The 67,355-nt window shown below is 40.5% G+C and overlaps 1 protein-coding gene and 1 pseudogene across 1 annotated transcript; one reads left to right on the top strand and one right to left on the bottom strand.

Moving 5' to 3' along the window:
• Positions 1-23,116: 23,116 nt before the first annotated feature.
• Positions 23,117-24,694, top strand: LOC125905579 (cocaine- and amphetamine-regulated transcript protein-like). Its single transcript, XM_049603643.1, has 3 exons — positions 23,117-23,445; positions 23,858-23,941; positions 24,046-24,694. The coding sequence occupies exons 1-3, from the start codon at positions 23,254-23,256 to the stop codon at positions 24,151-24,153; spliced, it is 384 nt and encodes a 127-aa protein (XP_049459600.1). The 5' UTR covers positions 23,117-23,253; the 3' UTR covers positions 24,154-24,694.
• A 33,178-nt stretch (positions 24,695-57,872) lies between these two features.
• On the bottom strand, positions 57,873-64,802 carry LOC125879056 (uncharacterized; annotated as a pseudogene).
• Between the last annotated feature and the right edge of the window lie 2,553 nt (positions 64,803-67,355).

The raw sequence follows: 67,355 nt of genomic DNA, 5'->3' as shown, positions 1-67,355 counted from the left end.
GAAAAGACACAATACATGTAACAAACATGAATTGACACGACGTCCCAGAACATCAACAACAGACAAATTACCAAAAAGTATGTTTGGCATGCTCCCGACACATGTGATGTGGCGCACTTGACTACACAACAAGGTCCAGGATTATCTTAAGTAACTGCAGAAAGAAGAAGAAAATCCGCACACTGAATTAGAGCTCCCAGTAAGTTTTTAATGATTAAAAAAGCAATGTTTCGACCCAAACGGTCTTCCTCAGGCAACTTCAAAAAGATTCTTTTGAAGTTGCCTGAGGAAGACCGTGGTCCAAGATAATGGACCCCCATTATCCAGCACCTGACCTAAAGCAGGATTGGATGTGCGCACAACTACTGTGTCTTCTGTATCTTAAGTAACTAGCCATGATTTCTGTAAAGAGACATTGCTGTTGACATTTTAACTGTAGTGTTTTTGGCGCTTTGAGCACCACAAGCAGTTCCATTACCCTGGAGAGAAGGCAGCCATCTCTATGGTCGATATCGCCAACACTCAGCAACTTACTTCAAAACCAGTGGCGGCTGCTGGTCTTTCAAACAGGGGAAGCTCACTTTAAGTTTAGGCTACATCATGAAATTTGTCATATTGTAGCGAGGCAGTAACTTATAAAAGGAACATTTAATTGAAGCAGCTTTTCAACCACACTCATAGAACCACAGCAAAACACACCTCAAATATTTTCAGATCAGTTTAAACATCTGAACTGTGTCTACACCACCAGAACTGATTTTCTCTCAAAATAAGTTTGAAAGGAGCATCACCTTAACACTGGCCCAGGTAACAAACAGTGCTATATAGCAACATTCTCTGAACATTCTCAAATATTACTGAAACACACATTTATTATATGAATCCTTTTGCAGAAAATGGTCTGTGACTCTGCCATACCAACTGCACACACACAACACAACTACAGCTTTGTGATCAAACGAACTAACAACACTAAACAGGGTACAAACTCAATAGCACAACGTTTATATCTTTATTTACAGTGTGTGTTGTGTATGTGTACTGTACAAATGGTGAAAATGAGCTATATCGCTTATGGAAACAAGGAACTCCGGATGGCACTCCACTCGCCGATGCTGGTGTGTATTTCCAAAGCGCTGTCAATCACAAAGGGGTTCAGCCTTTTAGACAATTCCTCCAATCATCATGTATACACTGAGTGTCCTCTCCTGCCTACCGCTCCATTAGGTCCCAGAGAAGCTGAGCCTCCCGGGAAGTGACGATTTTGTCGCGTTTGCGTTTGAAAACTGGTGATAAACAGCTGACATTTGAACATCATAGTCATGATGTTAAACGTATCCTAGTGCATGTTTAATGTAATGTAAATTCTCATTTTAATGTAAATTCAGTAGTGTATATTTGACCATTTCTTCTGTTGGGATTCACAGGACCACAGATGATTTATCATTTGGTAAAATCATCACTGGACAATTTAAAGGCTTTTTCCTCTGCATGCTCTTTGTCTTCAAACAAAGAAGGCTATGCGACACCCATCTCCACAGGAGATCTCACCTCACACCTCAGTGAGACCCAAGTCTCACAACTTGATTGGACAGAACTTTTTCAGTGACATGTGACTCTGTGATGTCACAGGCATCCTGGAAAGATCTGCTCCCTTCCAACAGATTCCTTTCTCTTCTTGCTCCAGCTGCTGTAGCAGCTGCACCCCTCTTTCCGGCTGGGCCTGGGACAGCAGAGGCCCAAGCCCCTGCTCCATACCCCAAACCACTAAAGGCAGGGCAACTGATCACAGACTCTGTTGCAAACACAAGGCCATTGCAACTAGCTTTCCAGCAACAAGGAACTAAGTGAGTTAGCACCCAGCATCTAACTCTGCAAGGACTCCGAGCGACCAGCTTCCTTGGATCAGAACCTTTGGAACAAAGGACACAACAAAGACTGCAGCTGAAACCACACCTTCCCAGCCTTCTTCTGCCGGCTAACAAAACAGTACACTACCAAGTGACTCTTTTGCCCATCCACTCAAGGATCGGTAATGTGACAACTGGGCATAGCTTATCACAGCTTTACAGGCTACGCAAGACTGTTTGACTTGTTGTATGTGATGTGATGCTGTTCATTGAGTTATTGTTGTGATTGTTGGCAGTTAGGTCATTGATTAGTTGGCTTCGCCAAAGCTAAGTGTTTAGTTTGCTAATACTGTTCACAAACAGATTCTTGCACACAACTAAACAATCCACACTAATCCAGACCGTTTGCAACACACGTCACATTGACATAGACTCATTAACAAACTGGCTTTCAACATAGCTACACCCAAACAGGCATTTCAAAGTTCCCGCTTCTTTTCCTTTGTCTTTGTCCTGACCACACGGTCAGACAAACAGCTCCCCTGACCAGAAGCCAGCCTTGATTCGGCCATTTTGGTAGTTCTCTGTTGTCAGCCATTTTGCTTTGTAGGCCAAATGGCTCCTTGATCACCACACCCGCCTTTGTCTTTCTCTTCTTTCTCTCTCTCTCTCACATACACACACACACACACATACACACCAAGCTTGTATATAGTTAGTTAGAATTTGTGTGTCTTGGTTTGCTTTGCTAATTTGTGAATAAATATAATTCTTTGGAATCATGCCTGCTGTCTGTTTAATGTTGCACAAGGGTGAATGAATAGTCAACCTCTGCTGCGTCAAGAACTCTGAAATCCTTCAGGCGTTACTGTTAATTTTGGTTGTTGTCATTAATTTAATTATTGATCAAACTCCAAATTAATAGTTTAGCATATTTTATGAGACTGATATCTTTAACTGGCTATCATTTTTCCCTTTATGGGAATGGTGCCCCACGAGGTGATTTAATGTTAATTAAGTCACATTATTTAACATAATTATTAATAATAATTATTAATTATTTCCAATAGCCAATTTAATCCCAACATATTTGGTGCCTCCGTGTGAAACCTAGTGTGTTGACCCCAACATTTATGGTGCCGCCGAGTGAGGTAAAAATATGTTGACCCCAACACGTCTATGAAATTTTAGGGGAAGTTCAGCCTCCATTGTTGTCTCAGAGCAATCGCCTCTATCTAGACTGATAAACAGCACTACAGGTAAGGGGAAAAAAATATGTATTTCTGATTTTGGGTGAGCTGTCCCTTTAACTAATTAAATGTAGTCTACACAATACAGTACATCGTTCCAGGGGGAGGAAGATCCCATGAAAGCATCTACACCGACGACAGTTACATCGATGACTCACTCAGTCATGAAATTAGATGCGACAGCCAGGGTGGAGTCAAACTTAAAGACATGACTGTATATCATACTACAGCACAGTAATGATGCTCATTAATCATGGTTTTATTTCACATGGATGACTTGTTGAGACACAGCAATTATTGATGAGTCACCACAGAAATTAAAACCTGACCCAAATGGTTTATCATCAGAGCGGGCTGATATGACCAATCCAAAAGCCAGCACTGGAAAGGCATACTGGGGTGTGTGTGTGTGTGTGTGTGTGTGTGTAATTAGGACTTAGCTCTGCAGATCGATGCCTCACTGAATGGAGATTCGCGCCCCCCCTCCCATGCCAGAGGAATAGGTGTGGCCCCATGTCATGAGGTACCAGGACAGAAAAAAAAAATTAAAAGACAAAAGAAATGATGAGATGAAATGATAATGAGAAATTGATGAATTGCTTCTTGAACTAATAGCTGTTGGCAAAACCGTAAATAGAAAACTCATCAGAGTTCATTTACTGAGTATAATTAATGTGCATTGTAGGGACACACAGGGAAGCATCTAAACTGAGTTGATAGGGAAACTGAGTCTAATTTCATGGAAACTAAAGGAGAAACCTAAATAAATGACTGAGGAATCATCAGGACACAACGGGTCACTGCGTTGCTTTGGTCAAAATGAAAGTGATGTGACTCGTGCAAGATTGTGAAAATGGGCTTGAAATGTGTGTAGGCATTTTTCACTGCCAACATTAGGAAAAACACTATGCAGAAAAGGGTGCACATTCCTATACATACTGTCGACTGTCCGTAGATCTCCTGCAAAGTTTTTCAGGCATGGGAAATCAGCGACATCCTATGATTCATTTTGTACTTTGGACATAGGATAATATATAATAATCACTACCCTGAAGGTTAAATAGATAAATAAATAAATAAATAAAACAACAGTGGCAATTAGGATCAGCTTGTGCAAATGTCACTGATTGGCACACATGCTATAAATAGCCGTCAGTTTGACTCATACAATGTCATGCGTAATGGCTGCTTTGGTTTTGCTGGAAGACTTGACAAACAGACGACTCATGCACGAACGCATCTTCAGGGACCATGAGGACTTTCTAGCAAATGATGATGAATGGCTAATAAGCCGATTCAGATTATGAAGAGCCATCATCTTGGATATCTGTGCAGAATTTGGCCCAGCTTTGGACAGACCCACCAGATGGAACCGGTCCATCCCCGTACCACTCTGTGTTTTCTAGCTACTGGGACATTCCAGCGTGAACTGGTTTACCGGTCTGAGATATTACAGCCCTCATTCAGCGCAACAATGCCAGCTGTTTCCTTAAACTGTGGGTGACCAGGCCAATCTAAAAATGCAATTTGCAGCAATCTCCAGTTTTCCAAATGTAATCGGAACAATTGACCGCGATCATATTGTAAATCTAAAACATTATCACTCCCTTAATGTTCAAATCATTTGTAGTGCTGGCATAATGGTGACAAATGTGGTGGCTCTATGGCCTGGCTTGACACATGAAACATTTATTTTGAGGCATAGTAGTGTTGAAAGACTTCAGTGTGTAATGCTCTGTGTAATGGTTGGCTTGTGGGTAAGTTTATTTTTTCAAGAAAAGGTTGTTAAATTCAGTAGTTATTAGCTAATCTTCAACATGCAATGTCCTGGAGTCGAACCCAGGCCGCTGCGGCAACAGCCTTGTACATTGGGTGCCTGCTCTACCACTAAGCCACCGGCGCCCCCTGATTAACCACATTTTATGGTGATTCTAAAGGTGTGTTGGATTATTCTGGGGTGTACTGTGTTCCACAATGTGACACAGTGTAATGGCATCCCTGCATCAGCTGAAGTCATGCAAGAGGACATCATCTCACATCAGCCTGGAGAAGAGCAAGCTCTTCCAGCAATTCCATTGCGTCAACAAGTGATGCGCCAGTTATGAAACAACCGAACACCAGGTATACTTTTCAACTAATTCTTTTAATGTGCTGCACATTTCAGATAATACATTCCATATTCCCTGTGCTTCATGTGTTAAATCTTGTATTGCACAAATAATGTCCTCTGTGAATGCTGCACAGCATTGATGAGGAAGCGGCCACTTGCACGACCTCCTCCTGCGATGCCACTGGGTTGTGCCTTTGGAGAAACTGGGTCCACCTGCACACTGGAGCACTGCTGGCACCTGGGGCAGGCTCTATAGCACTGCCATCATCCCCCACACACAGTGACATTTGTGTCTGAATAAAACTTTTAGGTCATCATTGGTATCAAATGTTGGCCTTACAGGTATATGTGGCATCCACAATGGCATCAATGTCTCCCTCAGCTTCTGGTACAATGCCAGACAGAAGGGTTTCCCCGAGGATCACTGCAACCCTTACGTCTAAGGGCGAGGGTGGAGGTTCTCCCTGACTGCCACCAGTTGACTGGACACTTTGTTGTCGTTTTTAGGCCTCTACTTTAATGTGTGACCATTTCTTTTTCACCTAATAATAAATAATTTTATTTGCATTTGCACTTTTCTGTCTAGATACATTTCAAAGTGCTTCAAAATATAAAAGATAAAAACAAAACAGACAATAAAAACAAAATGACTCAACTTGGCAGTTGTTTGATCCCACGCTGTTTATGGCATCTGTGACAAGTTGCCACTCTGCTTATTTTTGTTTGTTTTATTTGAAATCTGCTGCTGAGGCCTCCAAAGGCCTCAACCTCAGTCAAGAGCACTTCAAATTTGTTTTGAGTAAATTTTGCTTTCTTCTTTGACTGTGTTGTCTCCATCTCTTCCTCACTTAATGACCCAGCAAGGTGTCCTTAAAAGTGTCCACATGTTCATGAGCTATTTAGCATTGACCATTTATGGATGATTGTGGGTCAACAATGGGGGAAGAAGTGTGAGCACACACACGCACAATTCACTGCAAGTGGATACTTATGAGAAAATTATGTACAGGTGTGAGTGCATAGTTATATAAATCCCAAGATTTGTCTGCATAAGTGGATTCTGCGGTTTGTGGGTATGCCAGGTTTTTAGGATTGATTCCACGCACAGTTTTGTAAATGAGGCCCCAGATCTCAACCTACTCCTAGGAGAGGTTTTGGATTGTACAGTCACTCATTTATTTATTTGTTGCATGGAATTTACACAAGGTACAACTCTAGTGAGATGTGATCCTATAAGCTCCTACAACTCATGCACTGTAATTTAGTCTATTTTTATGTCTTCTTACATCGTTAGCTGCTGTTTTGTAATTGTCCATGTTTTCGGATGGTTCTGGTAATCCATGGTTTCTTGCTGCAAGACAGCTATATGGTCGCTCTACTTCAGACCACTCAAAGTGCTTTTACACTACGGGCTCTAGTTTCCCGGCGCGGCGCAGGGTGGCAAACCCCGCACAGAACTAGTTTCGAGCAGCGTTCAGTTTGGTAGTTTGGCAGACCGACGTGTGCTGAGATGGGTGTGGGGGAGGTGCAGGGGGAGGTGTCGACAGCTCCAGCTTGGTGCAGTGACAGTTTTGTGCCAAAAGGCTTCGCCGAAGGTGCGCTAAAAACTTGCCATCTGAAACCAGGTCTACTGTCAGCGCAGGCGGAGCGCAGCCGGTGTAGCAGAAGTTTGGCTGACCGGCAGACAGTGCGCACACGTCACCAAAACCTCACAGACAGGTCTCCAGGATGTCAGGCACATTAACAATGCAATAAATACCCACAAAAAAACTTCTCTGGTTCCCTAATGTGTGCCTCGCTGCCTCTTCACCTGCTGTGTATTCATCTCACTACCACCGTGTGAGTTCTGGAGCTTTTCTGCCTGCCACCAGCTCGCCGCGGTCAGCCACCCTCCAGTCACCATCCCTGCTCAGTGCTAGCATTTTCTGCTCATTAACGACATAAGTGACCATCTTCCTGTGTTTGCAACCTTGCAAAATAAAGATACGCAGAAAATTTCGAACACATACATGTTGATTTGATACAAAACATCTGAAACCCTAGAGGCTTTTAAGGTGGAGTTAAGGCAGCAAAGATGGACAGAGGCTTACTTAAATAATGATCCAAACAAAGCCTATGATGAATGCCTGTCCACTTTAACCACCCTACAGTATATGACAAACATTGTCCTATACAAACAGTCAGGATGAATAAATATGAAGACAAGTCCTGGATTACTCCGGGGTTAGAAAATGCTTGTAAAAAGAAAAATATTTTGTACAAGCAGTTCCTCAAATCAAGAACTAAAGAAGCGGAAAATAAATACAAGAAATCTAAAAATAAATTGACAAACATAATGAGGATAAACAAAAAGGATTATTTCAACAAACAATTAGAACAGCACAGAAATGATTCATAGAATACATGGAAAGGGCCTAAGATAATCAAAAAGGGCAGCGGGAAACAGGATGATCCCAATCACTTTAATAAAAATAACCAATCAATAATAACAAAAACAAAGGAGACTGCCAATTAGTTAATGACTATTTTTTGAATGTTAGCTATAATTTAGCAAAAGAAATTGTGGACCCCAGAATAACAGAGGATGTAAATGAAAACATTATTAAACCAAATTCAAACACCATATTCTTGAAGAGAATTTATGAAAAGGAGTTAGTTGATGTGGTTAACAAGTTTAAGAACAAGAAATCCACTGATTGTAAAGATACTGACATGCCATTAGTTAAAGAGGCAACAGATAGGATTTGGGGTTTTTTAAGCTTGGCGCCACCTAGCGTCAGTGGTGCTGCGTCGCACTGTCGCAACGCCCAAATTGACCGTGGGGATCAGAGATAATCAATAATATGACTCTATTAGACTTTCTAAATGAAATAAAATGTAGGTTGTAAAGCCACCGGTATACCTCTATGTATATGTAGCAAAAGAAGGTGTGTGGACACTCTACTAAATAAATGAGTAAAGAGACCGGGCAACAATTATCAGATTTATCCGAAGAAAAAACAAATAGTAATGCAAATAATTATACCAGAATGCACAGTACCAATACAAACAACTCACAGTAAATTATACCAATATGTACAGTATCAGTACAAACAACAGCAGACACAGTATACCAATATGCATATGTAAACAGTCCCGATTCTAGAATAAACGGTACTGTATGGAAACGATCAATCAATCAATCAATCAATCAATCAATTTTATTTATAATGCCCAATATCACAAATCACAATTTGCCTCACAGGGCTTTACAGCATACAACATCCCTCTGTCCTTTGGACCCTCACAGCGGATAAGGAAAAAAAAACGATAGAAACCTCAGGAAGAGCAACTGAGGAGGGATCCCTCTTCCAGGACGGACAGACGTGCAATAGATGTCGTACAGAACAGATCAGCATAATAAATTAACAGTAATCCATATGACACAATGAGACAGAAAGAGAGAGAGAGAGAGAGAGAGAGAGAGAGAGAGAGAGAGAGATTTTATTTATAAAGCCCAATATCACAAATCACAATTTGCCTCACAGGGCTTTACAGCATACGACATCCCTCTGTCCTTATGACCCTCGCAGCGGATAAGGAAAAACTCCCCAAAAAAACCCCTTTAACGGGGAAAAAAAACGGTAGAAACCTCAGGAAGAGCAACTGAGGAGAGATCCCTCTTCCAGGACGGACAGACGTGCAATAGATGTCGTACAGAACAGATCAGCATAACAAATTAACAGTAATCCACATGACACAATGAGACAGAGAAAGAGAGAGAGAGAGAGAGAGAGAGAGAGAGAGAGAGAGAGAGAGAGAGAGAGAGATGCAGGTAATGACAGTAGCTTACAACAACATTGATGCAGTAATAGAATACGAGAGAGAGAAAGAGAGAGAGAGAGAGAGAGAGAGAGAGAGAGAAAGAAGGAGAGAAGGTGCCCGGTGTATTATAGGGGGGTCCTCCGGCAGACTAGGCCTAAGTCAGCCTAACTAGGGGCTGGTACAGGGCAAGCCTCAGCCAGCCCTAACTATAAGCTTTATCAAAGAGGAAAGTCTTAAGTCTAGTCTTAAATGTGAAGACGGTGTCTGCCTCCCGGACCACAACAGGAAGATGATTCCACAGGAGAGGAGCCTGATAGCTGAAGGCTCTGGCTCCTGATCTACTTTTGGAGACTTTAGGGACCACAAGTAACCCTGCGTTCTCAGAGCGCAGAGTTCTGGTGGGATAATAAGGCACTATGAGCTCTCTAAGATATGACGGAGCTTGACCATTTAGAGCTTTATCAGTTAACAGTAGGATTTTAAATTCAATTCTGGATTTTACAGGGAGCCAGTGCAGAGAAGCTAAAACAGGAGAAATATGATCTCGTTTCTCGTTTCCTGTTAGTACACGTGCTGCTGCATTCTGAATTAGCTGGAGAGTTTTTAAGTTATGCAGGACAGACGGTAATGACAGTAGCTTACAACAACATTAATGAAAGTAATAATATTATCGTTATAGTTCTGGCTACTGTGGTACAATATGTTGAAAGTATATATAGTGTATAAGTATAGTGTATGAAAAATCCTCTCAAACTGAACTTTGTGCTGGTTGGATGCTGACGTATTGCGGTAAACGAGTTGTGTCATTTCCAGTGTTTCCGGTGTTTCTGTGACAGCGTCTCTGTACTGCTCTGGTGAATTCTAGTAGCCTGCTTTCTCACTTCAGTTGCTTTAACGTTGCTTTAACGTCTACTTCAAGTCTTAACCCACACTGGTTCTGTTTAAGCACTTATAGCTCTCCTCCTTTCTACGACTTTCTCGCTATACTCTAACACTAGCTGTTGTTTGCACGTGACTAGCCTTGGTAGCTACATTAGCTTTACAGTTAGCGATGGCTTCTCCCTCTGCTCTTTCTTGCTCGGTGTGCCAAATGTTTACTTATGCCTCTGCCTCCTTTAGCGACAGTGGTAATTGTAATAAGTGTAGCTTATTTGCTGCGTTGGAGGTGAGGCTTAGTGAATTAGAAGCACGGCTCCGCACCATGGAAAACCATTCAGTAGCTGCGGTAATTAGCCAGCCCCCTGTAGCCGGTGCGGAGCCACATAGCATAGCCTTAGGCTCTGCTAACTGTCCTCCGGTACCTCCTGTTCAGCCGGGAGGTTGGGTTACGGTTCGCCAGAAGCACAGCTCCAAGCTGAAGCCCACGGCTCACCACCAGCCTGTTCACGTTTCCAACCGCTTTTCCCCACTCAGCGACACACCCGCTGAGGATAAAACTCTGGTTATTGGCAGCTCTATTCTGAGAAACGTGAAGTTAGCAACACCAGCGGCCATAGTCAAATGTATCCCTGGGGCCAGAGCGGGCAACACTGAATCAAATTTAAAACTGCTGGCTAAAGCTAAACGTAGATTCAGTAAGATTGTCATTCACATTGGCGGCAATGACACCCGGTTACGCCAATCGGAGGTCACTAAAATTAATATTGCCTCGGTGTGTGAATATGCAAAAACGATGTCGGACTCCATAGTTTTCTCTGGACCCCTCCCAAATCTGACCAGTGATGACATGTTTAGCCGCATGTCATCATTTAATCGCTGGCTGTCCAGGTGGTGTCCAGCAAACGATATGGGTTTCGTTAATAATTGGCAAACTTTCTGGGGAAAACCTGGTCTTATTAGGAGAGACGGCATTCATCCCACTTTGGATGGAGCTGCTCTCATTTCTAGGAACCTGGCAAACTTTATTAGTAATTTAAATCCCTGACAACCCAGAGTTGAGACCAGGACAGAGAGTCGCAGTCCTATACGCCTCTCTGAGCTTCTAGTTCAGTTACCCAGCCATAGTTTTCATAGTTTTATACAAACGGCGTCTGTCCCCCGACCACCTAAATTATTTAAATCTAAAATTAAACAAAGAGGAGTTGTGCACAACAACCTCATAAAAATTAAAACCTCTTCTGTGACAGAAACACAAAACAGGAGAATTAAATGTGGACTGTTAAATATCAGGTCTCTATCATCTAAAGCAGTGTTAGTCAACGAATTAATATCAGATAATCATATTGATTTACTCAGTCTCACTGAAACCTGGCTGTGTCCAGATGAATATGTCAGTCTAAATGAATCCACTCCTCCCAGTCATAATAATACCCACATTCCTCGAGGCAGCAGCCGAGGAGGGGGAGTTGCAGCCATTTTTAACTCTAGTCTGTTAATCAGCCCTAAACCTAAACTAGATTATAATTCATTTGAAAGACTCGTTCTTAGTCTTTTACATCTGACCTCGCAGCCACTTTTATTTGATATGGTGTACCGTGCTCCTGCCCGTATTCTGAATTTGTGTCTGAATTCTCAGAGTTTTTATCCAATTTAGTTCTTAAATCAGATAAAGTTATGATATTAGGCGATTTTAACATTCATGTCGACGTTGATAATGACTCCCTGGCTGCCGCGTTTATCTCATTATTAGACTCCATTGGCTTCAGTCAGGGTGTACATGAACCCTCTCACTGTTTTAACCATACCCTCGATCTAGTTCTGATGTATGGAATTGAAACTGATAACCCAAAAGTCTTTCCACAGAATCCCTCCCTATCGGATCATTATCTGATTACTTTTGATTTCTTTTTACTCGATTACACGCCACTCAGCAACAGTTACTATACTAGATGTTTATCAGATAGTGCTGTCACAAAATTTAAGGAAAAGATTACTCCGTCGTTAAATTCAATACCAAGTCCCTCAGTAACAGAGGTTTCCTGTACCGACTTTGATCATTCTGTCGATAGCGCCGTAGGCTAGCTCGCACGAACAACACTTGACTCTGTAGCTCCTCTTAAAAAGAAGTTAAAAAAGCAGAGAAAGTTCGCTCCTTGGTATAACTCTCAAACCCGTAAGTTAAAACAAATATCGCGAAAATTTGAAAGGAATTGGCGATTAACCAAACTGGAAGAATCTCGTTTAATCTGGACAGACAGTCTCAAAACTTATAAGAGGGGCCTCCGCAATGCCAGAGCAAACTATTACTCAGCATTAATAGAAGACAATAAGAACAACCCCAGGTTTCTTTTCAGCACTGTAGCCAGGCTGACTGAGAGTCAAAGCCCTATTGAGCCTTGTATTCCTTTAGCCCTTAGCAGTAATGATTTTATGAGCTTTTTTAATGACAAAATTCTAACTATTAGAGGCAAAATTCATGACCTCCTGTCCTCAGATAGTAGGCCTACCTATCTAATCTCAAACACAGCTGTAAGACCTAATACATATTTAGATTGCTTCTCCCCAATTTCTCTTCAAGAATTGACCGCATTGATTTCTTCATCTAAATCATCAACATGTCTCTTAGACCCCATCCCAACTAGGCTACTTAAGGAGGTCTTTCCTTTAGTTAACACTCATATATTAGATATGATCAATATATCCTTATTAACAGGCTATGTACCACAGTCTTTTAAGGTAGCTGTAATTAAACCTCTACAAAAAAAGCCCACCCTGGATCCAGAGGTTTGAGCCAACTATAGACCAATATCTAATCTTCCCTTTATGTCAAAGATCCTTGAGAAAGTAGTCGCAGACCAGCTGTGTGATTTTCTTCATGATAATAATTTATTTGAGGAATTTCAGTCAGGATTTAGAGTGCATCATAGCACTGAGACAGCACTAGTTAAAATTACAAATGACCTTCTGATTGCTTCAGACAAAGGACTTGTCTCTGTACTTGTTTTATTAGATCTTAGTGTGGCGGTTGACACAATTGACCATCAAATTCTACTGCAGAGACTGGATCACTTAATTGGCCTAAAAGGTTCTGCACTGAGCTGGTTTAAATCTTATTTATCTGATCGCTTTCAGTTTGTTGACGCTCATAATGAATCATCCTTACGCATCAAAGTTTGTTTTGGAGTTCCGCAAGGTTCTGTGCTCGACCAATCCTATTTACTCTATATATGCTTCCTTTAGGTAACATCATTAGAAATCACTCTATAAATTTCCATTGTTATGGATATGATACTCAGTTGTATTTATCGATGAAGCCAGAAGAAAGTAATCAATTAACTCCATAACTGCCTTAAAGACATAAAAACTTGGATGAGCACCAATTTCCTGATGTTAAATTCAGACAAAACTGAAGTTATTGTTCTTGGCCCCAAACAACTCAGAGACTCTTTATCTGATGACATAGTTTCTCTAGATGGCATTGCTCTGGCCTCTAGCACTACTGTAAGAAACCTCGGAGTAATATTTGATCAAGATTTGTCTTTTAATTCTCATTTAAAACAAACCTCATGGACTGCATTTTTTCATCTGCGTAATATTGCGAAAATTACGCCTATCCTGACCCAAAAAGATGCAGAAAAATTGGTCCACGCTTTTGTTACCTCTAGGCTGGATTACTGTAACTCTTTATTATCAGGTAGCTCTAGTAAGTCCTTAAAAACTCTCCAGCTAATTCAGAATGCAGCAGCATGTGTACTAACAGGAACTAAGAAATGAGATCATATTTCTCCTGTTTTAGCTTCGCTGCACTGGCTCCCTGTAAAATCCAGAACTGAATTTAAAATCCTACTGTTAACTTATAAAGCTCTAAATGGTCAAGCTCCGTCATATCTTAGAGAGCTCACAGGGCCATATTATCCCACCAGAACACTGCGCTCTGAGAACGCAGGGTTACTCGTGGTCCCTAAAGTCTCCAAAAGTAGATCAGGAGCCAGAGCCTTCAGCTATCAGGCTCCTCTCCTGTGGAATCATCTTCCTGTTACGGTCCGGGAGGCAGACACCGTCTCCACATTTAAGACTAGACTTAAGACTTTCCTCTTTGATAAAGCTTATAGTTGGGGCTGGCTGAGGCTTGCCCTGTACCAGCCCCTAGTTAGGCTGACTTAGGCCTAATCTGCCGGAGGACCCCCCTATAATACACCGGGCACCTTCTCTCTCTCTCTCTCTCTCTCTCTCTCTCTCTCTTTCTCTCTCGTGTCCTGTTACTGCATTTTGCTAACTCGGCCATACTGCATGTCACTAACTCAGCTTCTTCTCCGGAGCCTTTGTGCTCCACTGTCTCTCAGGTTAACTTATATTGCAGCGGTGCCTGGATGGTGTGACGTGTGTGGTTGTGTTACTGCCGTGGTCCTGCCAGATGCCTCCTGCTGCTGCTGTTATCATTAGTCATACTTTTACTGTTATTATACACATATGATTATTGTCACATATGTACACCATCAGATATTAATATATACTTTCAACATATTGTACCACAACAGCCAGAATTATAATATTATTACTTTCATTAATGTTGATGTAAGCTACTGTCATTACCGTCTGTCCTGCATCTCTCTGTCTCTCTCTCTTTGTCTCTCTCTCTCTCTCTGTCTCTGTCTCTCTCTCTGTCTCATTGTGACATACAGATTACTGTTAATTTATTATGTTGATCTGTTCTGAACGACATCTATTGCACGTCTGTCCGTCCTGGAAGAGGGATCCCTCCTCAGTTGCTCTTCCTGAGGTTTCTACCGTTTTTCCCCCCGTTAAAGGGATGTCGTATGTTGTAAAGCCCTGTGAGGCAAACTGTGATTTGTGATATTGGGCTTTATAAATAAAATTGATTGACTGATTGATGTCTGGTAATGTGTGATTTGCTGCTAAAAGTGGAACTAAAAACATAGGAACTAGGACCTGGGGGACATCAATGGCTAATGGACTGGTCAGCAGGTGTGGATCTGGAGTGGTGAGAAGAAAGTGTGGTGTGGGCATGCTGTACGCTGTATGCCAGGTTAGTGGACAGTAGACGGTAACCAGATGTATTGAGGTGAAGCCCATCTGCCCCAAAAAGATGTCCCCTCTCCCAGAAGGCATCAAAATTGTCTCTGAAGCCAACGTTGTGGGAGCTACAGGCAGAGGAGAGCCAGGTATTCAAGCTGAGCAGCCTGGAAAAACAGCCTATTCCTCTTCCACAGGTGGGGGTGGGGCCGGAGATAAAAACATACAGCTGTGACTGTTTAATTACATTAAAAAGGTGGATAAAATCCAGCTTCAAAAGTTCAGACTGTTGCTTGGGGATGTTGTTGGTAGCTGCATGTATGATGACTCAGATTTCAGGATGTCTGGGATTCTTTCCGTTATGTACATAACGGTGGCACCGGGAACAACAGTGTGAGCACCCCCCTCATCCGCACGTTCCTCACAATGGAGTCCCCGATAAGAACGGTTGTAGGAGGATGATCCGTCAGGTTCATACAGAGGAAAATCCAGCACCACTTCCTCTGCTAGAATAAAAGCAGATGCTTTTTCTCTGTATTCATGTTGTAACGTCATGGAGAAGCTGAAGTATATGCAAGAGTTAGATATGCCAAGCAACATGAGAACTGTCATATCTAAGCTGCCATTCAAGTTAAGAGAGCAATGGAGGATTGCTGCGTACTGTCGTATGCAGCAATCCTCCTGGAAACCTCAAAGCACAGAGCTGTGTTCAGAGATCTGGTTGCATTCATTGAAAAGCATGTCAGGATTTTATCAGATCCTCTATTTGGCAACATTCAAGACTCACAATCTGGACCTGGCTGTGAGTAGGCCAAAGTCATAACCTGGAAATAGAGCTAAAGGAAACAGCTTTGCCAGTACCATCGCCCCTGTACAGCCAATTGACACACCAGCTCATGGCTCAGCAGAGAAGTCAACTAGTGTTTGTTGTTCACAACATCACTCATTGGAGGAATGTCAGCAATTTAAAAGGATAAAGCACAGGGATAAAATAAGTTTTCTTAAGGAGAAAGGCCTTTGCTTTGGCTGCTTAGGTGCAGGGCATAGGAATTGTGACTGTGATAGCCGGTCACCCTGCAAGATATGCGGTCGAAACCATCCCACCGTGCTTCATGTTGACAAAAGAAAAACGGCAAACAAAAACACAGATAATCCTAAAGAGTCAGTGCTATGTAACATCCCAGTATCTCATAAAAGCTGCGGTCACACAGGGGCCAGCAAGGATCGCTGTTTTCTTTCCATCTTACCTATCCAAGTCAAATTCACCAAAGGAGACCAGATAGTGCACACACATGCATTCTTGGATCTTACAGCCACCTTCTGTTCAGAACATCATCATGCGAAGGCTTAATCTGGCTGGTAGACAAACCAACTTTTTCCTACAAACTATGGGACAGGAAAGAGTGCTACCAGCATATGAGTGTTCAGATTTAGAAGTATCTGGATTGGAGATCATCATCTTCTATAAACGGTCAGAGGTCCTCATACAAAAACAAATGCCTGTAAGTACAGACAACATTGCAACTGAAGGAGATTTGGAAAAGTGGCCATATCTGTCAAAGGTCTGAATTCCCAACATTAAGGCTAACGTCGGCCTGTTGATTGGAAGCAATGCATCCAAGATGTTGGAGCCTTGGGAGGTCATTAATAGCCATGGGGATGGCCCATATGCTATTACAACAGCACTGGGTTGGGTCATTAATGGTCCTTTACACGATAATAGTAGCACAATGGAGGATAAGTACCCTTCAGCAGTAGTGATTAGGATTTCCATCTGCAAGTTGGAGGAAATACTGAGTCAGCAGTACAACCACGATTTCAATGAGATTACTACAGAGGAGAAAGGGCTGTCAAGAGAAGACCTCAAATTTATGGACATTGTGGAAAGCTCTGCTACACTCAAGGACAGTCATCACAGCCTGAAGTTGCCCGTCAAGGAGGAAAATGTGTCTTTGCCCAACAACTTCTCTGTGGTAAAGCAAAGGCTTCTTAGCCTGAAGAGGAAGTTCATGAGCAATGAACAATTCTTTGAAGAATTTAAAACATACCTTCAGGAGTTGATCAGCAAATGATACGCTGAGCAAGTACCTACAGATCATTTGATTGCGGCAGTGATGAGGTGTGGTACATTCCTCATCATGGTATATATCACCTAAGGAAGAGGAGTCTGCAGGTGGTGTTTGATTGTGGTGTGGCATTCAAGGGAACATCATTAAACCATCAACTTCTGCAGGGTCCCAACCCCACCAGCACATTGTTGGGTGTCCTTCTTAGGGTCAGGCCGGAACCTATGGCAGTCATGGGCGACATACAAGCCATGTTCCATCAGGTCAAGGTTGCACTGGAGCACAGAGACTTCCTTCAATGTTTGTGGTGGCCAGAGGGAGATCTGACCCAGAAAGTGTCAGAATATCGCATGACTGTCCACCTGTTTGGTGCTGTGTCTTCACCCAGTTGTGCCAGCTTCACTCAGTCCAACTTTCCAGTTGAGGTGGTGCTTACTTCAGGCTGCAGAATAACAGGAATAACACTCATGTTGCATTCCTGATGGGCAAGGCCAGAGTTACACCCTTAAAGATCATCACCATTCCTTGCCTAGAGCTGACAGCTGCTGTCCTGGCCATTCATGTTGATCGGATGCTAAATAGAGAGCTGAAGCTCCAGCTTCAAGAGTCAGACTTTTGGACAGATAGCACATCTGTGCTGAAGTACATAAAGAATGAGGATACACATTTCCATACCTTTGTGGCAAATAGGGTCTCAACTATCAGAGAAGTCACCACACTGCCCAATGGGGATACATTAGCTCCAAGGAAAACCCTGCGGATGATGCGCCCAGGGGAGTGCAAGTTTTTTTTTCAAAGTTTATGAGGAACCAGAAGCACACTGGCCACGATATATGGTAAAGGCATTTGTAGGAGCAGATGACCTTGAGGTCAGGAAGGAGGTAACAGTTAATGCTCTAAATGTGGAAAGTGCAGCTGAAACTACTTATCAGCTAATGGCCCACTTTTCTGATTGGAGGAAGCTCAAGGTAACAGTTGCTTGGTTCCTTAGACTGAAAAGGACTCTCTTGGAAAGGAGTCGCAAGAGGACCAAGTTGGAGGCTTCCAATACCAGCAAACAGGGGCCAGACAAAGGTGTCACGCCACAGGAGAAGCAAGCACTCAAAGTGGACACAGGAGGCTGTGCTTTGTCAGCAGATGACCTTTTGGAGGCTGAGCTTGCCATCATCCAGTACTGTCAGCACCAAAGATTTGGAGAGGAGATTGCTGCATTGTCATCTGGAAAGGGTACAGTGAGTAAAAGCAGCAGTATCTGCAGGTTGGATCCATATTTGGATAATGGACTGTTGAGAGTTGGAGAGCAATTGGCTAAAGGCTCCTTGCCGGTGGAAAATAAAAATCCACTCATCCTTGCCAAAGATCAACAAATAGCTACTCTGATCATAACGCACATCCACCAACAGCTTGCTCATAGTCACTGCAATCACATGCTGTCCAAATTGAGAGAGAAATACTGAGTCACGAGTGCCAGCTCAGCCATGAGAAAAATCATAACAGACTGTTGCTTCTGCAGGAGATACCATGGGAGAATGGTGGAGCAAAAAATAGCAAATTTGCCAAAGGAGCGGATTATTCCTGATAATCCACCATTTACAAGTGCTGGTGTTGATTATTTTGGTCCAATGAAGATAAGAAAAGGATGAGGAACAGCATAAAGCTACGGAGTAATATTTACCTGCCTGGCCAGCAAAGGAGTCCATCTGGAGGTTGCCAACTCCCTGGATACAGATGCATGCATTAATGCACTATGTTTTTTCATCTGCAGGAGAGGTCAAGTTACTCACATCAAATCTGGCAATTGTACCAACTTCATTGGAGCAGAGAGAGAGAGCTGAGGGAGGTTTTCTATCTTTAAATCATACACAGATTCAAGGAGTTTTGCAGCAAGATGGCATCAAATGGTGTTTCAATACTCAAGCAGGCTTGCACCATGATGGTGTTTGGGAGCATGTCATCTGAATGGTGAGAAGCATTCTCAGTTCAATTCTTTGACAGCAGCAATTGGACGACGATGGACTTCATACAGTCATGTGTGAAGCTGAAGCCATCTTGAATGATTTGCCAATTTCTAAACTGTCAGATGATTCACACTACTTTGAGCTGCTCACTCCCAACCATATCCCTCTCATGAAAGGAAAACCATCTCCGCCACCTGGGTTTTTTGAGCCACATGATTTGTACACAAAATGATGATGGAGGTAAGTTCAGTATATCGCCGATCTGTTTTGGAAACAATGGGAACGGGAATACCTACCTTTGCTGCAGGAAAGACAAAAATAGAACCAAAGGAGAAACCTTACATCTGGAGATATTGTGGTCGTAATGTGTCCAACTGCCCCACAAGGATCATGGCCAGTCAAAAGAGTCTTGTAGGCTTTCCATGACAAGAATGGACTTGTACGTTCAGTACGTCTGCAAACAAAGTGTAGCATCATTGAGAGGCCAATGACCAAACTTTGCCTGGTACATGAGTGTACAGAGCAGTAGGCGATTTGCAGCAATGTGTATATCATGTGTGACTTAAAAGGATGTGATAAACTATATTAACCATTGTGTCATTGTGATTATGGCTCCTAAAAGTGTTGAATTGTTATGTTTGTTACATTACAATTAGGGGCCAGTGGATACGAGCCATCTATTGTGTAAAATGTGTGTTTTTATTTGTCCTGTAGGGGTCACTTTACTGTCATGGGTGTCTGCCAACATAGGTAGGAACCATTGATTGAGAGACAGGTGTTGCTAGACATGGAGCACACATAGTTTTTTTATTTTTAATATAGCAGCTAAGCCTAAACTTAAAGCCACTGAGGGGCTGCATAGACAGGCTACTTATTAATTCCTTTAGGTAACATCATTAGAAATCACTCTGTAAACTTCCATTGTTATGCGGATGATACACAGTTGTATTTATCTATGAAGCCAGAAGAAAGTAATCAATTAACTAAACTTCATAATTGCCTTAAAGACATAAAAACCTGGGTGAGCACCAATTTCCTTATGTTAAATTCAGACAAAACTGAAGTTATTGTTCTTGGCCCCAAACAACTCAGAGACTATTTTAGTAGACTATTAGAGACTATTTGATCAAGATCTGTCTTTTAATTCTCATTTAAAACAAACCTCACAGACTGCATTTTTTCATCTGCGTAATATTGCGAAAATTACGCCTATCCTGACCCAAAAAGATGCAGAAAAATTGGTCCACGCTTTTGTTACCTCTAGGCTGGATTACTGTAACTCTCTATTATCAGGTAGCTCTAGTAAGTCCTTAAAAACTCTCCAGCTAATTCAGAATGCAGCAGCATGTGTACTAACAGGAACTAAGAAACGAGATCATATTTCTCCTGTTTTAGCTTCGCTGCACTGGCTCCCTGTAAAATCCAGAACTGAATTCAAAATCCTACTGTTAGAAAGCTCTAAAGCTCCGTCATATCTTAGAGAGCTCATAATGCCATATTATCCCACCAGAACACTGTGCTCTGAGAAATAAGGGTTACTCGTGGTCCCTAAAGTCTCCAAAAGTAGATCAGGAGCCAGAGCCTTCAGCTATCAGGCTCCTCTCCTGTGGAATCATCTTCCTGTTGCGGTCCGGGAGGCAGACACCGTCTCCACATTTAAGACTAGACTTAAGACTTTCCTCTTTGATAAAGCTTATAGTTGGGGCTGGCTCAGGCTCAGCTTGTACCAGCCCCTAGTTAGGCTGACTTAGGCCTTGTCTGCCAGGGGACCCCCACCGGGCACCTTCTCTCCTTCTCTCTTTCTCTCTCTCTCTCTTGTGTCCTGTTACTTCATCTTGCTAACTCGGCCATACTGCATGTCACTAACTCGGCTTCTTCTCCGGAGCCTTTGTGCTCCACTGTCTCTCAGGTTAACTTAAATTACAGCGGTGCCTGGATGGTGTGACGTGTGTGGTTGTGCTGCTGCCATGGTCCTGCCAGATGCCTCCTGCTGCTGCTGTTATCATTAGTCAGACTTCTACTGTTATTATACACATATGATTATTGTCACATATATACACTATCAGATTTTAATATATACTTTCAACATATTGTACCACAACAGCCAGAATTATAATTATAATATTATTACTTTCATTAATGTTGTTGTAAGCTACTGTCATTACCGTCTGTCCTGCATCTCTCTCTCTCTCTGTCTCTCTTTCTGTCTCATTGTGACATACGGATTACTTTTAATTTATTATGCTGATCTGTTCTGCATGACATCTATTGCACGTCTGTCCGTCCTGGAAGAGGGATCCCTCCTCAGTTGCTTTTCCTTATCCGCTGGGAGGGTCCTAAGGACAGAGCGATGTCGTATGCTGTAATGCCCTGTGAGGCAAAATGTGATTTGTGATATTAGGCTTTATAAATAAAATTGATTGATTGATTGATTGATTGATTAATTGACGTGCTAACCTCATAAACCGACCTGCTCTTAGGTGAAAACAAAGAGTCCATTTCTTCTTCTTGGGTGCATAATTTATTTATCACCATCGTAGTCTTGAATGAAACTCTGCATACATTCATCAAATCTGTGTCCAGAAGCCATCCAAATACATAAAGTTTCAGCAATACATAGAGCACCATACACCTCACTTAATGTGGCCCGGCGTTGCGGTCAAAAAACTATGTGTGCTCCCCTTCTAGCAACACCCGTCTCTCAGTCAGTGGTTCCTACTGATATCGGCACACACGCATGACAGTGAAGTGACCCCTACAGGACAAATGAACAACTTACACACATTTTACACCATTGATGGCTCCTATACTTAGAGATATCTTTTTCATTATTACTATTGTTAATATTTTCATTTTCAATTCAAACTGATGTAAGTAAATGAGAAAAAACAAAAATGTAAAATTGAAATTGATTTTGCACTTGAAAATGACATTCTTTGTCGAAAATGCATTTTTCACAGCTTTTTTTCCAAAGTGTTTTTTTTTTTATGAAAATGCACAAATTTAAGTGTTGATTAAAAAAAAAGGAATGGAATAAGATAGGATAAAATGTTTTTTTTGTGTTTCAAAACAGAAGGTCTCTTCATTAGTTTCATGTATATACTGTTTACATATTCATGGAACAAATTATTCTGTGGGTCTTGAAAGATAAGTGAATATGATCAAAAATGCTGGCGGTGACTGGCAACTTAAAAATAATACTCTGGCGGGGAAAATGTTAAGGTTGCCAGAAATTACTCAGAACGAATACGAACATTGCTCTATGTCTGCTGAAAGTGTATAATCAACTGTTGGCTATCGTGTTTGCTAAATCAACTTTATAAGGGGACGATCTGTCAGTTACAGCTTGTTGTGCTGGCCCCAAGTGGCCAACAAATCAGAAACCAAAAATAAAAAAGCAACAACCAAGTCATCACAAGTTTTAAACAAAATATGGATATTTGGACTTTCTATGTTTGTTCTACCAGTTCGTAATTCTGAGGATTATGTGGTTTTTCTTTGAGTGTTGACTCAGCCAGTTCAAAATAATAATAATTCAAAATAATTTGTTTATCTTAATGGTTGTTATTCACGCTTGAGAGTTCACAGATTGAGCCAAATCCCCTAATGTCCTCAGTGAATGTGACAGCAACATTACCAGAGAAACAGATTAGAGAGGTGAGGTGTTTCGGCCCAACTCTGAGGGATATCACACATAAACCAACATAGTTGTGGTTGTGAATGAAATAGCCTGCTGTTGTGAATGAAATAGGAAACTGGTGTCTCAGTCATTAAAAGTGGGGAGAGAGAAACATGAGTCATGCAGCCTCAAGCACAATCAAAGCTTCCTGCTCTTCCATCTTCGTCTCTGCTGATGGACCCAAAACAGGCGGTTCTGAAACAAGTGATCAATGCAGTGAACCTGGAGATAAATTATGCACAGGATTAAGAATACAATAACTGCTACAGCATATATGTACACACACACACACACACACACACACACACACGTACATACGTGTGTGTGTGTGGTGTGTGTGTGTGTGTGTGTGTGCATGTATAGTACTATACTATACAATACTATATCTGGTTACCCCATCATTCTCCATCCAACTAACAAGAAATCAGCGCTGCTGTTGTCGTTGACTTTTGTGGCACGTTTTGCCCAGCAACTTTTACGGGATGACTCACTCAAAGCAGCTGTTACGCATGACCAAAGGAAAAAAATGATCAAAGGATAAGGTGGGGCAAGCAGATAGCAGGAATCGGATAAAAAGGTGTTTGGAGCGGGGGAGCGGCTATTTGAGACGTGGACAGGGCCACATGCTGCTGCGGGTCGGGACCATGCAGACCACCCCCAGACTGCTCGGCGGGGTGCTTCTCTGCGCGCTACTGCTGCTCTCCAGTGCCGCTAGAGCCGAAGTGTTGGACACCGAGTCCCAAGAGATGCTGAGCCCCAGAGCCCTGCGGGACTTCTATCCTAAAGATCCGAACCTGACCAGTGAGGAGCAGCTGGTAAGCTTTTACTTCACTTGTGCTGCACTGCGTACATGGAGACAGACGAGCAACTTTGAATCTTTGTACAACAGCAACAAAAAAGTTTCGTCATTCTATAAATCAAATTGTATTCTTTATAAATATCTTCTGCACATTACTTTAAATGTCAGTTTTGTTGTGTTAAGACTAAAATATGTCCACCGTAAAATTCACCAAAATCAATTTAGAAATGCATGTATTTAAGATTTTATCTTGACTTTTGATCATTTAAAACTATATAACTGCTTAATGTGACTATTATATTGCCAAAGCACTTATTTTACTTGTATAATCCCTTTGCTATTACTCACACTGTTTCTATGTGTTTGTTCGTTGCTACAATGACAAATGCACACTCATGAAGCACTTTGTAAAATGTGTTTCCTGACAGCTCGGAGCTCTCCAAGAAGTTCTCGAAAAGCTGCAGGCTAAACGACTGCCTTTATGGGAAAAGAAATTTGGCCAAGTCCCAACGGTATTGTCCATGCTTTAACACGTTGCATTAATTTATACTGTATTGCTCTATGTTGCAGCAGGGAGAAACGAAGCAAACCTCTGATGTTGTTGCTCCTCCCTCAGTGTGATATCGGGGAGCAGTGCGCCGTGAGGAAAGGCGCTCGGATCGGCAAGATGTGCGACTGTCCCCGGGGAGCTTTCTGCAATTTTTTTCTGCTGAAGTGCTTATGAGCCTGGCCGGATCTAAATATATCACTGAGATGGAGAGAAAAAAACTGTCACTCGATTTCTATGTAATTACTGTTATGCTGTGTATAATGATAACGAATGAGCAGACGATAATACGATAATAATCTTGTAAAGAACCATAAAGTTCCTGTAAATAGCCTATTCAAAACCACTTTAAGTAGGAACCCCCTAGGATCATTGTTGTGATAGCAGCCGAGATCTAACCCACAATGCACAATCAACTCCCCCAGGACCACATACACACCATAAAGTCTTCACCGCAATATTGCGGGAATACAGTGATTCTTAGTCCAAAATATCTCTTTTGAACTTCTGTTATTTTGTTTCAGATGAATGTTTGTCTATGAAACCCTGATAATGATAATAATAATAATAATAATAATAATGATAATGATAATAATAATTATAATGTTTGTAAAGCAATGGAGTGACTGCACCTTATTTTTGCCAGTGCACTTGAAACCCCTTCAAGCAGATGTTTTGATTCTTTTTTTTAAAAAAGATATTTATTTCTTAGATGAAGATGCTCAATATTTGGACAATGACGTGGCCGTGATTGCGATGTGTAACGTCACGCCTGGGGGGGGGGGGGGGGGGGGGTAGATTAACATGCAGCATATGAATTTAGATTTAGCCAGAGAGAACAATATATATTTACTTCATGACACCTATACAAACAACCTCTTATTTAAACTTTAATGTAAAAATATGCACAGATGTGTTTGGCAGTTTCAACTTAAAGTCCCTCTCCTCTTAAAAATATGTCACTTTGCAAACATTTGTTTGAGCTTCACCATGATGAATGTTTATTTTCACACTCATCTGCAGAAGTGTCACCATTAATCTAAGTTGAACACATGTACGTACAAGCACTAAACATTTGTGATGTCGCAGCTTTGATGCCAATTGGGGTCCAATATTCAATTTAAATAACTGTAATACAGGAACTTAAGCCTCCAGCTTGTATATTCATAAAATTTATGTTTAACCCGGTGTTCCCTGGTAGCCTTATTTTTTTTATTTTAATTTTCATTACATTGTCTGCAATTCTACACACTACTATGACTCCATAGTACTACCTTGGACACAGTGAAAGGTGAGAAATTGTGGCTGTATAAGATGTGATGTTACAGCTCACAGTTAAAATACTTAACTTTCTCCCCTCTCTGCCTGGCCTAGGGTCTGTTGCTCTCTCTGTCTGCTTCTATCTCTCTCTGACACGTGTATGAAGGAGCACTGCAATACACTGCCACTCAACCATGTCTGTGTAGTTTGGTCTTGCACATGAAATCTGTCTTTCACAATTACACAAATAGGATTTGTTAAATGAGATAACATTACAGCACACAGGTCTGTCTCTCTTTGATACCACTGAGTGATACATCTTAACTAAAAAAGAACTTACAATACAAACAAAACCTAATGGAACCAGTTATATACTCCCTGTCATACTCATTAACAATCCTTTAGAAAAAGTGAAACAATTTAAGTACTTGGGCACAGTAATTGATCAGACATAAACTTTTAATGAAAACTTAGAAAGCATTTTTAAGAGAGTCAATCAGCGCATGTTTTTACTTGAAAGAACATACAGAGGCCTGATTGAAAGCATTTTATCATTTAACATTAGAACATGGTACAGCAACTTGAGTTGCCACTAGCAACTTGAGTCACTAGATCACATCAGGCAGAGGTATTAAAACACTCCAGACACACATGGTATGTGAGTGAGTCGCTGAAAGAGCAGGGGCCTCTCTCTCACTAGAGCATTTGCATACATTCACCCACTGAAATTTGCATGAGAAGGAGAGGAAAATTAAGACATAGCCTACTTTATTAAACCCCATGTGGAAATGCATTTTTTCCTCTCTGTTGTCATTTACATGTTATATACACATACAGGTCCTATATCCATGCGTCAAATGGAGAGATGTCAGAGCAAGGGGGCTGCCCATGGACAGGTGCCCTGAGCAGTTGTAGGGTTTGGTGCCTTGCTCAAGGGCACTTCAGCAGTGCCCAGGGGCATGAACAACCAGTCCACACTCCATACTTGGTCTGCACAGGAACTTGAACTAGCAACCCTCCAGTTACTAAGCCAAGTCCTTTTGAAATGAGCTGCTGCCTCCCTATAAGTGTAGCTGGCCAATCAGGATGTGTATATCTGAACACATGCTGAGCCCACTATATAGGAGGAGTATGACGGCATCGATATCGTATTTTTCTTAATGGAGCTCCTAATTTGCTATACAAGTTATGAAAATGAAAGGAATTTCTAATTTGTAATAGCATCAGAGACAATAAGTCAACTCATCAAGTATGTGCTTACTGGCAAACGTAATTTGCTGGTAAATGCCAGTGAACTATGTCAGCCATTTCCTAAATACATAGCTATTTATATTTACTAATAAATAAGACCTTATCTCTCTTTTTCTTGATGACATCCATGATGACAATCCAGACCGCTGAACAAAGATGAAATATTACAGGAGGTTAAATGGTGGGATTTGACACTGGGAAAGACAGAACAGCAAAGAATGACCAAATCTCCTCTTGCAGTCCAACAATAATTTCTTTGCCCGCTGTCAGAATCTAGAGAGCAATGGCTTTTTTTTTTAGCATCTTAAGTATTTAGAAAAGTAACTATTTCAAGATGCTCAAATGAGGGACTTTCACTTAGCTTACATATATATATAAATACATACATATATATATATATATATATATATATATGTGTGTGTGTGTGTGTGTGTGTGTATATATGTGTATATATACATATGTATATATATATATATATATATATATATATATATATATATATATATAAGGCCTCTTGGACCATTTATATCAGAACTGATTATGCTTTATCATTAAAATATATCATATTAAAATAGCCTATATATTATTATTACTGTCCCTTTACTGTACAAACTGTAAATAAATCTTTATTCCTGACTATGTAACGTTGCCATTAATGTGTTTCTAGCACAGTCTATGGTTTCTAGTTAAAATATTGATTTTTTTTTTTTTTTGTAGATTGGCTTATGGGGTGATTTTGAAGGAGTAATTAAGTAAATCTTCTCATAAGTGGATGTAATATGTAGAGATGCCATCTAGGCCATTTTTCTTCGTTTTGTTTTTTTTAAGTCTATATTTTGCTTTACAAAAACGTGAAAAAACAGCTGTGACCAAGCTATCACAAGGTGAGTAGCATTGTAAGCATAATTAATAGTGATATACTTAAGTTTGTCTGTGTGTTTTTGTATGCAAGCGGGTCTGCTGCGGTCTGCTGACAGTCCAAAATGAAACCATGGGCGAGTCTGTTGCTATGGGGCGTTCTATTGAGCTTCGCCTCTTGGTATCCATGCTCTTTGGTTGTGATTCTGATGCCGGGAGCCTCAGTAAAGTTCTGCTTAAAAGTCATCTGTCTCAATCTTGCTGTGTCCTCTCATGAAGAGTGTCTAAATACCACTTATCGAACCCTCTCGTTACAGTGGTAATAAATCCTTATTTTTTCCACCAACTGTTTGTGTCCTGCGTGTGGGTTCCCCCAGTGTTTGCAACAATGTTGTTACTTAACATTACCTGTCCAGGAGAAGAAGAGCTAATGTTAGATCCGAGTCAAATTGTAGCCCCTTTAGCTCTCGCAGTGCTCTCCACCTTGGAAATACAAGAACAATGTTAATCCAGGTTCTGTCCCTTTCATTATCCGACAACTTCTTCGCCAACGACCATTCATCATTTCTTTAGAGGTAATGTCGGATCCTGGTTGTCTTCAGGTGAACGTTTCGTTCCACTCTCCGCCATTTTGCTTTGAAAATACGCGCTGCCATTGCTCACTGGCTGTAGCCTTTTATAGAGAGGGAGGGCCAAGGGCTCCGAGAGGAGGGAGGAGGCGATTCACATGAACGTACATGAATGCGCAGCCAGACCAACTTGTAAACAAGGGGCTGGAGATCAACACAGAGAAATAAAATTAAATTAATTAATTAAATTCCTTCAATTTAGAAATGATGAATTTCTGCTTATTGCCTCTTTAAATCAAGCAACAATATAAATTATGTCACAAAGTAGTGGGATTTCTTAATTCATAGCGGAAACAAGTTACATGTTTTATACTACCTGCGACTATGATCCAATGCCGAGATATACAAAAACAAATAATATGGGGGCGCGGTGCTGCTGCTGACCCTGTGTTTCACCTGTTTTGGCATGTCTATTTTATTCGTGTTTTTGTCCGTTTTTAAGTGATTGGAGGTGGACATTTGTGCGGGGAAAATGAAGATTATGCTTGGTATGATTTTGTGGCTGGCTGTGTGTCTTCTTGGATGGCTGGGCGAGGATGAGGTTTCTCCGGAGAAAATCACGGTGTCCTCACTTACACACGTAAATGCCTGCCTGCCGCTCAAACCCCCAATAAAGTCAGGGGGAGCTTTTAACTTGGACATACTGGATACCTATCCTGAATATAAAAGGATTTGGACACGAGGAAGGTCTAAAGCAAAAAAAAGAGGTTTGAGAGGAGGAGTGAAACACAGACTAAGGAAACGTGGTTGCAAACATCTCCTGCTGATAATAACTCTCTCTAATGTCCGCTCTCTGAGTAACAAAATTAATGAACGGATGGCGAAAGTCCAGTATGACAATGATTTTAGACAAAACAATCTCATGTGTCTCACAGAGACCTGGCTAAAAGAGGGGATGATGAATCCAAACCTGCCCTTTTATATATTGAAAAGGGCGACCAGGGACAATACACTATCACGGAAATCAATTGGTGGTGGCATGTGCCTTTTTGTTGACAATCGATGGGCCACACAGTACACTGTTCGGGAGAAAGTCAGCACATGCAATTATGAAATTCTGGTGGTATCTTTTTGACCCTTCTAATTGCCTAGAGAACTTGGCCAGATCACCATCATTTTAACCTATATACCTGGACCAGACTTTGTAGGGATGGCAACGAAGATTGCAGAGAGCTACAACAAAGCGCTATCCCAATCAGTTAAGCAACCCATCTTCATTCTGGGGGACTTTAATTACTGTGACTGGTCTAATCATCTGCCCACATTACAACAGTATGTAGATTGCCCAACCCGTCTGACGCACACCCTGGATAGGTGCAATGGCAATTTACCCGATGCCTCCATCTGTTGGCCAGCCCTGGGAAACTCTGATCATAACGTCATACATCTGCTCCCACGTTACAGGGCGAAGCTGAAACGGGAGAAGCCAGTGACTAAGGATATACAGATATGGTCAGATGATTGTAAGGAGGAACTGAGAGACTGTCTGGAAGATACGGACTGGCAGATCTTCTTTGACTCCTGTGATAACCCATATGATTTGACAGACACTATCACATACAGTGGTGGAAAAAAGTTTTCAGACACCCCATGCATTTGTAAAATATTGCATTAAGAATCACTCTTAGGTCTTCAAGTGCAATTTCTTTCAGTACAGTCACAGCCAAAATACTAAATAAATCCTAAAAAAAGCCATTAAAAACTTAAAATTGATGTGTTCCATAAAAATACATAGGAAATTTTGAGTATTGGGTCATTTTGGTACCAGTGATGAAGGTCGTTGTTTTCATTAAAAGACACAATTTTTGTTGCCAAGCTTCGTGTCTACATAAAGCCAGTACATTTGAAAGTTCTTCAGACACAAAAATGGTTAAAACAAGGAACCTAACACAGGAAACACGCCTCAAGATAAAGATTCTCAGCCAGGAAGGGTACAGCTGCCGCCAGATAGCCAGGAAGTGCAGATGCAGTCCTTCGGCAGTTGGATACACTCTGCAGAAATACAGACGAACCAACAGCTTGGAGGACAAACCAAGATCTGGGCGTCCAAGGGTTTCTTCAGCAAGAAATGACCGCATCCTGAATTGGAAGAAGATTTTGTGGTCAGATGAGTCCAGTTTCCAGCTTTATCTTCCTCCTACTAATGTGAGGGTACGCAGAAGGCCAGGCGAAGCATTATCTCCAGCATGTACAGTACCTACTGTCAAGCATGGTGGAGGCAGTATCACGGTTTGGGGATGCATGAGTGCTGCTGGTGTTGGTCATCTCACTGTCTGTGATGGCACATTGAACTCTACCAAGTATTGTACCATTCTCGAAACCCACATGCTCCCTTCTGCGCGTGCACTGTTCCGTCGAGGTAAAAACTGAATGTTTGAACAAGATAATGCCCCTTGCCACACATCCAAGGCCAGTAGAACTTGGCTGCAGGAGCACAGTATCCAGGTCTTAGAGTGGCCAGCTCAATCCCCGGACATGAGCCCCATTGAAAATCTGTGGTGGATTATCAAAAGGTCTGTTTCAAAGCATAAACCAAAGAATTTAGAAGAATTAAAAGCAGAAGAATGGGACAAGATTACCCCTCAACAGTGTGAAAGGCTCGTGGGGAACATGCCAGCCAGGATTAGAGCTCTACTATGTGCCAATGGCAGGACTACTAAATATTAATTTGATGATGTGATGGTTTATTTATTTTTTGTTCAGTTTTGAATACATTCTCTGTTATTTGTTGACTTTGATACCGACAATGTTGAGAACTGACATATTGAAACTGTCAAGAATTTAGTTTTGTTAGTTTTTCTTGTAAACAACAAACAAAAAAATATCATTTGTATTTGTTTGTATCTGTCTAATGCAGCCACACCTTTTGAAACACAAAAAAGATTTTTCCACAAATATTTCATGATAATATTTGAGATTGTGTAAAATTTTAAGGGTGTCCACCACTGTATAATGTTCTGTGGAAGTAACATTATCCATACAAAAACAGTTAGAATATTTCCAAATAATAAGTTATGGATAACCAGTGACTTAAAGGACTGTATAAATCAGAAAAAACTTGCTTTTGTTAACGAGAATACAGAACTTGTCAAAGAGAAGGGATGTGAATTAAGAGTTAAATTGAAAAAAGCAAAAATAGAGTACAAGGATAAAGTAGTGAAACAGTTTTATTCTAGCAGTGCTAAAAGAGCATGGGAAGGTCTAACTCAAATGATGGGGAGGGAGGCAAAGCAGAAACATGCCCCTGTGATGCACCTTTCTCAATCCTGGGCTAACGAATTGAACTTATTTTATAGCCGATTTGATAAGACAAATTTCTGTACTGAGTGGGATGAAGTGTCTAATTCTATCCCACAATATGTTCCAGTGACACTCACAGAACATGAAATTGCCTCAAGTCTGGCATGTATAAAACCCAATAAGGCACCAGGGCCTACAGTGTTAAAAGACTGTACTCTGCAATTAACAAGAGTTTTGACTAAATTATTTCAGCTCCTGCTTGACTCATGTACAGTACCCAAAATTTGGAAAATAAGTAAGTGCATGGAGAGTGTTTTAAGTAGACATATGACAGCTTCTATATCGAACAGCCTTGACCACCTACAGTTCGCATAAAAAAGTAAGAGGGGCGCAGATGATGCGACTGTAACCTTGTTCAACACCATAACAAAGCATTTACAAGCCCCCACACACTATGTTAGAATTCTTTTTATTGATTTCACATCTGCTTTTAACATCACGCAAATACATATCCTTATGCAGCGACTCATCGATCTAGGGGTTAACGATGGCATTATTCATTGGATCAGAGACTTCCTCTCTGACCAATAATGGAAAGCTGCAGTACCGGAGGCTGCAGTTTCAGGACCGCAGTTCTAGGACCCTTCAACTTTTGTCATAGCACCAACCACCGAGCGGAGGCTGTAATAACGGAGTCTGCATTTTCAGGACCGCAGTTTTAGGACCGTTTAATTTACAGAGCAGAGGCTGCAATTACCTTAAGTTTAATTTTATTTTTTGTTGTACCCAAATACTACTTTTTTATTAAATAGTTATAATCAGTGTTGAGCAGTAACTCATTATTTAGTAATGCATTACTGTAATTTGATTATCAAAAATAGGAGAAATGAATTAGTAATAGTAATTAGATTATAGTTACAAGCCCAGGTTACGTTAGTATTGCCGGTAACGCAGTGTTGGCCCGCCCCGCCTGACCTCTGCGGTTCTCTCTGCTCCTCTCGCTCACACTTAAACACCCGTCCTGGGCTACACAGTGTCGGGATGCTCCGCTGTCCTGCTAGAGTTTGTTCTGTGTTGTTTATTAGGGACCTCGGCTGAAGGGCGAGGACCCTCTTGTTCTTGTAGTGTTTATTATTATTATTAGGGACCTCGGCTGAAGGGCGAGGACCCTATTGTTCTTGTAAGGTTTATTATTATTAGGGACCTCGGCTGAAGGTCGAGGACCCTATTGTTTTTGTTGCGTTTATTAGGGACCTCGGCCTGAAAGGGCGAGGACCCTCTTGTTCTTGTAGTGTTTATTATTATTATTATTATTATTATTAGGGACCTCGGCCTGAAAGGGCGAGGACCCTATTGTTCTTGTAGTGTTTATTATTATTATTATTATTAGGGACCTCGGCCTGAAAGGGCGAGGACCCTCTTGTTCTTGTAGTGTTTATTATTATTATTATTAGGGACCTCGGCCTGAAAGGGCGAGGACCCTCTTGTTCTTGTAGTGTTTATTATTAGGGACCTCGGCTGAAGGGCGAGGACCCTATTGTTCTTGTAAGGTTTATTATTAGGGACCTCGGCTGAAGGTCGAGGACCCTATTGTTTTTGGTGCGTTTATTATTATTCTTTCTTTCATCCGCCGCCACTTTAAACTGGAATTTGACCCCCTGAACATGCTCAAAAACTCACCAAAATTGGCACGCATGTCAGGACTGGCGAAAAATTTTATAAAATGAAAAAATTAATCTGAAAAGTGCCAAAATGGGCTCTCTAGCGCCACCTATCAGTCTAGACCACTAAAGTGGCCGCTGCAGCCAGTAGGAACGTCGTAGCAAGATCAAACCAAAACAGCCGTGTTTGTCTCATCAAGACCTACAAATCACGCACTCGCACCTTTGACCTAAATCCAACAGGAAGTGAGCTATTTCCTTTCAAAGTAAGATTTTTCCTAAAATAAAGAAATTCCTTTAAAAAACATCTCCTCCTACACCGTTTATCATATCGGCTTCAAACTCGCACACATTATTCTTCAACGTGTCCTTATCAATTATTGTGCGTAACTTTTTCAATCCTCGACTGGTTTGGATGTTATGACGCGTTTCAGGTGATGTGCGCCAAAACCTCCTGAGGATTTGTTGTGCCACCTAGACACACTAAAATGCCCGGTGCGACGGGTAGGAACCACTGAGAAAGACCAAACCAAAACTGCCTCGTTCGTCTCATCAAGACCTACAAATGTCGCGCTGCAACCCCTGACCTAACTCCAACAAGAAATGCGCTGTCGGTCTTTGAATGTAAGATGGCGTTTTTCACAAATTCTGTCGATCAAAAATTATTTGCTCCTACACCGTTTATCATAACTGCTTCAAACTTGCACAAATTACAGCTCTACCCCTGCTGAACATTACTTGTGAAGGACTTTGTCATAACTTGAACGGTTTGGATTTTAGAAGCGTTAGAAGGTGCAGGACACAACTCCTCATGATGATCTCTGGAAGAAAAGATGAGGACCAACACACTGTAAACTTGTGATTAAGGTGACATTTTTCAGGCCATAGACATACAAGCTTTATATGTTTGCGTTCAGAACAAATTTATCTATCTGGTGATGTTTTCAGATTGAAGATGGGACCCACGGTTTGGCATCTGGAAGGATTTGTTTGAGAAAGTTTCAAGCCATTCTGCTCTGTGTGTGAGCTGCATGCAGTCCTTAATTAGCATAACAAAGGCTTCACTCTGACAGTCTGTGTGTCAGAGTGAAGTGTGTATGTGTGTGGTCACACACATGAGGTTTTAAATTACTTTAAAAATGACCTTAAAAGTATTTCCATGTATTTTATCAATTTTATGTCTCTGAAACCAAGAGACTGACCTGGAGGGTTGCAGTAAATCACCTCATTTCAAGTACAAGTCAGTAACAGTGTTACAAAGATCAGGAAAGAATATACATCTTTGAGGAAATGTTACATTCAACAACACAGTAGTCTCATCAAACACCTTTCTTTTGATGTAATTGACAGAAAAATTAAATGTAGTCTTTTGATGCATACAACATTATGTATACTTGCAATCTGTAACTCCTCTGCCAAAAACAGGAAGTATGTAAACATGTGAGATATGTCAAAATGTCAGCAAACACTCTCTCTCCTCCCTGTCCCCATCTCTCTGTCTCGTGTCCTGTTACTGCATGTCACTAACTCGGCCATACTGCATGTCAGTAACTCGGCCTCTTCTCCAGAGCCTTTGTGCTCCAGTGTCTCGCAGGTTGACTTCTATCACAGCGGTGCCTGGATAGTGTGATGTGTGAGGAATTTTCAAATATAAGCTCACAATACCTTCAAAAGCACCCTTTACATGTGACATTGAGCTTGACAATGATTGCATACATTAGTTGTATACCCAAGCTTTTAACAGATGAAGAGGTTTTAAATTATTGTAAAAATAACCATAAATGTATTTCCATTTATTTGCACTAATTTGATTTCTAATTCAAGTGATTGACGTGGAGGGTTAGAGCAAATTACATAATTTCAAGTGCAAGTCAATCATAGGAAAGAATCTATTTCTTTGAGGAAATGATATATGAAAAATTACAAGCTATTTTGTTTAATAACTGATGAGTCTTTGTAAAAATCATTGTCTTTTGTTATTCACTGTCCTTTATAATTCATGATTTTTCCATGGTAATGTTCTGGTATTGTGTTAAAATTTTGTTTGTAGTTATGCATTGTTGTATTTGCAGTATAATGTTTACATAGCAAACCAGAGTGAAGTGTGTGTGTGTGTGTGTGTGTGTGTGTGTGTGTGTGTGTGTGGTGTCACACAGAAAAGACAGTATAACATTTACCAAACTCATTCCTAAAACTCTGAAAGAAAAATAAATACAAGATGTCCTGGTGAAAGTCTTTTAACTCATGAAGAATGGGAATATATGTAGTCCTGCTCACTTTCTCCACTGACATTAACTAGTATATATTTGTGTGTGATTGCTGCACCTAGATCCTCAAAGCAGCCAGTTCACATCACTCAAACTTTCACTAGGTCACATGAATTCAAGTGAATATGTATGTGTTGTTTGATCATTACACATGTCAAAGTTTCATTAGGTCACATGGCTTATGTCTACAGCTTTCAAAATATACGCTCACACCACCTTCATAAGAACCCTTTACAGTTTTTAAAATTGAGTTTTACTTATGATTCTGGCTATTGTGGTACAACATGTGGGAAGTATATATTAATATCTGATGGTATACATATGACAATAATCATATGTCTATAATAGCAGTAGAAGTATGGCACACACAGACACACACAGACACACAGAGACACACACACACACACACACACACACACCACTCCACTCCCTATGCCCTCTCTCTCTCTCTCTCTCTCTCTCTCTCTCTCTCTATCTCTCTCTCTCTCTCTCTCCTCCCTCTGTCCTCTTTCTCTCGTCTCTCCCTCTCTGCATGTTGAGAACTCGGCCGTCTATGTCTGTCTGTCTGTGTGTGTCATACTTATAGTGTTATTATACACATATTATTAGTGTCACATATGTATACAATCAGATTTTAATTCAACATTTGTAGGTCTTAGTATATATTTGTGTCTGTTTGCTGCACTTAGATCCTCAAAGCAGCCGGTACACATCACTCAAGCTTTCACTAGGTCACATGATTTCAAATGAATTTGGATGTGTTGTTTGATCATCACACATGTCAAAGTTTCATTAGGTCACATGGCTTGTGTCTACAAGTTTCAAATTATAAGCTCACACCACCTTCATAAGAAACTTGCATTTTTAACCCTGCGGGCCCCCTTATAAAAAATCACACCTGTCCCCTTCGGAACGGTGTGAACAACAGAAAATATTAAATATTAACATATTTTCTACATTTTTTTGCTTAAATCTTTTAAGCAACTTGTATTCAGATTATGCATATCTAATATTCATTCCTTTTGAGGATTTTCACAATATATTTGCCATTTTATTTACATGAAGTCACTGTTACTTCAATGAAAAAAACATGAATTAAGATTAACTTTATAATAAATGTTGGATGGATTTTTTTATTTTATGTATCACAGTCTGTGATATGTGAATGATAAATAACAACACCAATTTTGATGCATTATCATTTTTGGGGGCAGTTTCTATTTTTTCAATAAAAATACACACTGTTCCTCCAGGACTTTTTGTCTTTGTTGAAAAACAACCATAACAATATTTATTTATTTTTTTTGTTTTTAACTCCAAGTCAGAGTATACATACCAAATATTCATTGTGGGTGTATGTATGAGAGAGAACGACAGGGAGAGAGAGATAAAGAGAGAAAGAGAGGAGAGGGAGAGAGAGAGAGAGAGAGAGAGAGAGAGAGAGAGAGAGAGAGAGAGAGAGATGGAGAAAAATAATAATGTAACCTTAAAGCAACCTGCAGCTCATAATTTGTAATTTTTAGCGACACAATTACACACACATACATACACACACACACACACTCCACGCCCGGGCGCCCCGCTCTCTCTCTCGCTGTCTCTTTCTCCCCTCTGTCCTCTTTCTCCCTTCTCGTCCTCTCTGCATGTCGTTAACTTGGCCGTCTGTGTCTGTGTGTGTCATACTTCTACTGTTATAATACACATATGATTAGTGTCACATATGTATACAATCAGATATTAATTCAACATTTGTAGGTCTTAGTATATATTTGTTTCTGTTTGCTGCACTTAGACCCTCTCAACAGCCGGTACATATCACTCAAGCTTTCACTAGGTCACATGATTTCAATTGAATATGGATGTGTTGTTTGATCATCACACACGTCAAAGTTTCATTAGGTCACATGGCTTATGTACACAACTTGAGCTGGGAGATGACGGCGTGGGGGGACGACGGCGGGGGGCCGAGGTCCCTCCCAACGCTGCTTGCAGCTTTAATTAGGGACCTCGGCCTGAAAGGGCGAGGACCCTATTGTTTTTGTAGCGTTTTTTATTATTATTGTTTGTTTCATCCGACGCGACTTTAAACTGGAATTTGACCCCCTAAACATGCTCCAAAACTCACCAAAATTGGCACGCATGTCAGGATTGGCGAAAAATTTTATAAACTGAAAAAATTAATCTGAAAAATGCCAAAATGGGCTCTGTAGTGCCACCTATCTGTCTAGACCACTAAAATGGCCGCTGCAGTCAGTAGGAACGTCGTAGGAAGATCAAACCAAAACAGCCGTGTTCGTCTCATCAAGACCTACAAATCACACACTCGCACCTATGACCTAAATCCAACAGGAAGTGAGCTATTTCCTTTCAAAGTAAGATTTTTCCTAAAAAAAAAGAAATTCCTTTAAAAAACATCTCCTCCTACACCGTTTATCGTATCGGCTTCAAACTCGCACAGATTATTATTCAACGTGTCTATATTAATTATTGTGCGTAACTTTTCCATTACTAGAATGGTTTGGATGTTATGGCGCGTTTCAGGTGATGTGCGCCAAAACCTCCTGACGATTTGTTGTGCCACCTAGACACACTAAAATGCCCGGTGCGACGGGTAGGAACCACTTAGAAAGACCAAACCAAAACTGCCTCGTTCGTCTCTTAAAGATCTACAAATGTCGCGCTGCAACCCCTGACCTAACTCCAACAGGAAGTGCGCTGTCGGTCTTTGAATGTAAGATGGCGTTTTTCACAAATTCTGTCGATCAAAAATTATTTGCTCCTACACCGTTTATCATAACTGCTTCAAACTTGCACAAATTACAGCTCTACCCCTGCTGAACATTACTTGTGAAGGACTTTGTCATAACTTGAACGGTTTGGATTTTAGAAGCGTTAGAAGGTGCAGGACACAACTCCTCATGATGATCTCTGGAAGAAAAGATGAGGGCCAACACACTGTAAACCTGTGATTAAGGTGACATTTTTCAGTCCATAGACATACAAGCTTTATATGTGTGCGTTCAGAACAAATTTATCTATCTGGTGATGCTTTCAGATTGAAGATGGGACCCATGGTTTGGGATCTGGAAGGATTTGTTTGAGAAAGTTTCAAGCCATTCTGCTCTGTGTGTGAGCGGCAGCTGTCATTAATTAGCATAACAAAGGCTTCACTCTGACAGTCTGTGTGTCAGAGTGAAGTGTGTATGTGTGTGGTCACACACACATGAGGTTTTAAATTACTTTAAAAATAACCTTAAAAGTATTTCCATTTCTTTTATCAATTTTATGTCTCTGAACTCAAGTGATTGACCTGGAGGGTTGCAGTAAATCACTTCATTTCAAGTACAAGTCAGTAACAGTGTTACAAACATCAGGAAAGAATATACATCTTTCAGGAAATGTTACATTCAACAACACAGTAGCCTCATCAAACACTTTCTTTTGATGTAATTGACAGAAAAATTAAATGCTGTGTATTTGATGCATACAACATTATGTATACTTCGTGCAATGTGTAACTTTGTCTGCCACAAACAGGAAGTATGTGAACGTGTGAGATATGTCAATATGTCAGCAAACTCTCTCTCTCTCCCTCCCTGTCCCCCCATCTCTCTCTCTCTCTCTCTCTCTCTCTCTCTCTCTCTCTCTCGTGTCCTGTTACTGCATGTCAGTAACTTGGCCTCTTCTCCAGAGCCTTTGTGCTCCACTGTCTTGCAGGTTAACTTCTATCACAAACTGTCAAAGTTTCATTAGGTCACATGGCTTATGTCTTCAACTTGCAAAATATACGCTCACACCACCTTCTTAAGAACCCTTTACAGTTTTTAAAACTGAGTTTGACTTATGATTCTGGCTATTGTGGTTCAACATGTGGGAAGTATATATTATTATCTGATAGTATACATATGTGACAATAATCATATGTGTATAATAACAGTAGAAGTATGGCACACACAGACACACACAGACAAACACACACACTCACACACACACACTCCACTCCCTGTCTCACCCCCCCCCTCTCTCTCTCTCTCTCTCTCTTTCCTCCCTCTGTCCTCTTTCTCCCTTCTCTCCCTCTCTGCATGTCGCTAACTCAGCCGTCTATGTCTGTCTGTCTGTGTGTGTCATATTTGTACTGTTATTATACACATATGATTAGTGTCACATATGTATACAATCAGATATTAATTCAACATTTGTAGGTCTTAGTTTATATTTGTGTCTGTTTGCTGCACTTACATTCTCAAAGCAGCCAGTACACCTCACTCAAGCTTTCACTAGGTCACATGATTTCAAATGAATATGGATGTGTTGTTTGATCATCACACATGTCAAAGTTTCATTAGGTCACATGGCTTGTGTCTACAAGTTTCAAATTATGAGCTCACACCACCTTCATAAGAACCTTGCATTTTTAACCCTGCGGGACATCTTATAAAAAATCACACCTGTCCCCTTTGGAACGGTGTGGACAACTAAAAAATATTAAATATTAATATATTTCTCTACATTATTTTGCTTAAATCTTTTAACGAAGTTGTACTCAGATTATGCATATCAAATATTCATTCCTTTTGAGGATTTCCACAATATATTTGGCATTTTATTTACATGAAGTCACTGTTACTTTAATGAAAAAAAAAACATGAATTAAGATTAACTATATAATAAATGTTGGATGGATTTTTTATTTTATTTACCACAGTCTGTGATATGTGAATGATAAATAACAACACCAATTTTGATGCATTATCATTTTTGGGTGCAGTTTCTATTTTTCAATAAAAATAGACACTGTTCCCCTTCAGGACTTTTTTTGACTTTGTTGAAAAACAACCATAAAAAAATAATTTTTTTTTTTTGATTTTTAACTCCTAGTCAGAGTATACATGCCAAATATTCATTGTGGGTGTATGTATGAGAGAGAAAGACAGGGAGAGAGAGAGAGAGAGAGATGGAGAAAAAAAATAGTGTAACCTTAAAGCAACCTGCAACTCATAATTTGCAATTTTTAGCGACACAATTACACACACACACACACACACACACACACACACACTCCACTCCCTGCCCCCCCCCTCTATCTCTCTCTCCCCCCACTGTCGCTCTCACATACCTGACATAATACCATAGACCAAATTGACCAGCTCATGTGTGTCGTTTCTACATTTTCCTAAATAAATGCCTAATAGCAAAAACTTGTAAGAACAAGATTTCGTGGTGTAACTCTTTTGCTTCATTAACAATTGAAATCAAATCTGAAGCTACAACTGTGCTGCAGCACCACACCATCAAATACATGTAGTCCAGATTTGTATTCCAGGTAGGAGGTTCAACAAACTCTGAGTGTAACCCTGAACTTTGAGTTAATTTACTCTGAGATGGGAAACTCTGAGTTACCGGTTCCAGAACAGCTGATGTGAGTTAGTTCAGTCAACTCTGAGTATGTTTACTGTGAGTTAAGCTGACAATAAAAGCTGCCATCAATGGACAATGGATGTGTTGTTTGATCATCACACATGTCAAAGTTTCATTAGGTCACATGGCTTATGTCTACAAGTTTCAAAATATATGCTCACACCACCTTCATAAGAACCCTGTATTTTTAAACCTGCGGGCCCCCTTATAAAACATCACACCTGTCCCCTTCGGGACGGTGTGAACAACTAAAAATATTAAATATTAATATATTTCTCTAAATTTTTGCTTAAATCTTTGAACCAACTTGTACTCAGATTATGCATATTAAATATTCATTCCTTTTGAGGATTTTCACAATTTATTTGCCATTTTATTTACATGAAGTCACTGATAATTTAATGAAAAAAAAACATGAATTAAGATTAACTATATAATAAATGTTGGATGGATTTTTTTATTTTATTTATCACAGTCTGTGATATGTGAATGATAAATAACAACACCAATTTTGATGCATTATCATTTTTGGGGGCAGTTTCTATTTTTCAATAAAAATACACACTGTTCCCCTTCAGGACTTTTTTTTGTCTTTGTTGAAAAACAACCATAAAAATATAATTTTTTTTTTTTGATTTTTAACTCCTAGTCAGAGTATATATACCAAATATTCATTGTGGGTGTATGTATGAGAGAGAAAGACAGGGAGATATATTATATCATATTATGTATATATATATATATATATATATATATATATATATGTAGAGAGAGAGAGAGAGAGAGACATGGAGAAAAAAAATAATGTAACCTTAAAGCAACCTGCAGTTCATAATTTGCAAATTTTAGCGACACAATTACACACACACACACACACACACACACACACACACACACACACACACACACACACACACACACACACACACACACACACTCCACTCCCTGTCCCCCCTCTCTCTCTCTCTCTCTCTCTGTCTCTCTTTCTCCCCCCTCTCCCCTCTCTCTCTCTCCCTCTCTGCATGTCACTAACTCTGCCGTACTGCATGTCAGTAGTATACATACCAAATATTCATTGTGGGTGTATGTATGAGAGAGAAAGACAGGGAGAGAGAGAGAGAGAGAGAGAGAGACATGGAGAAAAAAAATAATGTAACCTTAGAGCAACCTGCAGCTCATAATTTGCAAATTTTAGCGACACAATAACACTCACACACACACACACAAACACTCCACTCCCTCTCCCCCCTCTCTCTCTCTCTGTCTCCCCCCGCTCTCCTGTGTCTCGCTTCTCTCCCTCTCTGCTCGTCACTAACTGCCGTACTGCATATCAGTAACTCGGCCTCTTCTCCAGAGCCTTTGTGTTCCACTGTCTTGCAGGTTAACTTCTATCACAGCGGTGCCTGGATAGTGTGGTGTGTGTGGTTGTGTTGCTGCTGTGGTGTCAAATGCGTCCTGCTGATTCTGTTATCATTAGTCATTAGTCAAACTGAACTTGAAGTGCCTGTGCTGTCACCTAAGTACGTGGTCATTAATTAGCATAACAATGGCTTCACTCTGACAGACACAGGCCTGTGTGTGTTTGTGTGTGTGTTGTTTGATCATCACACACGTCAAAGTTTCATTAGGTCACATGGCTTATGTACACAACTTGAGCTGGGGGATGACGGCGTGGGGGGACGACGGCGGGGGGCCGAGGTCCCTCCCAACGCTGCTTGCAGCTTTAATTAGGGACCTCGGCCTGAAAGGGCGAGGACCCTCTTGTTCTTGTAGTGTTTATTATTATTATTATTATTTCTTTCAGCGTACGCGACTTTCAACTGGAATTTGACCCCCTAAACATGCTCCAAAACTCACCAAAATTGGCACGCATGTCAGGACTGGCGAAAAATTTTATAAAATGAAAAAATTAATCTGAAAAGTGCCAAAATGGGCTCTCTAGCGCCACCTATCAGTCTAGACCACTAAAATGGCCGCTGCAGCCAGTAGGAACGTCGTAGGAAGATCAAACCAAAACAGCCGTGTTCGTCTCATCAAGACCTACAAATCACACACTTACACCTTTGACCTAAATCCAACAGGAAGTGAGCTATTTCCTTTCAAAGTAAGATTTTTCCTCAAAAAAAGAAATTCCTTTAAAAAACATCTCCTCCTACATCGTTTATCGTATCGGCTTCAAACTCGCACAGATTATTGTTCAATGTGTCCTTATCAATTATTGTGCGTAACTTTTTCAATCCTCGACTGGTTTGGATGTTATGGCGCGTTTCAGGTGATGTGCGCCAAAACCTCCTGACGATTTGTTGTGCCACCTAGACACACTAAAATGCCCGGTGCGACGGGTAGGAACCACTTAGAAAGACCAAACCAAAACTGTCTCGTTCGTCTCATCAAGACCTACAAATGTCGCGCTGCAACCCCTGACCTAACTCCAACAGGAAGTGCGCTGTTGTTATTTGAATGTAAGATGACGTTTTTCACAAATTCTGTCGAACAAAAATTATTTGCTCCTACACCGTTTATCATAACTGCTTCAAACTTGCACAAATTACAGTTCTACCCCTGCTGAACATTACTTGTGAAGGACTTTGTCATAACTTGAACGGTTTGGATTTTTGAAGCGTTAGAAGGTGCAGGACACAACTCCTCATGATGATCTCTGGAAGAAAAGATGAGGGCCAACACACTGTAAACCTGTGATTAAGGTGACATTTTTCAGTCCATAGACATACAAACTTTATATGTTTGCGTTCAGAACAAATTTATCTATCTGGTGATGTTTTCAGATTTAAGATGGGACCCACGGTTTGGCATCTGGAAGGATTTGTTTGAGAAAGTTTCAAACCATTCTGCTCTCTGTGTGAGCGGCAGCTGTCATTAATTAGCATAACAAAGGCTTCACTCTGACACACTGTCAGAGTGAAGTGTGTGTGGTCACACAGACATGACAGTATAACATTTACCAAACTCATTCCTAAAACTTTGTCATACATATGTGACAATAATCATATGTGTATAATAACAGTAGAATTATGGCACACACAGACAGACACGGACACACAGAGACACACAGACAGACAGACACCCACACACACACTCCACTCCCTTTTATTATACACATATGATTAGTGTCACATATGTATACAATCAGATATTAATTCAACATATTGTACACACACTCCACTCCCTGCCCCCCCCTCTCTTTCTCTGTCTCTCTCTCTCTCCCCCCTCTGTCCTCTTTCTCCCTTCTCTCCCTCTCTGCATGTCTAACTCGGTCATCTATGTCTGTGTGTGTGTTATACTTCTACTGTTATTATACACATATGATTATTGTCACATATGTATACTATCAGATATTAATTCAACATAGTGTACCACAATTGCTAGAATTATAATTTTAATATTATTCCTTTCATTAATGTTGTTGTAAGCTACTGTCATGATCATCTCTCCTGCATCTCTCTCTGTCTCCCCTTCTGTCTCATGGGGTCCTGAGGATAGAGGGATGTTGTATGCTGTAAAGCCCTGTGAGGCAAATTGTGATTTGTGATATTGATTGATTGATTGATCGATATTTGTTTCTTGACTCAACAGCATTCAGTGACAGTATTTCAGTTACAGATGTAGTAAATTTAAAGACTCTGCAATGTTGCACCATTGCTCACTCAGAAATATTAACAAATAATTTGCAATATTAGGCTATAGGAATTATGTTCCATCAGTGTGACTAATAACATCATTGATAGAGATTATTAGTCATTGATAGTACGTCTTTGAAGCGTCATAAAGATTTTTAAAATGTAAACAATAAGACCTACATATTATGAGCATTAAACATTTCAGAGCTGATCTGACAGACTGACAGTCTGGTCCTTGTGCACAGTGTTATTAAAACAAATAAATATAAACACGACAGAGGTTTGATTTGATCATCACACATGTCAAAGTTTCATTAGGTCACATGGCTTATGTTTATAACTTTCAAAATATACGCTCACACCACCTTCATAAGAACCCTTTACAGTTTTTAAAATTGAGTTTGACTTATGATTCTGGCTATTGTGGTACAACATGTGGGAAGTATATATTAATATCTGATAGTATACATATGTGACAATAATCATATGTGTGTAATAACAGGAGAAGTATGGCACACACAGACAGACACGGACACACACACACACACACACACACACACACACACACACACACACACTCCACTCCCTATCCCCCCTCTCTCTCTCTCTCTCTCTCTCTCTCTCTCTCTCTCTCTCTCTCTCTCTCTCTCTCCTCCCTTTGTCCACTTTCTCTCGTCTCTCCCTTTCTGCATGTTGAGAACTCGGCCGTCTATGTCTGTCTGTCTGTGTGTGTCATACTTATAGTGTTATTATACACATATGATTAGTGTCACATATGTATACAATCAGATTTTAATTCAACATTTGTAGGTCTTAGTATATATTTGTGTCTGTTTGCTGCACTTAGATCCTCAAAGCAGCCAGTACACATCACTCAAGCTTTCACTAGGTCACATGATTTCAAATGAATATGGATGTGTTGTTTGATCATCACACATGTCAAAGTTTCATTAGGTCACATGGCTTGTGTCTACAAGTTTCAAATTATAAGCTCACACCACCTTCATAAGAACCTTGCATTTTTAACTCTTCCCCGTTATAAAAAATCACACCTGTCCCCTTCGGAACGGTGTGAACAACAGAAAAATATTAAATATTAACATATTTCTCTACATTTTTTTGCTTAAATCTTTTAAGCAACTTGTTCTCAGATTATGCATATCTAATATTCATTCCTTTTGAGGATTTCCACAATATATTTGCCATTTTATTTACATGAAGTCACTGTTTCTTTAATGAAAAAAACATGAATTAAGATTAACTATATAATAAATGGATGGATTTTTTTATTTTATGTATCACAGTCTGTGATATGTGAATGATAAATAACAACACCAATTTTGATGCATTATCATTTTTGGGGGCAGTTTCTATTTTTCAATAAAAATAGACACTGTTCCCCTTCAGGACTTTTTTTTGTCTTTGTTGAAAAACAACCATAAAAATATGAATTTTTTTTTTTGATTTTTAACTCCTAGTCAGAGTACACATACCAAATATTCATTGTGGGTGTATATATGAGAGAGAAAGACAGGGAGATATATTATATTATATTATGTATATATATATATATGTAGAGAGAGAGAGAGAGAGAGCGACATGGAGAAAAAAAATAATGTAACCTTAAAGCAACCTGCAGCTCATAATTTGCAAATTTTAGCGACACAATTACACACACACACACACACACACACACACACACACACACACACACACTCCACTCCATGTCCCCCTTCTCTCTCTCTCTCTCTGTCTCTCTTTCTCCCCCCTCTCCCCTCTCTCTCCCTTCTCTCCCTCTCTGCATGTCACTAACTCTGCCGTACTGCATGTCAGTAGTATACATACCAAATATTCATTGTGGGTGTATGTATGAGAGAGAAAGACAGGGAGAGAGAGATAGACAGAGAGAGAGAGAGAGAGAGAGAGAGAGAGAGAGAGAGACATGGAGAAAAAAAATAATGTAACCTTAGAGCAACCTGCAGCTCATAATTTGCAAATTTTAGTGACACAATAACACTCACACACACACACAAACACTCCACTCCCTCTCCCCCCTCTCTCTCTCTCTCTCTTTCTCCCCCCTCTCTCCTCTCTCTCCCTTCTCTCCCTCTCTGCTCGTCACTAACTGCCGTACTGCATATCAGTAACTCAACCTCTTCTCCAGAGCCTTTGTGTTCCACTGTCTTGCAGGTTAACTTCTATCACAGCGGTGCCTGGATAGTGTGGTGTGTGTGGTTGTGTTGCTGCTGTGGTGTCAAATGCGTCCTGCTGATTCTGTTATCATTAGTCATTAGTCAAACTGAGCTTGAAGTGCCTGTGCTGTCACCTAAGTACGTGGTCATTAATTAGCATAACAATGGCTTCACTCTGACAGACACAGGCCTGTGTGTGTTTGTGTGTGTGTGTTGTTTGATCATCGCACATGTCAAAGTTTCATTAGGTCACATGGCTTACGTCTGCAACTTGAGCTGGGGGACGACGGCGGGGGGCCGAGGTCCCTCCCAACGCTGCTTGCAGCTTTAATTCTTATTATTATTCTTTCTTTCTTTCATCCGCCGCGACTTTAAACTGGAATTTGACCCCCTGAACATGCTCCAAAACTCATCAAAATTGGCACGCATGTCAGGACTGGTGAAAAATTTTATAAAATGAAAAAAATAATCTGAAAAGTGCCAAAATGGGCTCTCTAGCGCCACCTATCAGTCTAGACCACTAAAATGGCCGCTGCAGCCAGTAGGAATGTCGTAGGAAGATCAAACCAAAACAGCCGTGTTCGTCTCATCAAGACCTACAAATCACGCACTTGCACCTATGACCTAAATCCAACAGGAAGTGAGCTATTTCCTTTCAAAGTAAGATTTTTCCTCAAAAAACAGAAATTCCTTTAAAAAACATCTCCTCCTACACCGTTTATCGTATCGGCTTCAAACTTGCACAGATTATTGTTCAACGTGTCCTTATCAATTATTGTGCGTAACTTTTTCATTACTAGAATGGTTTGGATGTTATGGCGCGTTTCAGGTGATGTGCTCCAAAACCTCCTGAGGATTTGTTGTGCCACCTAGACACACTAAAATGCCCGGTGCGACGGGTAGGAACCACTTAGAAAGACCAAACCAAAACTGTCTCGTTCGTCTCATAAAGACCTACAAATGCCACACTGCAACCCCTGACCTAACTCCAACAGGAAGTGCGCTGTCGGTCTTTGAATGTAAGATGGCGTTTTTCACAAATTCTGTCCATCAAAAATTATTTGCTCCTACACCGTTTATCATAACTGCTTCAAACTTGCACAAATTACAGCTCTACCCCTGCTGAACATTACTTGTGAAGGACTTTGTCATAACTTGAACGGTTTGGATTTTAGAAGCGTTAGAAGGTGCAGGACACAACTCCTCATGATGATCTCTGGAAGAAAAGATGAGGGCCAACACACTGTAAACTTGTGATTAAGGTGACATTTTTCAGGCCATAGACATACAAGCTTTATATGTTTGCGTTCAGAACAAATTTATCTATCTGGTGATGTTTTCAGGTTGAAGATGGGACCCACGGTTTGGCATCTGGAAGCATTTGTTTGAGAAAGTTTCAAGCCATTCTGCTCTGTGTGTCAGCTGCATGCAGCCCTTAATTAGCATAACAAAGGCTTCACTCTGACAGTCTGTGTGTCAGAGTGAAGTGTGTATGTGTGTGGTCACACACACATGAGGTTTTAAATTACTTTAAAAATGACCTTAAAAGTATTTCCATGTATTTTATCAATTTTATGTCTCTGAACCCAAGAGACTGACCTGGAGGGTTGCAGTAAATCACCTCATTTCAAGTACAAGTCAGTAACAGTGTTACAAACGTCAGGAAAGAATATACATCTTTGAGGAAATGTTACATTCAACAACACAGTAGTCTCATCAAACACCTTTCTTTTGATGTAATTGACAGAAAAATTAAATGCTGTGTTTTTGATGCATACAACATTATGTATACTGAGTGCAATCTGTAACTCCCTCTGAGAAAAACAGGAAGTATTGTACACATGTGAGATATGTCAAAATGCCAGCAAACACTCTCTCTCTCTCTCTCTCTCTCTCTCTCTCTGTCTCATGTCCTGTTACTGCATGTCACTAACTCGGCCATACTGCATGTCAGTAACTCGGCCTCTTCTCCAGAGCCTTTGTGCTCCAGTGTCTCGCAGGTTGACTTCTATCACAGCGGTGCCTGGATAGTGTGATGTGTGAGGAATTTTCGAAATATAAGCTCACAATACCTTCAAAAGCACCCTTTACATGTGACATTGAGCTAGACAATGATTGCATACATTAGTTGTATACCCAAGCTTTTAACAGATGAAGAGGTTTTAAATTATTTTAAAAATAACCATAAATGTATTTCCATTTATTTGCACTAATTTGATTTCTCTTAATTCAAGTGATTGACGTGGAGGGTTAGAGCAAATTACATAATTTCAAGTGCAAGTCAATCATAGGAAAGAATCTATTTCTTTGAGGAAATGATATATGAAAAATTACAAGCTATTTTGTTTAATAACTGATGAGTCTTTGTAAAATCATTGTCTTTTGTTATTCACTGTCCTTTATAATTCATGATTTTTCCATGGTAATGTTCTGGTATTGTGTTAAAATTTTGTTTGTAGTTATGCATTGTTGTATTTGCAGTATAATGTTTACATAGCAAACCAGAGTGAAGTGTGTGTGTGTGTGTGTGTGTGTGTGTGTGTGTGTGTGTGTGTGTGTGTGGTCACACAGACATGACAGTATAACATTTACCAAACTCATTCCTAAAACTCTGAAAGAAATGCCTGATACCAAAAACCTGTAAATACAAGATGTCCTGGTGAAAGTCTTTTAACTCATGAAGAATGGGAATATATGTAGTCCTGCTCACTTTCTCCACTGACATTAACTAGTATATATTTGTGTGTGATTGCTGCACCTAGATCCTCAAAGCAGCCAGTTCACATCACTCAAACTTTCACTAGGTCACATGAATTCAAGTGAATATGTATGTGTTGTTTGATCATCACACATGTCAAAGTTTCATTAGGTCACATGGCTTATGTCTACAGCTTTCAAAATATACGCTCACACCACCTTCATAAGAACCCTTTACAGTTTTTAAAATTGAGTTTTACTTATGATTCTGGCTATTGTGGTACAACATGTGGGAAGTATATATTAATATCTGATGGTATACATATGACAATAATCATATGTCTATAATAGCAGTAGAAGTATGGCACACACAGACACACAGAGACACACACACACACACACACACACACACACACACACACACACACACACACACACACTCCACTCCCTATCCCCTCTCTCTCTCTCTCTCTCTCTGTCTCTCTCTCTCTCTCTCTCTCTCTCTCCTCCCACTGTCCTCTTTCTCTCGTCTCTCCCTCTCTGCATGTTGAGAACTGGGCCGTCTATGTCTGTCTGTCTGTGTGTGTCATACTTCTAGTGTTATTATACACATATGATTAGTGTCACATATGTATACAATCAGATTTTAATTCAACATTTGTAGGTCTTAGTATTTATTTGTGTCTGTTTGCTGCACTTAGATCCTCAAAGCAGCCAGTACACATCACTCAAGCTTTCACTAGGTCACATGATTTCAAATGAATATGGATGTGTTGTTTGATCATCACACATGTCAAAGTTTCATTAGGTCACATGGCTTGTGTCTACAAGTTTCAAATTATAAGCTCACACCACCTTCATAAGAACCTTGCATTTTTAACCCTGCGGGCCCCCTTATAAAAAATCACACCTGTCCCCTTCGGAACGGTGTGAACAACAGAAAAATATTAAATATTAATATATTTCTCTACATTTTTTTGCTTAAATCTTTTAAGCAACTTGTTCTCAGATGATGCATATCTAATATTCATTCCTTTTGAGGATTTTCACAATATATTTGCCATTTTATTTACATGAAGTCACTGTTACTTTAATGAAAAAAACATGAATTAAGATTAACTATATAATAAATGTTGGATGGATTTTTTTTATTTTATTTATCACAGTCTGTGATATGTGAATGATAAATAACAACACCAATTTTGATGCATTATCATTTTTGGGGGCAGTTTCTATTTTTCAATAAAAATACACACTGTTCCCCTTCAGGACTTTTTTTTGTCTTTGTTGAAAAACAACCATAAAAATATTAATTTTTTTTTTTTGATTTTTAACTCCTAGTCAGAGTATACATACCAAATATTCATTGTGGGTGTATGTATGAGAGAGAAAGACAGGGAGATATTATATATATATATATATATGTAGAGAGAGAGAGAGAGAGAGAGACATGGAGAAAAAAATAATGTAACCTTAAAGCAACCTGCAGTTCATAATTTGCAAATTTTAGCGACACAATTACACTCACACACACACACACACACACACACACACACACACACACACACACACACACACACACACACACACACACACAGCCACACGGCTCTCTCTGTCTGTCTCACAATCTTTAAAGGACAGATTACAGCAGCAGAAACTTCATTTGAAACAGCAAATACACATTATTAACCCCTACAGTGCCAAAATGGGCTCTCTAGCGCCACCTAGACGCACTAAAATGGCCACTGCAGCCCATAGGAATGTCGTATCAAGATCAAACCAAAACTGGTGTGTTTGACTCACAAATCACCACTATTTGACCTTTCAAAGTAAGATTTCGCCTCAGACGTGGTCTCAAGAAAACACATCTCCTCCTACACCGTTTATTTTATCAGTTTTAAAGATGCACACATGCCAGCTCAACTGCTACTAAACAGATCTTCTGTATAACTTTATCTCTCTCATCATCACATTATTTTCATGATTGGACCAACGGTTTGGGAATGGGAAGAACTTGTTCGAGGAGTTAAATCTCCACTAAAACAGGTCTCTTCTCTGTGTTCTGTCTGTCTCTCTCTGCTCTTCTGCCAGGTGCACTTACTTAATTACCATGGCAACCGCTGTCGCACACAAACTCACAGAAACATGATGTCTGTGCGTGTCTACATCTTACATTCAGACATGACAGGGGCAGCATCTCCATTTTAACCCTTTAGGTGCCAGAGTTAACATTTCAAAAGGCTTTGGCTTGAAAGTGGTGACAGATAAAGGCATACTGTAAATGAGAAAACTATTCATCATGACCCAAAGAGTGTGATAGGAGTAAATTAACTCATCTAATTTGCATATTGTTACGTCACTAGGCAGTGCCCATATTGGATTTCATAAATCTCAGAAAATCAACATATTTACACAATAGATTTCTTTTGTTTTGTGCTGTTTTTGTTGTCTGTTCCTCAAAATAAAGGAAGAGGACTCTGCTGGGAATAAATTGATTCATCTAATTTGCATAATGTGACATCACTTGTACATACCTACCGCTACAGAAAGCATTCAAACATCAAAACGTTCAGCTCTGTAAGGATTTTCTGATGTTTGTGGCAATATGTTTGATATTTCTAAATAATTCACAGTGACGACATAAGCTGGGGGTGGAAACAGGCGCGAGTGTGAGGTCCCGCCAAACGCTGCTTGCAGCTTTAATTTTATTTGCTACCTTGTGTTGTCTTGATTTTTCCCTCTCTCCTCCTCTATTTCTTCTTTCCTGACCCATTTTTTTTCTTCTCTATTATGTGATTTTATTGATGTTTTGACAGGGGAATTTCTTTGATAAGCTTTTAGTGGCTTCTAACCTCTCTGACACTTTTCTTTTAGTTGTTCTTGTAAATGTTATACTGTCTGTTTTTAACATTATGTGCAAATAAACTAATCTAAACTAAAACGAAACATTATTCATCCCGTTATGCGTTGCCACGCATGTTTCCTTCTCCTGCAGCTGCCATGGTGTTGGCCTTTTCTGTAATGTTGCTTTTCTCCTCCTCATATTTTAGTAGAATTAATCTCTGATCCTCATGAGAAATACTGTTTTTTCCCCTCACATAGGGCGCTCTGTGAGGACACTCAGTGACACTGTGCTTCTCTCATGATAGTGATTGGTCCGCTGCATGTGCGTTCACGGCTCTTGCTAAAGCAACCCTGGGTTGAGTTACCGAGTTGATATCCAGCATCGTGATACCGATTATCCTGATTGCCATTGTTAGGGTTAGTCAACCCAGGATAGGTCTGGGTAACCCAGGAACGGTTGATCTCGCTTCGTGATACAGGCCCCAGGTAATCTTCTTTACGACAATACGCACTGGAGCTCATGGGAAATGTGGGCTTCATTCCGGCAAAACACTACCGCTTTTGTCCACAGGGTCGCCAAAATCAACTCAAAATTAAAGTTCCTTGTAGGGGCTTTAACAGACAATGGTGCAGAATGGCATTGATGACAGGATGCAGAATTATTAAGACAATGGAAATCAATCACACCCTCGTCCTTTGAACAGTGAATAGAATTAATGTCCATCACAGCATCCTTTGAACAAATCACCTTTAAAATGTCAGGATGCCTAGATCTGTTCCAGAAAACGTGGGGCCCATTCCTGGACTACTATTTATATTTTTTTTCGTCTTTTGTTGTTTGTTTTCTTGCTTGTTTGTTTGGTGATGATAGGGACAGAGGGATCAGGGTGGGACAAGGGCAGATTCGATATAAGGGGGAAAAGTACAAAAAAAGACATTGTAACTTGTGTTATAAATGTTATAAACGACCTGCAAAAAAAAATAAAAAATAAAAAAAAATGTGGTAATGTGGTGTGGTATTAGTAATAAAAATCTGAAAACTTCTTTAAATTTAAGTCTTTAAATTTGTATGCCCTGTTTTTTGTTTGTTTTGTTTTTTGTCCATTGTTTGTGCTTTCTTTTACTTTAGGTAGCATTGAAGTAACATCTTGGCCAAGGGACTACAGATGAATGATAATGATAATAAAAAAATAAGTAATATGTTAGCATTTTGGCTATTTCTAACATTTTTATACAATGTATATTTATTAATTTGCACCGCCCCTCTTTACAAAACAAAAGAAAACTAAACTAAACTAAATGTTCTTTTATGTTTTAGGTTTTAACACTCATTTGTATTTTGAACAAGCAGCAGAAGCAGACAGGCTCCAGGGTCAGGGTACCTTCAGGCAGTTCGATTTTTTCGTTTTAAACCAAAAAGGAAAAAACGGAAAAACCATGGTATTTCCGAGAAAATGGAACCGTTTTTCCCCTTTTTGTTGTCAGAATCAAAAAACGAAAAATGACAAAACCAAATTCAAATAACAGCCCAATTTTGGTTTTTTTGCAGATTCATTTTTTCAGTTATTGTTTTGGACAAAAAGTAGAACGGCGGTGACATCAGAGGCAGAAGTAACTTCAAAATAAAAGACAGGAAGATAAGCTTGCCTAAAACTTATAAATATCCTATAAAACTTTCCCATGTATCTTTTATTTCCACTTACACCTGATGTTTTGCACATTTTGAAAAGCTGCCTGCCATTGCTGTGAGGAACTTTTTATTCATAAAAATAGAAATAAAATGCTATGATAGCAAATTTTATGGCTACAGTAAAACTTGTTATTCAACCATAACGTTGCTGTTCAGAGATTAATAAGGGAAATCGTCATGCATATTGTTCCCATGAAGGACGTATAGGGATTCCCTCAAAGGTTGTGTTTTAATATTCATTCGCCGAATTGTTTGCAATAAAGTAATCGAGGATATAATAAATTATTGTATATGCTGCGTTGTTACTGTTAACACTGGTTTTCTCCATAACGCATCGTTGTGTCAGTGAAGTGTCAAGCTGATGTTTGTCCTTTTTACCAGCAGATGGCAGTAGGCCTATGGATTTATTTGCTGTCACTGAAAGCCTGGTTTTCTCTTAGTTTCTGTTGGATTATACAGACCTGTGATTCTTCAGGTTATTGATACGGACAATTCAAATTATATACAGCATATTTTTACTTGTATTCTTTTATATTGTTGTATCACATAGGCCTATGCATTGTTGGCAGAGATGGGCAGCATTTTAATTACATGTATTTAAAATGTTTTATCACCTACTATGACAACAGAAATGTCATACAAAAATACATCCTGTGCCTTTTTTCAAAATCTGATTAATCGAATAAAATAATCAATGATTAATCCATTATTTTTTAAAAAATATATAAGTTAGTGGCAGCCCTAACTGTATGCAACACATCTGATTCATATTATTTTAACCTGTTAGTGTTTCTTGCAATGTCCCTCACAAATAAACTAATAAATACATGAATACAAACACCTTAGCTACTATTGCACATTAGAATGTGATGAGGAACCTTTAATGTTCATATGAAGGCAAGCGAAGGAGCTGCTGTGTTATGTTCTAATAACCTTTCCTATTTTAATTGAAACTTTTTTATGTCAACCTCCCAGTGAGGTGCAGTTTCCTCAGATCAGAATCAGATGTGTTGCCTACAGTTAGGGCTGCCACTAACTTATATATTTTTTAAAAAATAATGGATTAATCATTGATTATTTTATTCGATTAATCAGATTTTGAAAAAAGGCACAGGATGTATTTTTGTATGACATTTCTATTGTCATAGTAGGTGATAAAACATTTTAAATACATGTAATTAAAATGCTGCCCATCTCCGCCAACAATGCATAGGCCTATGTGATACAACAATATAAAAGAATACAAGTAAATATATGCTGCATATAATTTGAATTGTCTGTATCAATTACCTGAAGAATTGCAGGTCTGTATAATCCAACAGAAACTAAGAGAAAACCAGGCTTTCAATGACAGCAAATAAATCCATAGGCCTATTGCCATCTGCTGGTAAAAAGGACAAACATCAGCTTGACACTTCCCTGACACAACAATGCGTTATGGAGAAAACAACGCAGCACACACAATAATTTATTATATCCTCGATTACTTTATTGCAAACAATTCGGCGAATGAATATCAAAACACAACCTTTGAGGGAATCCCTATACGTCCTTCATGGGAACAATATGCATGACGATTTCCCTTATTAGTCTCTGAACAGCAACGTTATGGTTGAATAACAAGTTTTACTGTAGCCATAAAATTTGCTGTCATAACATTTTATTTCTATTTTTATGAATAAAAAGTTCCTCACAGCAATGGCAGGCAGCTTTTCAAAATGCGCAAAACATCAGGTGTAAGTGGAAATAAAAGATACATGGGAAAGTTTATTAGGATATTTATAAGTTTTATAGGCAATCTTATCTTCCTGTCTTTTATTTTGAAGTTACTTCCGCCTCTGATGTCACTGCCGTTCCACTTTTTGTCCAAAATAGTAACTGAAAAAATGAATCTGCAAAAAACCAAAATTGGCCTGTTATTTGAATTTGGTTTTGTCATTTTTCGTTTTTTAATTCTGACAACAAAAAGGGGAAAAATGGCTCCATTTTCTCGTTTTTTCGTTTTAAACCAAAAAGGAAAAAACGGGAAAGCCATGGTATTTCCGTTTTTTCGTTTTTGGTTTAAAAAGAAAAAACGAACTGCCTGAAGGTACCCTGACCCTCCAGCCAGGTGGCGGAACCAGAGTCTCACACACTCTGCCTGCTGGCAGAGTCTCATTTTACATTCCTGCATGTCTTGGCAGTGTCAGAGTGTGTAAGTGTGTGAATAAAGAGGCAGAGATTCAGTACTGAGGTTTCTTACACTGCACCAGAGACAGACAGAGAGGAAACTGTACAGTTTAAATAAACACATGGGGGTGTCTGATTTTCTGTGTTCTCTGCTCTGTCACTGTAAATCAAACGCACCTCAAAGGGCCTGAAATGTTTGAAACGTCCTCTGGAATAATGTTGGGGTCAGTGATGGTGTTTTTCAGACACAGATATGTTTCTCTCATTCAGTCTGAAGCTTTCAGGTTTCTGTGTGGATCAAAAATCAGCTGTGTACAATGTTTTCTAACGTCACTATGAGGAGGAGGGGAAATCTGTCAATGTTTTTAATGTTTGTATAAAAAACTTGCATTGTAATATCTTTATCTGAAACTCTTGTTAGCCCTGAGCTCAGGTACAAGATCTCTGTTAGCAAAAGCTGCGACAAGTCACTTTTAACAACTGTTCTTTGGTCGGCGGAAAAATGGATAACCTACTACACATTGTTGTCTTGTGTGTCTTGTGTGTCATGGTCACTGTTTTTTGTTTGTTTTTTCCAAATGAACAAACAAGAATAAACGTGGAAGTTACATTAAAAAAGAGTTACTCATTGTCATATGCAAATTTTGTTGTTTGGCAATCAGTAATTCCCTCTACCAGTGCTCATTCAATACATATTAAAGGAAATCTCTCAAGTAGCCATTGCTCATTTAATTCATGCAAAAGGAATCCACACAAGTTAAAACAAACTAACAAACAAACAATAACCCTATGTGTTTGTCCTTTCTCAGGTCATTTCATCATTTATGTCACCTCTGCATTCAAGGCTTCATCACATCGTCACAGCTGTCTGATCAGTTCCACAGCCGGAAAACCTTCGATCAGCTTCACAGAAAGCTATCCGTAATAATCTAATCCAAAGCACACCCTCAGCCCATCTTGCTAGCCAGTATCAGCTTCCCTTTTCCTCTCTAGACGTCACATTCATTCACAGTTTCACCACCCATTGTATCCATAAAACAATAACACTAATAATAACAATAATAATGAAGAAAAAATCATTTTCTACCCATAACTACTTATTTGGAGCCAGGTTTCCATTAATTAAGCCACTGGCAGTTGTGAACTGCTACATACATTTTCACATTAACTAATATTTACTTCACTAGCAAGAACCACGCCACAACAATATGTCGTTTAAAGGTTTAATGGAATACGGGAGTTATTGAATGTTGAGAATAAATGAATGGATGTGGGTGAGGTAGAGGGAAGATGTCATCTGTTAGGCTGGTCTGGGAGGATGTATTGGAGACCGGGTGGATAGAGACTCAGTGTGGGGGTTCCGTCTCAGACATATATATCCACCCGAGCTGATCACTGGCCCCCAAAAGAGTCAGATTTCAATTGAACTGATTCAAACATGAGCTTGATGGAGATTGTTAAGATTGTTGCGGATGTAGGAGCGATATGCTTGGGATGACCAGCGGCCTAGGACCTGAATGGTTTGGTCTGAGTTGCCTAGTCTGGCTGCTGTGGATGCTGCGCTGATGCGGAAAGAGGGCTAGAATAAAGTTCTGGAGATACGCCTGAAATGCGTAGGACTTGGTGTAAGTGTTTCTGGAACCAGAATTGATTGGCCATTTTTCCTGTTTCAGTGAGAAAGAGTGGGTGTTGAGGTGATGCCTTGGCAGCATACCTGGAGCTGATGTATTTGGTCAGTGGCTCGTATGGGCTGAGGTAGGATTCGAGGCAGAATAAGTACTGTAGATAGGGAAAGAAACTCCCAACTGATCTGTTTTGCTCCTTCGGAGCGTGAATATGAGTGAGTCAGCAGTGTGGGTGGTTATGTCAGATAGACTGGGGTGATCAGAAGGATTATAGGCGGATGAAGTCAGGGCAAATTCAGAGCACCTCAGGAATCCGAAAAAAAGCCAGCAGAAACATGGATTCTAGGGTTAGGTCAACCATAGGAGATATGTAGCCTGAACGAAGGGAGCAAATGCAGAGCTGGTAGAGCCGGTTTGCGCAGGCCTTTTATTAACATAGTAACGTGAGAATGGGAGGTTGAAGGACAATGGAAGCCAGTGACTAGTTTGATGAAGAAGTTGATTCCTGCTAAGTAGGTCTGGATGGTGGAGGACCGTATTTTTTGGATGGAATGAGCATGGGTGATGAAATTGCAGATGGACATGACATCCAGAGAGGGAAAAGGCAGCTGGTAGGTGGAGTAATATGCCTTGAAGCAATTCCAGCCAGTTAGGTAGGCTGAGAGTGTGCTTGGAGCGAGACTGTTAAGGATGGCTTCTTGTGAAGTGTGAGAGAGGTTTGATAGCTGTGGAGCTAGTTGTATATTGTGGCTGAAAACGGTGGGACAGGTGTTGGGTGAAGATCCGATTCTGGGGCCCAGTGTCTGAATTTCTGGAACAAGAAGGGAGACAATGACTCAGCAATGCTGTTGTGATGACCAGGAACATGGGCTGCCCAGAGGATGAACTGGTGTTGAGCTGAGAATAAGGTGAGTCTGCGCAGGAACTGCATGATGGCTAAAGAACGAGTTTGACCTTTGTTCAGGATCTCTACGACTGCAGTGTAATTGGAGTGGATAAGTATGGACTTCTTAGACCATTTGTGCCCCCAAAGAATGGCAGCTATTATGATGGGATACAGCTTGTGAAGCGCAGAGGAAGGATAGCAGGACTCTGAGTCGAGGGATTTGAACTCTGGGGGCCAAGCAGAGGCGAACCATCTCCCTCCATAGTAGCCGCCAAAACCTGTGGAGGGAGCCACGTCTGTGAAAAGTTGAATGTCCTCAGGCTGGGTAATGAAGTCGTCGTAGAAGAAGGAAATGCCATTCCAAGAAGATAGGAAATGTAGCCACATACGCATTTCCATTTTGCAGGCATCATCTAGAATGACCCTATCGTGGAGAGAGGGAATGGCAGCAGCCTTAGACAAAAGGATGGACAAGAAGGATTTAGCTTGAGGGATTACGCGGATGGCATAATTGAGATGGCCAAGGAGGGCTAACAGCTGGCGTTTGGGGCATCTGTCTGCTAGGAGGTAGTTTGACAGAAGCAGAGAGATGCGCTGTATTTTCTCCAAGGGCAGAGATGCTTGGAAGGAAATTGAGTCCAGGGTGATGCCTAGGAACTCAATGGAAGTGCCAGGTCCTGATGTTTTCTCCTCGGAAAGAGGGACGCTGAGTTCAGAGAAAGCGTTACTGAGCGTATTGAGCCCGTGGCGAGGAGGTGAGGATGGTGGAGTGACGACGAGAAAATCGTCGAGAAGATGGAGAATGTAAGGGAGCCTGTGGTTGTTAGTAAGGATCCAACATAGGTCTTAGGACTGCTTTTGCAGCCAAAGGTAAGACGCACAGAAAAATAATATGCCCCCTTCCAGCAAACGCAGAAAAAATGCCAGAAGTCAGGATGAATGGGCAAAACTTTGAATGCGCTGGTGATGTCTGCTTTAGAAAGTCAAGCTCCACGTCCTGCTAGCCGAATGAGGGTGATGGCATGGTCAATGGTTGCGTATTGCATGGAGAAATCCGGACAGGGAATGACACTGTTGATGCTTGGAATGTGTGAGCCGTGTGGGGAAGACAGGTCCATAATTAGCCTCTTTTTTCCAGAGTATTTGCGAGTGGCAACACCTATTGGGCTGAACAGTGGAAAAGAAGTAATACTAGCATAGTCCGGCAGATATTGAAGGACCTCAGTTGCCTCTGAAAATACGTAGAGATGGCTCTGGCCCTTCCTGTAGAGAGCGTCAGTGTTCTTCGCCCAGTCCAGTTTATTGTCAATGTGTACCCCCAGGTACTTATAGTCCTCTACAATGTCCACACTGACCCCCTGGAAGGAAACAGGGGTCACCGGTATCTCGGTCCTCCTCAGACCCACAACCAGTTCCTTTGTCTTTGCCACGTTGAGCTGCAGTGGTTCTGCTCACACTATGTGACAAAGTTATCCACAGCAGCCCTGTACTCATTCTCATCACCCTTGCTGATACATCCAACTATAGCAGAGTCATCAGAAAGTCCTTGGTGCAGAGGGTGAAGAGGAAGGGAGAGAGGACAGTCCCCTGCAGGGCCCCCATATTGCTGACCACTCTGTCTGACACACAGCGTTGCAAGCGCACATACTGTGGTCTGCCGGTCAAGCAGTCTACAATCCAGGACACCAGGGGGGCATCCACCTGCATTGCTGTCAGCTTGTCACCCAGTAGAGCTGGACGGATGGTGTTGAACGCATTGGAAAAGTCAAAAAACATGACCCTCACAGTGCTCGCCTGCTTGTCCAGGTGGGTGTAGACGCGGCTGAGCAGATGTAATAATGAATAATGATAAATAATGGCGTCCTCCACTCCAAGTTGGGGCTGATAGGCAAACTGGAGGGGGTCCAAGAGTGGCTTGACCATGGGCTGGAGCTACTCCAGGACAAATCTCTCCAGGGTCTTCATGATGTGGAAGATCAGTGCCACTGGTCTGTAGTCCTTGGAGCCACTGGGACGCGATGTCTTTGGCACAGGAACGAGGCCTTAGCCTCCTTGATCTTCACCTTCAGTTTCCCCTGTATTGTTCTCATCTCCTCCCTGTTACAAGCTCTGAAGGCCCTCTTCTTCGCAGAAAACAAGGAAGAGCGACTGCAACAGGCTGCACGAACGGTTGGTGCATGCGCACTTGAATACCTTCGACTCTCTCTCATTCTCACTCCCGATAAGTAAATCAACGCAGCCTCCACGGCTGGTCACCTCCTGCAGTGCTCCGAATTCACACCAATACACCTATGGCCCTTCACTTCGTCGCAACTTCATACTTCCAACTCTCTCTTGTTCTCAGAGGTAAATCAATGCAGTCTCCACCACTGGTCACTTCCTGCAGTACTCAGGATCCACCCATTTTTCTACCACCCTCCACTTTGTACCAGTTTTTCAAATGCAACTTCATACCTCCAACTCTCTCTAGTTTTCACTCTTGAGAAGGAAGTCAATGCAGCCTCCACGGCTGGACACTTCCTGCAGTGCTCGGAATGCATCCCAATACACCTACCACACTTCACTTCGTCCCAGTTTTTCTACCGCAATTTCATACGTCCAACTCTCTCCTTTTCACTCTTGAGAAGTAAATCAACACAGCCTCCTTGACTGGTCACTTACTGTATTGCTCCGAATCAGCCCCACTACACCTACGACCCGTCACTTCGTCCCAGTCTTTCTAACGCAACTTCATACATACTCTCGTTCTCACTCTCGAGAAATAAATCAATGCAGCCTCCGTGACTGGTCACTTCCTGCAGTACTTATACACTCTACGGTCCAAATGAGATCTTAAACACCCATGTGCTCTTGACGCTATCCAAAGCAGAGCTCATGAAGATACAACTCAAAAAAAATGGTAGAAACCTCAGGAAGGGCAACTGAGGAGGGATTCCTCTTCCAGGACGGACAGACGAGCAATAGATGTTGTACAGAACAGATCAACATGATAAATTAACAGTAATCCGTATGATACAATGAGACAGAAAGAGACAGAGACAGAGAGAGATGCAGGACAGACGGTAATGATAATAGCTTACAACAACATTAATTAAAGTAATAATATTATAATAATATCAATCAATTTCAATCAGTTTTATTTATAAAGCCCAATATCACAAATCACAATTTGCCACAGGGCTTTACAGCATACAATTACGGCTAATGTGGTACAATATGTTGAAAGTATATATTAATATCTGATAGTATACATATGTGACAATAATCATATGTGTATAATAACAGTAGAAGCATGACTAATGATAACAGCAGCAGGAGGCATCAGGCAGGACCACGGCAGCAGCACAACCACACACGTCACGCTGTCCAGGCACCGCTGTGATATGAGTTAATCTGAGAGACAGTGGAGCACAAAGGCTCCGGAGAAGAAGCCGAGTTAGTGACATCCAGAATGGCCGAGTTAGCAAGATGCAGTAATAGAATACGAGAGAGAGAGAGAGAGAGAGAGAGAGAGAGAGAGAGAGAAGAAGAAGAAGAAGAGAAGGTGCCCGGTGTATTATAGGGGGGTCCTCCGGCAGACTAGGCCTAAGTCAGCCTAACTAGGGGCTGGTACAGGGCAAGCCTGAGCCAGCCCTAACTATAAGCTTTATCAAAGAGGAAAGTCTTAAGTCTAGTCTTAAATGTGGAGACGGTGTCTGCCTCCCGGACCGTAACAGGAAGATGATTCCACAGGAGAGGAGCCTGATAGCTAAAGGCTCTGGCTCCTGATCTACTTTTGGAGACTTTAGGGACCACGAGTAACCCTGCGTTCTCAGAGCGCAGTGTTCTGGTGGGATAATAAGGCACTATGAGCTCTCTAAGATATGATGGAGCTTGACCATTTAGAGCTTTATAAGTTAACAGTAGGATTTTAAATTCAATTCTGGATTTTACAGGGAGCCAGTGCAGAGAAGCTAAAACAGGAGAAATATGATCTCGTTTCTTAGTTCCTGTTAGTACACGTGCTGCTGCACTCTGAATTAGCTGGAGAGTTTTTAAGGACTTACTAGAGCTACCTGATAACAGAGAGTTACAGTAATCCAGCCTAGAGGTAACAAAAGCGTGGACCAATTTTTCTGCATCTTTTCGGGTCAGGATAGGCCTAATTTTCGCAATATTACGCAGATGAAAAAATGCAGTCCGTGAGGTTTGTTTTAAATGAGAATTAAAAGACAAATCTTGATCAAATATTACTCCGAGGTTTCTTATGGTAGTGCTAGAGGCCAGAGCAATGCCATCAAGAGAAACTATGTCATCAGATAAAGAGTCTCTGAGTTGTTTGGGGCCAAGAACAATAACTTCAGTTTTGTCTGAATTTAACATCAGGAAATTGGTGCTCATCCAAGTTTTTATGTCCTTAAGGCAATTATGGAGTTTAGTTAATTGATTACTTTCTTCTGGCTTCATCGATAAATACAACTGAGTATCATCCGCATAACAATGGAAATTTATAGAGTGATTTCTAATGATGTTACCTAAAGGAAGCATATATAGAGTAAATAGGATTGGTCCGAGCACAGAACCTTGCGGAACTCCAAAACAAACTTTGGTACGCAATGACGATTCATTATGAACGTGAACAAACTGAAAACGATCAGATAAATAAGATTTAAACCAGCTTAGTGCAGAACCTTTTAGGCCAATTAAGTGATCCAGTCTCTGCAGTAGAATTTGATGGTCAATTGTGTCAAACGCCGCACTAAGATCTAATAAAACAAGTACAGACACGAGTCCTTTGTCCGAAGCAATCAGAAGGTCATTTGTAATTTTAACGAGTGCTGTCTCAGTGCTATGATGCACTCTAAAGCCTGACTGAAATTCCTCAAATAAATTATTATCATGGAGAAAATCACACAGCTGGTCTGCGACTACTTTCTCAAGGATCTTTGACATAAAGGGAAGATTAGATATTGGTCTATAGTTGGCTAACACCTCTGGATGAGGGTTTTGCGTGTTTTATGGTTTGCAGCATGGCGAGTTTGGAGAGAACATACCCTGTTATAATAGAACAGGTACCCAGTAGTTAAAAAAAACTATAATATAAATTCTCTGTAAATTCACGAATTGTTAGCCCCTTATTCCATAACTTAACATCTTGTTCCCCTGTACCTACATATATGTATTGGTACGTATTACACTGGAACACCGTTAGTACAACAGATTACACCGTAACTACCCGATAGTTACGGTGTAAATTGCGGGCTGTAATCTAAAGTGTTACCGTGATTTCTTATGATGTTACCTAAGGGAAGCATATACAGAGTGAATAGTATTGGTCCGAGCAAGGATCTGGTCTGCGACTACTTTCTGAAGGATCTTCGAAAGAAAGGGAAGATTAGATATTAGTCTATAGTTGGCTAACACCTCAGGATCCAGGGTGGGCTTTTTTAGAGAGGTTTAATTACAGCTACCTTAAAGGACTGTGGTACATAGCCTGTTGATATAGATATATTGATCATGCCTAATATATGAGTGTTAACTAAAGGTAAGACTTCCTTCAGTAGCCTAGTTGGGATGGGGTCTAAGAGACATGATGATTTAGATGAAGAAATCATTGCGATCAGTTGCTGAAGAGAAATCAGGGAGAAGCTAGCTAGATATATATTAGGTCTTACAGCTGTGTTTGAGGGCAAATCGGTTCTGTTTGAGGGCAGGAGGTCATGAATTTTGCCTCTAATAGTTAGAATTTTGTCATTAAAAAAGCTCATAAAATCATTACTGCTAAGGGCTAAAGGAATACAAGGCTCAATAGAGCTGTGACTCTCAGTCAGCCTGGCCACAGTGCTGAAAAGAAACCTGGGGTTGTTCTTATTTTCTTTTGTCAATGCTGAGTAATAGTTTGCTCTGGCATTGCGGAGGACCCTCTGATACATTTTGAGACTTTGCTCCCAGACTAAACGAGATTCTTCCAGTTTGGTTAATCGCCAATTCCTTTCAGATTTTTGCGATATTAGTTTTAATTTTCGGATTTGACAGTTGTACCAAGGAGCGAACTTTCTTTGCTTTGTTGACTAATTTTTAAGAGGTGCTACAGAGTCAAGTGTTGTTCACAGTGAGCCTGCAGCGCTATCGACAAGATGATCAATTCAGGAGAGTTTAAAGTCGGTACAGGAAACCTCTGTAACAGTAGCCTGGTGTTGCCAGACCTAATTCACAAAACGTGAATGGGTCTGGACACAGAGTGTACATTTCCTCTATTCCCAAGGGGCGGTATCAACGGCAGTCACTCAAAGTGCCCCTTCACGCAATTGGAAGGACGGAAAACCAATAAGAGTAAATGAAACGTGTGACGTAGGCTAGCACAATGCCACTGTAATCAGACCAGCAAGCTGCAGCGGAGATGAGCTGTGATGATGTCTGGAAAAGAGTGTTGCCATCTTTGCGGATTTCTTCCTCACTATGGACTCTGAGTTGTATGGCTGTGATTCCCACCTTGGTCTCTTCCCTGACCTGCTCCTCCATGAGAGCAACTGGCAGAGAAACAACAATAGCTACTGGGTTTTCACTGAGTCCATCTTTTTCCTGATCAACGGAGCCAGTTGGTAAATTAAGATTTTATCAAACCCCGTAGGAAGGACGGCAAACACATACTTTTTTTTCAATAAAAGCTTTCAGTGCAGCTGTTTGTTCTGCTTTTAAAGAAAATGTACATTCCAGCTTATTCAACACATTTACCATCGCAGTTTCAAAATCAGTAGCCATCACAAACAAAGAAAAACACACGCACATCCAAACCGGAAGAGGGGCAGGTGCTGAGCCGAGCTGTTTTTTCTGTTGTTAAAATCAGTAGCCATGTTGGTTAATTACGAAATGCATTCACTCCGCTCCTTGTCCCTCCTATTCTGATGACGTGCCCCCCCCCCCCCCAAAGTAATGAACGGTTGTGATTGGCCCGGTAAGCTTTAACCGATGCCAGAATGCGCCTTTATGATTGCATGGCAATCTGTAGCTCCTTTTAAAAAGAAGTTAACAAAGCAAAGAAAGTTCACTCCTTGGTATAACTCTCAAACCCGTAAGTTAAAAAAAAATATCGCAAAAATTTGAAAGGAATTGGCAATTAACCAAACTGGAAGAATCGTGTTTAATCTGGGCAGACAGTCTCAAAACGTATAAGAGGGGCCTCCACAATGCCAGAGCAAACTATTACTCAGCATTAATAGAAGAAAACAAGAATAACCCCAGGTTTCTTTTCATATGATTATTATCACATATGGATTACTGTTAATTTATCATGCTGATCTGTTCCATACGACATCTATTGCACGTCTGTCCATCCTGGAAGAGGGATCCCTCCTCAGATGCTCTTCCTGAGGTTTCCACCGTTTTTTTCCCCTGTTAAAGGGGTTTTTCCTTATCCGCTGTGAGGGTCCTAAGGACAGAGGGATGTCGTATGCTGTAAAGCCCTGTGAGGCAAATTGTGATTTGTGATGTTGGGCTTTATAAATAAAATAGATAGATTGATTGATTGATTGATTGATTGATTGATTGATGGCCAGACTGATCTGTGGAGCGAAATAGAATATGAGCTCGCGAGATTAGGATGGTTTCACCAGGCTACTGTTACAGAAGACTGTTATCAATTTTAATTCCATATGACAGAACTAGATCGAGGGTATGGTTAAAACAGTGAGTGGGTTTATGTACATCCTGACTGAAGCCAATGGAGTCTAATAATGAGATAAACGCAATAGCAAGGGAGTCATCAACGTCAACATGAATGTTAAAATCACCTAAAATAATAATCTTCTCTGATTTAAGAACTAAACTGGATAAAAACTGAGAACTCAGATACAAATTCAGAAAACGGGCCAGGAGCACAGTACACTATAACAAAAGTGGCTGCGAGGTTTTCCAGGTCGGATGTAAAAGACTAAGAACAAGGCTTTCAAAGGAATTATAATCTAGTTTAGGTTTAGGGCTGATTAATAGACTAGAGTTAAAAATGGCTGCAACTCCCCCTCCTTGGCCGCTGCCTCGAGGAATATGGGTATTATTATGACTCGGAGGAGTGGATTCATTTAGACTGACATAATCATTGTGACACAGTTAGGTTTCAGTGAGGCTGAGTAAATCAATATGATTATCTGATATTATTTTGTTTACTAACACTGCTTTAGATGATAGAGACCAGGTATTTAACAGTCCACATTTAGTTTTGTCTTTCTGTCACAGAAGAGGTTTTAATTTTTATTAGGTTGTTATGCACAACACCTCTTTGTTCAATTTTAGATTTAGATAATTTAGGTGGTCGGGGGACAGATACCGTTTGTATAAAACTATGGGTGGGTAACTGCACTGGAAGCTCAGAGAAGCGTGTAAGACTATTACTCTGATTCCTGGTCTCAACTCTGGGTTGTCAGGGTTTTAAATTACTAATAAACATGGCCAGGTTTCTAGATATCAGAGCAGCTCCATTCAAAGTGGGATGAATGCCATCTCTCCAAATCAGACCAGGTTTTCCCCAGAAAGTTTGACAATGATCAACGAAACCTACATCATTTGCTGGATCCCTCTTCCAGGACGGACAGACGTGCAATAGATGTTGTACAGAACAGATCAACATGATAAATTAACATTAATCTGTTGCCATGATGGATGTAGCTGCAGTGGTGTTTGGTTTGGTGGAGTGTGTCAGGTGGCTTGACACATTGTAACGAGATGATCACTGTTATTCACTACAACTGCCGATGGTTTTAATGTTTTGGATGATCAGTGTATATGACCTGACAACATGAAAGAAAGGCCACAGACAAGCTGGATGACGTGCTGTTCATGTTTCTGAGTTTATTAGAGATTTAGTTGATGAATACATTGCAGTTAATAAGTGCATGGTAAAAAGACAAAATATACATAAAATACACAGTTTATATAGAGGTGTAACAATATACATATTCATATTGAACTGAGTGGAGGATAAAAACACACTGAGCCAAAGAACAAGCCACTGCACAGCTACAGACTTTCATTAGCAGCTCACCCAGCAGCACAGCAACATACACAACACCCAAGACAAAG

The sequence above is a fragment of the Epinephelus fuscoguttatus genome, linkage group LG2 (genome assembly GCF_011397635.1).
Source record: "Epinephelus fuscoguttatus linkage group LG2, E.fuscoguttatus.final_Chr_v1".
Taxonomy (NCBI): Eukaryota; Metazoa; Chordata; class Actinopteri; order Perciformes; family Serranidae; genus Epinephelus; species Epinephelus fuscoguttatus.
The sequence above is the reverse complement of the archived record's forward strand: the minus strand, read 5'-3'. Positions and strand labels throughout refer to the sequence as shown.

Excerpts from the sequence above, each read along its gene's own strand:
- LOC125905579 (XM_049603643.1), top strand. The coding sequence starts at position 23,254 with ATGCTGCTGCGGGTCGGGACCATGCAGACCACCCCCAGACTGCTCGGC. Across the intron at positions 23,446-23,857 it reads TGACCAGTGAGGAGCAGCTG|CTCGGAGCTCTCCAAGAAGT; the intron begins GTAAGCTTTTAC and ends GTTTCCTGACAG. Across the intron at positions 23,942-24,045 it reads AATTTGGCCAAGTCCCAACG|TGTGATATCGGGGAGCAGTG; the intron begins GTATTGTCCATG and ends CTCCTCCCTCAG.